Here is a 68,845-nt window from a genome sequence, read left to right as displayed (position 1 = left end):
TGTCCATCATAGAAACTGGGCTTATTTTATACTTGATTTATACTGACTTACTTTTCTTTTCTTTTCTTTTTTTTTTGTTCTTGTGTCTCATCCAGGCCTGGGGCTGTCTCAAGATGTAGCTGGAGCTACATTTATGGCAGCTGGGAGCTCGGCTCCTGAACTGGTCACAGCCTTTCTGGGTAATTACATTTTACATTTACATTTAGCAGATTCTTCCATCCCAGTCGATTAACAAAAGAGCCAGCAATTAGCAGATAAATTCAAATGTTACCAACTAGCATCTTAGAGAACTACACAGTAATCATTAGTATCATAGCCAAGAGTGCAATTCCAGTTAAGTGCATTTATTGTCAGTAAACCTCAGATTAATGATAGATGCACAATAAATAGTAATAGATGCATTTGTATGTTACCCATGCTGGGCATTGATGATGAAGATGAACTACCAGCATTACCAGCATCATCATGACCATCAACATTGTCTTTATCCTCAGTAAGATGTGAGACATTGGTTCAGTAGGTTCATCCTCACTAATCCCTGTATCTTGTAACCATTATTGTCAGGAGTCTTTGTGACAAAGGGCGACATTGGAGTGAGCACCATAGTGGGATCAGCAGTTTACAACCTCCTAGGAATCTGTGCTGCATGTGGACTCCTGACCTCTGTGGTACACACATACACACACACACACACACACACACACACACACACACACACACACACACACACACACACACACAGTAATCCACCTAACAGCTAGCCGGCCATAACAACGGGGACTTAAGTAAGCCAAGGTGAAGGGAGCATTTTGTTCATTTCTCAATGTGTGCTGTAAACTACAAGTCTTACTTTTGTCTTCTTTCTTTATCCTTATTCAGGCATGCCGTCTTACGTGCTGGCCACTGTTCAGGGACTGTCTGGCATATGGCATCAGTGTCTCTGCTGTTATTGCCATCATCTCTGATAACAGAGTGTACTGGTGAGTGGCTGTTTGTTTACACTGTGTGGACATAGGGTTACATGTTGGGCTGCGAGATATGGACAAAATCAAAAATCAAAAATATTTGGGGGGGGGGGGATTTTCTCCCCAATTGTACCCGGCCAATTACCCCACTCTTCCGAGCAGTCCTGGTCGCTACTCCACCCCCTCTGCCGATCCGGGGAGGGTTGCTGACTACCACATATCTCCTCTGATACATGTGGAGTCGCCAGCCGCTTCTTTTCACCTGACAGTGAGGAGTTTCACCAGGGGGACGTAGCACCTGGAAGGATCACGCTATTCCCCCGAGTCCCCCCTCTCCCCCGAAGAGGCGCCTCGACCAACCAGAGGAGGCGCTAGTGCAGCGACCAGGACACACCCACATCCAGCTTCCCATCCACAGACACGGCCAGTTGTGTCTGTAGGGACGTCCGACCAAGCCATAGGTAACACGGGGATTCGAACCAGTGATCCCCGTGTTGGTAGGCAATGGAATAAACTGCCACGCCACCCAATATTTTTGACTGAATACCTTGATATCGATATGGTGACGACAGTATAGAGATGACTACTGGTGCTCTCACAAAATATTTACACTGACATTTCTGATGTTGATATGAGACAAATAATATAACAGCTAGAACAGTCCAAGAAGTTCAGAAAATTGCATCTCTTTGCTGTAATGCAGCCTTTAAAACCAGGAAAAGGCAACACTTTTATCATATAACATATCACGATATCCAAAATCCCAGATGATATCGTCTTATATCATGGTATGGATATAATATAGATAGATTGCCCAGCCCTAGTTAAATGTACTCTACCACTCTGTACTCTACACTCACTACTCACGAGCCAGCTATAAAATACAAACCGAATATAGTTGCTTGTTCTCTCTTAAGACCTGGGACAAAGAAAGACAAAACACAAAACAAGCAAAAGAAATAGACGGTACAAAGCTATCAAACAGTGTGATGTTTGGTTCATAAACCATATCTTAATCACACCAACTTCCGTGTACTTGTATCATTTATGGCCTCTTCCTGTTTGCCTTTAAATTCCCTTACACTGGTCACTACACTAAATCACACAGTACAATCCTACATGGAAAAACTCGCCTCGTTTTAGTGGATATTGAAATATGGGAGAATGTTGTAAGACATTCAGTTGGGCTTTTTGCTTCAAACACTCCCCTTGATATGTCTATTTTTGTCAGTGAGAATATATGTCAGGCATACTAATTTTCACATGTCCATCCCTTTTTCGGGGTATCTTAAATGCACGCCTGGTTTGCAGGTATGACGCTGCCTGTCTGCTGCTGGTGTATGGGGTCTACATCGTGGTTCTGTGTTTCGATCTTCGCATCAGTGAGTTCGTCCTGAGAAAGCTGAGTCCCTGCTGCACCTGTCTGGGTAAGGGGTCTGGGGGGCATGCAGAGACGCAGCCGCTAATGGGCTGGAATAATGACACCAGTCTGAGAGTCCACAGCCGTTCAAGAACAGACAGTGGGATTTTCCAGGATGACTCAGGATATTCACACCTTTCTCTCAGCCTGCACGGCCTCAATGAGATTCCTGAAGGTAGCTGGCACTTCATACCTTCGCAATGCACTCAAGCTCACTTATCAGTCAAGACATGATGTTGTGCAATATTTCCAGCTGTTAAACACTCTGCTTGCTCAATGACTGCTAATGGTATGATATGCATAACTTTTTTTGTCTACCTGTACCTCTGGCTGCATGTGTCCTAGAGCAAAAAAGCATGTTTGCCATGCCAGAGAATGATTTGAAGAGGATCCTTTGGGTGCTGTCTCTGCCGGTCATCGTTCTGCTCTTCCTGACCATCCCTGACTGCAGGAGGAGGTTCTGGAAACAGTGGTTCATGATAACCTTCCTCATGTCCGCTGTCTGGATCTCAGCTTTCACATACGTGCTGGTGTGGATGGTCACTGTTGTTGGTAAAAAAAAAACAAACACATTACACATTTTAATTCAGACATTGACACATCATTGGCCCAAGACGTTAAGACATTATTGGCTTATGGTTGGGTTAGCATTGTTAAACTCAACTGTAACCTGAATATTTTCTGGAAAAACAAAAAACAAAACAAAAACAATTCATAACACTTCTATAGCTAATTCAGTTATCCTTGGAGTTCGTCAGCCTGTCATAACGTTATGAAACCTCATTCGGGAATTATGAGAGGTGATGGGGTTGAAACTTGTGAAAAAAAAGTCCGATTTGCAGAGTAGAATCACATGCCGGTCTGCTGGCTAATTCCTGGGATGCCATTGCCCTAGTAGTGTAGCTCCAATGGGCTATGTGCACATTATAAGAGCAACCATCCACAGCAGGATTAGGCCCTGCTTCACCTCCAAGGCAACATAGTCATGTGAGCAACAGCTCATAGACACAGGCCCAAAAGCCCAGTCTGTGCCAGAGATATAAACTATAAGTCTGACCCCAGATCAGGCTGAAAGGGTAGCCTCATCATATGACAGTGGGTAGACTTACTACAGTATAATAGGATTATTATCCCATAGTCATCAGTAAGGGCTCACATGGGAAAACAGGCAGAGAGGGGGTATTATTAAAGGGCAGGCACGGGATAGAGCAGGTACTGCTAAGTCCCGGCGCCCTTTGGGTTTGGTCAATGCAGTGTTTGTGTTCCAGCGTGCTTCCCTGTGGCCCTGCTCTCTCTAGTCACAGCAACAAGATCAGAACGAGGCTTTAATGTAGCAAGAGGTTTTGTTGTCCACAGTGGACCTGAGCGTTAATGGTGGAGGGAAATTTTGACTCATTGCTATAGAATGCAATGCTGAGCAGCGTCCAGGTAGCATGGCAGTCTATTTCGTTGCCTACCAACACGGGGATTGCCGGTTCAAATGCCTGTGTTACCTCCACCTTGGTCGGGCATCCCTACAGACACAATTGGCCATGTCTGCGGGTGGGAAACCAGATGTGGGTATGTGTCCTGGTCGCTGCACTAGCACCTCCTCTGGTCCTCTGGTCGGTCGGGGCGCCTGTTTGGGGAGGGGGGGGGGCTGGGGGGAAGAGTGTGATCCTCCCACGCACTAAATCCCCCTGGCGAAATCCTCACTGTCAGGTGAAAAGAAGCAGCTGGCGACTCCACATGTATCAGAGGAGGCATGTGGTAGTCTGCAGCCCTCCCTGGATTGGCAGAGGGGGTGGAGCAGCAACTGGGACAGCTTGAAAGAGTGGGATAATTGGCTGAGTACAAATGGGGAGGGAAAAAAAAGGGGGGGATAAAACAAAAAACAAAAACAATGCAATGCTGAGCTGTGGCGATTTTAAATATTGTAGCGTTTCCCCTCAATCGCAATGTTGGAAGCATAATTAGCAATTGTTGTGAAGAAGCTTTATGTCATGATATCTGCATCTCTGAATGTTTGAATTTGTATTGTTTGAATGCTACCTCAAGGAAGCACTAATCGTGTTTTAAGCTTTTCTAACACATGGGGTTAAAATACATACATTCCATTATACATTTTATTTTGATTATTATAATTTTCACATTACAACAAATAAGAGAGTGTGGAGCTGTAAAAAAATGCAATATTGTATCATTGTATTTATATTACTGAAAAAATCACAGTATTCATCAACTCTGCGTAAAAATACCCATTCCATAGATCAAACCGCTTATCCTGCTCTCAGGGTCGTGGGAATGCAACCCTGAGATGCTCTGTGAAGGCCTAGCGGCCTGTCCAGGGTGTCTCCCCACCTACCGCCCAATGACTGCTGGGATAGGCACCAGCATTTCCCCACAAAAATATCGAAATATCAAATTGGGAGTACCTGCTGATTCTCCGCTTCACTGGGCATTATTTGTTGGCTATTGGATAATACTGATCAAGCTCATTTGTTCCTCCTTCTCCTTCACCCTTTGTTGTTTGTGCCTGATTCGGAGTTCATGCTTGCTGTGTATCTTTTTATACAGGAGAGACCCTGGGTATCCCTGATACAGTGATGGGACTGACTCTGTTGGCTGCTGGAACCAGTATACCTGACACTGTAGCCAGTGTGATGGTAGCCAGAGAAGGTATTACCAATCTCCTCCCTCCCTCAGCCCCAAACCAACTCAGGGAGTGCTGCTCAGGGCAGTAAATGATGTGCCATTAACTTGGAAAGTTTCAAATCGGAAGTGTTTTTGTTACGCGATTGGGTTTGGCATCTGACAACAGCTACCTGTGATGAACACCTTGTAAACTACTAGTTGGAGATATAACACATTTTTTTTAAATGTATTCAAATTTTACAAGCCAATGATAAGTTGGCTGTGCAACCTTGTCTTGTTTAGATCAGTGGTTCTCCAGCTGTGGTACCCGTAACACTGGTAGTATGTAGCGCGCCCCCTGGTGGTACGCCAGATGATGTGAGGTTTGTTATACACTGAAGTTGGCAAAGCCCACTTAAAATCATAAAATAAATAAATAAAAGCATTCCAAATGTGTGGTTTACTTAACCAGTATAATCATAGAATATTCATATTATATTGGTATAGTGGTGGTGTGATTTTATTTGTCAGCAAAGAAATCCATGTTTCCTTTTTACTTTAGTCATGACGAGATTGTAGTCCATTGGAGGAGTGTGTGTGCACGTGCTCATATTCTGTGGCTTGTAGGCAGCGCGTGGATGCTTTGGTTTGATCTGAGGTTGTGTTCGAGCACCCTGGTATTTTGTCTTAAATTTCTAACCACCAACCTCAAAGATAACTTGCATACTCAAATATATGTTCTATTTGTACCCTGTAAGTAAAAATTGGCCTTAAACCTGCTCTTTAAACAAACCACTCCTTTTTTCTTTTCTTTTTTTCAGGGAAAGCTGACATGGCAATGTCCAACATTGTGGGCTCAAATGTGTTTGACATGCTGTGTCTGGGACTACCTTGGTTCATTAAGACAGCATTTGTGGACACAAATAACCCTGTAGAAGTGAACAGCACTGGACTGGTCTTCATTTCCTCCACACTCCTGCTTTCCATCATCTTGCTTTTCGTAGCAGTCCATGTGAACAGATGGAAGTTGGACTGGAAACTAGGAATCGTTACACTCATCTGCTACATCCTTTTTGCCACTCTGTCAATTCTGTACGAATTGGGGATCATTGGGAACAACCCGATTACACTGTGCAGTGACTGAGACTTTAGCCATAATTGTTACAATTGAAAGATGCAAACCCCAGAATTAAATCAAACCAAAAGAATGTTCCTGTCAGCCAAGTGATTAATGTTCAGCCACTCTATACATACCTCCAACGACAAAATGCCCTGGAAGAAGTGTGCCAGTCGCATCACTCGAAGATTGCCTTCTTTTGTATACACTGATGAACCAAAAACATTATGACCGCTGACATGTGAACCGAATAACCTTGACCATCTCCCAACAAGGGCACAAATCAAGGTCTGGGTAGATTAGTTGGCAAGCAAACAATCAGTTCTCATAGTCAATGTGTTGGATACAGAAGAAATGGGCAGAATAAAGACCTGGGAGACTTTGACAAGGGCCAAATTGTTATGGCCAGACTGGGTCAGAACACCTCTGAAACAGCGAGGCTTGTGGGGTGCTCCTGGTCAGCAGTGGTACCTACTGACAGTGGTCCGGAGGGACAAACCACAAACCAGCAACACGGTGTTGGGCACCCAAGGCTCATCGATGGACAAAGGCAACAAAGTCTATCCTGTCTGCTCTGAACCTACAGGTTTACTGCAGCACGGCACTTAAAATTTTAGTGATGGTTACAAGAGGAATGTGTCACAACACACAGTGCATAACATCCTGCTGCGTATGGAGCTGTGTAGCTGCAGACCAGTCAGTGCCCATGATAACCCGTGTCCAACATTGAAAGCACCCACAATGGGTACGTGAATGTCAGAACTGGACCTTGGAGCAGTGGAAGAAGGTCGCCTGGTCTGATGAATCACACTGCACATTGTTTGGGAATGGTTTGAGGAACATGAAGTGTTCAAGATGTTGCCCTGGCCTCCAAAACTCAATCCAATTGAGCATCTGTGGGATGTGCTGGACCAACAACTTCGATCCACAGCTGCTCCACCCCACAACTTACAGGACTTGAAGGATCTGCTGCTAATGTTTTGGTGCCAGATACCACAGGACACCTTCAGGGGTCTTATAGTCCATGCCTCAGTTGGGTCAGCGTTGTTTTGGCAGCAGAGGACCAACAGCATACTAGGCAGGTGGTCATAATGTTTTGGCTCATCAGTGTATGTTATATATTATTTTACCACACCTGGACCATCTTTTGCAAAACTACCTAGGACTTTGAACCACCCAAAAACAAAGACCCTCATCCAGTTATGTAGTCTCCTGTTTCACTCATATCCCACACTTTCAAATGTTTTAACATCTAAGAAGAAAATGTTGGTCGGTGCATCGCTCAAGAAAGCAAAAGGGCTCTTGGTTCGCCAAGTGAAGCAAAAGGGCTCTTGGTTCGCCAAGTGACAAAAACCAAGATGTGTCCAGGCAAAACTCAGGAAATAAAACTTGTGCAAACCAAACTTGTGGACTTGTCTGTTCTTCTAAGTGGTGATGAAAAACAAAAAACTAGGTGGATCAAAGTAATTCTGATAAGCTTTATGAGCAGGCTCTTATTGCTTGCAGGGCTGAAGGTGTGGTGAAACCATAAATAGTGAAATCCTAAAGCTTTCCACTTTACTGCCATCACCTGACCGACAAAAATAGAGTGACTCAGGATTTTATCATTGTTAAATCACACCTGAAACTGGAAAGCATACAAGGACAAGATAACATTTTTGGCAGTGAACTAAGGTCTATAAATATGGACTTTGGTTAAATCAAAAATAGCAACAATAGGCTTGCTCAAACTCTTTTTCAACAGTGTTGGCAACCACTTACTATAAGGCTACAGAAATTTAAATGAACTTCAAAAAAAACCCCCAAAAAACACATCTATCAAGTTCTCACTTTAAAAATTGACTAAATGAAATGTGGATTTCATAACTAAAGATGCTACTGCACACATCAGCACAAGTGATTGTGTTATAACAAACCCCGTGGTCCATTTATCTCACTCAGATGAGAGACAACCAAGACTGTTTTAAGTAAACTTGACAATCACAAAGTCTAAAAATTAAAAAAAAAAGTATTTATTCAATTTAACTAACCAACAAATTAAAAAGGTTTACAAAATGAAGAAAAACAGTCTTAATACATAAACAAATGGTTGCAAAACAATCAACAACTTAGATATGGAACACGTGTGTTTTTAAAACAAAACAAAAACTCGTTTTGGCGACAGGTTTAAACATGGACGTGTGTGAGAAACGCTCCGATGAGGGCTCTAGGCATTACGATCTATACGGACATCCACCTCTCGGCCACTGATCTTGGTTCCGTTCATCATTCTGCAAGCCAGTTCAGCACTCTCTGGAGAATCAAATCTTACCGTCCCACAGCCCTTTGACTTCCCGTTTTCCATTTTGATTTCTGCAAACATTACCTGGCCTGAAATGACACAAAAAGGGATGAGTTAAGTGTTACGCATGCTGACGCCGTAATTTTTCAGATCATAGATAAATCCATAAACAGGATACTGACACCTTTGTTCATCTATCATCATGTGTCAAAGTCAGGGGCAGCTGTAAGTTAATGTTTGAGTGTATGAACACTAAAGATTAGATCCCTAATGAGCAAAAGTCATACCACAGTGACTGAAGCTCTCTTTCAGCTTCTGCCAAGTGAGATCATAGGACAGCTGCAACAGAAAAACAGAAAAATTCACTATATGCTGTATAATTGTCTGAATCAATATTTTGTGCTAAACATGACATGAGTCTAATTTCTAGAATCAAACAATCAAGAGCTGTAAAACTTCTTGCAATAAGAAACTGTGTTCCACATGTGTGATGTTAAATTTTAGCCCAAACCACATATCTAATTACTTGCACTTACGTTTCGCACAAAGATTTGACAGCCTCCCTTGGACCCGGAACCTCTGTCAGACATGCCTCCCCGCATGTGGCCAGCTCCCCCACCTCCATACCCTCCAAAGCCACGGTTCATCTCCATTCCTGCCATTGCCATACGGTCAAAGCTGGAGCCCATACGATCCATCCCCATATTGCCCATTCCACCACCTGTATTACACACACGAACACACACAATAAATAGAGTACCCAACACAGAGTGGCTCTCTACTGCGTTCCAAAACACTGTGGCATCAAAAAGTGGCAATGTCCAACCTCTTCACAGGCTGCTTACAAGTTTACCAGGACTTCATCGATTTAAGGTGGTTTAATGTTTGGGTTAGTTAGAGGAGTTTTTCCCGGACCTTGGACGGTTTACCGTAAGTGCGGTATGTTTTTTCCAGTGTGTAAGTCATTTTGAAACCTGAATAAAACGGTCCACTTACAGACAGGGGTCTCCAGTCCACTTCATGTGAACTGATTCTATTGAGGAAGTTAACTGTTACTGATTACATGCATTTTGTTAGATTGTCGCACACATCCAAATTTCCTCCAAAATGAACTGCAAGGGGTTGTTGTGGTCGTGAGCTCACCTTACTGCTGCGCGTAAATACACTGCAAGTACTGCAGAAATGCGCTTCTCATCATGGCTTGTGTCCTCAAACAGTTTCCTTCAAGCGGAGTACCCTCTATGAATTTGTCGCGCCATGAATGCAATTGATGCATCCAAGCAGAGCTGCCATTGATAGAGTTCCACATTTTTGTAGTGGCACCAAATAAATAACCATTATCAAGACTGTGTGTGCACAATGGTTTCCATGTTTATGATGTAAAGTTACAGGTAGTGGACATTGGAAGCAACAATGACTGACATTTGCAACATGCAGTATAACACAAAGACACCATGGTTCCGTAGAATCTGAAACCAAACTTGCAATAATGGAGGACCAAAAAAAAAGAAGAAAGAACTATATTGAGTTTGGACTGAAGCAACCCGCCCAATTGTGAAAGCGACCAACCTCATACGTCATCATAAAATCTATTTATGTACAGAAAGTATCTACTTTTAACCATTCCAACCTATTTCCATACCAATTTGCTAATACCTGGTTTTCCCATCCTGTGCTGACCCCTGAACCACTATGGACAGCAATAAAGTTAAAAAGTGTTAAAACATGTTGGCCAAAACCTTGAAATATGTGAAGTCTGTGTTGTAACACAGCTCAGCATGGCAGGTAAAAAAAAAAAAAAAGAAAAAAGAAAAAAGTTTACAATGGAAGTGCAGCCATAGAGCCACTCCTATTGCCAAGCCTCAAAGTAGGATTAGGAGTGAGTCCAGGAAGTTCCAAGTCGTGAAAATGTTTGTTGTTCAGAAGTCCATGATCACAGGCATTCCAATTTTTTGATATATGTAACCAAGTAGACTAAAGGTGAATATTTCTATTTTTATCCATCCAATGACATCTACTTATCAATGCTGTGGTAAAACTTTCCTTATCATCCAAATTTAGAGTCCAAGTGACACATTTGACACATTTGCAATGACATTTTCATTATGGTATGCAATGAGTAGTCAAAAACTATCATAGCTGGAGTGTTTTAGGTGTACATGGGAGGCAATGGGAGCCATAATCCCAAGTAATTTAACTTTCATCTGGCAAGTAGAGTGCGAAGACTTCAGTTTACATGCAGCATTTAAAGACAGTTAGGCTTATTGGACTTCTCTAGTCATTCATACTGTACCCGAGGTAATGGCACTTATCTTGTTAAATTAGGTTTGGTTTGTGATGGAAATTACTTTAGCAATGCCCTCAAAGCTGGTAGTGATCGTTTTTCTCTCAATTCTGATTTAAAAAGGAAAGATACTTGCAGACAAAGAGCTTAAACCTCAGTCTGAAACAGTCTCTCCAGCAACAAGGCTACCTGGGCTGTCGAGCATCTGCTTCATATTCCTACAATGAATCGTGGTGACTAATGCATTTGCCTGATACAGAAGTCATCACTGTGCACCGTACCATGTAACCAAATAGTCCTCATTCATCCATAGTTATTTTTATTTATTCAACCTTTATTTGACCAGGCAAGTTATTAAGAACAAATTCTTATTTACAATGGTGGCCTGGTTCAATGCTAAACTGATAATTGGTAGAGGAACAATGGAAACAAAGAAAGATGGGGGAATGGGGGATGTACATAATCCAGTTCCCCTGTGTCCCATGCCCTCTCCAAATCTTCCACCTCCTAGGAGAAATTGCAAGGCAGCAGGCATTGGGTAAAACTATAAAGAAAAATCATGGTACTCACACAAAAACCAGGGCATTACATTACATTACAGTCATTTAGCTGACACTTTTATCCATGCACATCCCCAAACAACTCCCAACCTCCACTTAGATGACAATGACACTGCAGCCATCAGGGGCCTCATAAATGGAATGGTCAAGCAATCAAATCAGAGGTCACATATCCTATCAAAATAATAATATAGGCCTTGTCACTAGACACATAACCTGACATGCAAACAGTGGTAAACCCATGAAAATGCTCACTTGACATAATGCAAAAAACAAAAACAAAAAAACATTCTATAGGAGATAAAAAGCGATCTGCTCTTAAACCTTCTGGTGGACAGTGTGCACACTGAATTGTCAATTACCATAACTTAGTTTAAGTGGACTGTACCAACAGTTTTGGTATTAGTATTAGTCAACAAAATAAGCTTTATAGTAGTCCACGGTGGTGTAGTGGGCTAAGCATCGGCTTTGTGTCAATGCAGTTGCCCACCGGGGACCGGGGTTCGTGCCCCGGTCTCGTCAGATCCAACTATGGCCGGACTCGATGAAGCAGCGATAATTGGCAACGCTGTCTTCGGGAGGGGGGGCCGAGTCGGCTTGTGTTCGTCACATGAATGCGTCTCTGGGTGTGTTGGAAAAAGCAGTGGTTCGGCCTCGATTCACCTTGTCACCAAAGTGGCGAGGCGTCTCCTTTGAGACTGCCGGCCGGAGAGATGCAGTTGGCGAACGCATGCAGTACAGGGTGGATGTTTGAATTAAAATAGTGATCGATTGGCCACTAAATTGGGAGAAAAAGGGAAAAATCAGAAATAAATTTAGAAAAAAAAAAGCTTTATTGAGGCCTCCCAAAAGGAAACAGGTTTACCACTGAATTTTAAGTTTTCATAATTTCACTTCAATATAGTTTAGATCGATCCAATATCGGTCTCAGGTGCCAATACGTCATAATGTAATTATTCTTTCTTTCTTTTTTTTCTCTCTCTCTGTGAATGTCTAGCAAGTGCTAGAAGCTGGTGTGTACCAGAGTCAAATTCATCGTGTGCGTGCACACTCGGCCAATAAAGTTAATTTTGATTCACTCATCAGATAACGGACCGAATTTGCCGATCCAGACTGTGACTAAAATGGTTGCATATGCGACCATTTTGGGAGTGTGCAAGTTAAAATTTCACGTGGTCACATTCGTGCGAGTGGCGTGAATGCACGAATTACACTGGCAAATCTTCCAAATCTGGCAACAATCCATTTAGCTGTTACCGTGTTCCAAAAATGAAGTGGTCTCTAGCTGATTATTATAAAAAGCAAAATGAGGAGAGCAAAGCGGAGGCTGGTGGGGAGGGCGAGCCAATGATCAACGAGAGGTTCCAACTCAGATGCCACTGATGATGAAAGTGCAGCCAGGGAGAGACCAACTGAGCCAGTGAAGAAGAAAAAGTAGTACTTTCAACCACAATGGTTAAAGAGAGACTGACGTGCCCTTACTGAACAAATTTTTTAACACTGGGAGTTTGAATCATAACCGAAAACAGGTGTGGCTTTATGAATTCAAAGCTATTGGCTACCGTCTTCCTGACATCACCGCGCTACCGCTCATGTCCGCCAACATGATAACTGACCGATAAACGTCGATTAATATCACAATTCGATGAGTATTTTGACTTCATAAGTCAAAATCTGTTACAAACAACAGTAACACACAGGTACGTGGATACAAAGTTTTTATTTTAGGGTTTTAAACATGAGCGGTAACGCAGAGACGTTTGACATGGATCCAGTTATCCACAGCTCTCATATGTAGTACTGAGGGCTGTGTAACCCTATATGCAAATTGACTGGTGTCTACATATACTCTGGCACAATTTCTCCGTGGTCACACTCCAACTCGGAACTGAATTTCTCCTCTGAATTTCTCAATGGAACTGAATTTCGCCAATGAATTTCTCCGTGGTCACATTCCAACTCGGAACATAGCCTATCAATAGGAATTTTCAGATTTTGATGTCAGTATCACTTTAACACAGTACCCGTGTATGCAATATGAGGGAAAAGCTATGTGTATGTGTGTATTGTAGGCAACGTGACCTGTCCATTAACTATTACCGGGTCAACACAGTTTAAGCTTCAAACTTTGAAGTTGCACAACGACAGTAAGAAACACAAAATCTGCAGGGACCGATGCATGCCCTGAAACACTGAGCCCCTCCCGACTACTTTCCAGCTGTTAGATGAGAGCACTCACTCAATGGAGGAGAATTAAATGGTCATCAAGTTCAACACTGCCTATCTTATAACATGGCGAAAGAGGAACTCCCGTTCACAAAAATTAAATGTTAATATCAAATTCAAACTTAATATTCAGATTAAAATATTTTGCAAACATCAATTCTCAAGTCACTGTAAATCTTTCTATCAATGTAAAACTAGGGTATGCAAATTACGACAACTATTCATCAGCACGCAAGGTCAATGATTAATCCCATGCCGAATAAATAGATAGATAGATAGATAGATAGATAGATAGATAGATAGATAGATAGATAGATAGATAGATAGATAGATAGATAGATAGATAGATAGATAGATAGATAGATAGATAGATAGATAGATAGATAGATAGATAGATAGATAAATAAATAAGTGCAACCAAATCATGTGCTGGTGCGACGAACTGAGAAAGTTGGTAGCACCAGTGCTACCAGTGGAAAAGTTAGTCTGGAGCCCTGCCATACCGATTCAGATTCCATAGTCTAATGTTTTTTATGAATTGTAAGTATGTAAGCTCATAGCCAAAATGTTGTAGCACAAGTTATTTAATTAATAATTGACCATTTCTACAAAGACATCCAGTAGTCCCCATATTTTTAAGTTTGTGCACTTGATTTGTTCAAGTTTTTCAAAACATTAAAGGAGTTGCCATAGCAATTTGCACCCCTATTTCCATTTGTATCTGATTCCTACTTAAACTACAGTTAAAATAAATTGCTTTGGAATAATTTTAAAGCATTTTTGTATATTTTGCTCTTTTAATAAGAAGTGCTGTGTGGTTTACTACAGCCTCATGTAACTTTACACATACAGACGCAAATGAAATTTGCTGGTTGTTCAGTGTGGTGCGCACAATGATACCAAACAGCATAGTGACTACTTTTCTCTATTTAAATAGGCTGAATAACTGATTACAAATTTGGAGACGTGTATGATACTAATTAAAAAAATAATTAATTTGAAATATCACTATAATCCAATTATTAATTATCTTTTGTAAGGGATCATCAACAAATGTGCCCAGGAATATCTTTGTAGAATAAGCAACAATTCATCTAATTTCACAGCTTCTTTGCTTTATTCTATGACATGCCAAAGGCATGCAAGTATACATGACAAAATAGCCTTTAATTTCATCTCTTTTCAGGACGAATGAAGCATTATTTCAACAAGCTGCAAGGGTACCAACAAATTTGAACATGTCTAATACTAACACCACCACCAACACCAATAATAATATTCAAGAACAAAAGAACTCTGCTATCGGTGTCAGTATTGGCAGATATCCAAATCCAGGTATTGGTATCGGAAACCGCAAAAAAAAAAAACAGTGTATCTCTTATATAGTTATGGCTTGTTCATGTATGTTCAAGTTGTGTTCATTCACGATTCATGTTTTGCAAGTATATTAGGGGTACATTCTTTAAAATAAAACATCTTATAAATTATGCTTTTATCCATTTGGAAAAATATGTCTACACACAAACTGACAATGATTTCTACTGACAGTTTTTCAAAGATGAAGCCCCAGATTGCACTAATGTGGTTGGGGGTGTCACTGTTCAGAGTGGATGTCTTAGGGTTATTTGAGATCAGTGTGTCAATGCATTTACCCATTCCTCCAAATGAGTCCCCAAACCCTCGATTCATTGTCATGTCACCACGGCCAAAGTCCCGGTCCATCCCAGATCGGTACATATCTCCATGAATACAAATGAAAAGTCAGTACACAATGAGGTTTCCAAGGACACACAAGTATTGGTCTTAAAATGTCAGAAGACAAATACTGAACAACACAGCAGCAGAGTCAATATGTTTTCTCACCTCCCATCCTTCCCATGGGCGCCACATCTCTCCCTCCAAAGCCACCCATGTTGCCCATGTTATCCATGCCACCAAAACCTCCGCCACCCATGCCTGCGAAAGGTAGCACAAGGTTTTACGAATCCTCCGTTCTTGTAACAAACAAAAACAGCAATTAAAGATTGCAAAGATTTTACCTCCTCCAAGTCTGTTCATTCCACCATAACCTGGACCATCCATACCTAAGGGAAGAGAAAATGAAAGTCATTCAATTTGGTCAGTAGAGAGGTATCCATGGATAGCTATCTGGCTTGGAGGTGTAAGACATGACAAAGCAGTTTGACGAACTGTGTTGGTCCAAAGAACAAAGCTGGTAGACAATGGCTGGGATTCTAATCTGACTGCATTTCACATCTTATCTTTACAACCCAAATTCGGAGCAGCAGGGTCAGTGGATGAACAAGACATGTCTCGTTGAAAACACTTGACGGTAAAATGTTGACGGTAGTTAACATATTAACTGAGCATGAGTGCATTTACTGAAGAACTTGAAACATTCTGAAGCGAAATGTCCGTAATGCATGTTATTGTGGGATAAATATGTTGCACCTTAGGAAGTCTTATCCCACTCACACTCGAAACACCTGATGACTTTGGGTTTATTACTGACGATGTGTCCAGGTTGCACATGGTGTATCAAAGAACTAACATTTTACAATTTCTTTCAGCAGACGCTTTTCTCCAAAGCGACATACATCTGAGAGTTAATACAACACAAGCAAGGATCTAATCAGGAAGTGACAAGTTAAGTTAAGTGGCAAAAAACCAGGTTCAAGTCCGATAGGACATAAGATGTCAAGAGGCAGTGCACAAAGGCAATGCATAAGGTGCATAGAAGCAAAAAAATGTTTTTAATATTAATACCATCAGGTGTGGAGGTGTTCAAGAAAGAGCTGGGTCTTTAGCATCTTCTTAAAAGATGGAGAGGGACTCGGCGGATCAAATGGAGTTTGGTAACTCGTTCCACCACCAGGGAACTACAGAAGCTATCATCCCAGAACATCCCACTCAAGTTCTTTCGAAATTCTTGTTCTAATTTCCCTTCTTAAAAATTATAACCAAAAGTACGCCACTTCAGTATTGCATCGAGATATCTTGCCCGGTTCACTAGGGCGCACTATCTTTAACACATGCTCAATAATCCAGGTAATAAAATCAAGAAAGGTGAATCAATTTATCTGGACATGTTATTGAGAGAAACATTTCATCGCTCAACTAATCAAAGAAAGTTGATTTGGACATAGCGTTTATTGACAGAAACGTTTCATCACTCAACTGACTGCAGGTATCCCCACCCTTATAAACAATATAGTTGCATAACGACTGAAACCAATGATCGGTTTCATATGCAAATAGGCGTGACCGTTAACTAGAATTTAGGTGGCCATGTGTACTATTCACAGAGGATTTGAGAATGTTTGCAATCACAGCATTGTAAGATGGCGACAGATGTACTCTTAGATCTCCCCCATCGGATCAGGGATGGTCATTCCCTCTTCACATAGACGGCTCCTCACTCCTCATTGTCAGGTGAAAAGAAGTGGCTGGTGACTCCACATGTATCAGTGGAGGCATGTGGTAGTCTGCAGCCCTCCCCTGATTGACAGAAGGGGTGGAGCAGCGACCAGAACGGCTTGGAAGGGTGCGGTAATTGGCCGGCTACAATTGGGGAGGAAAAAAAGGGGGGGGGCTCAGGCCCTGGTTAAATGTGGTTATCCTAACTGGGCATGTTGAAGCCAGGAAGACGCTCAAACAGTGCACCAGCCAATCGAAGAGAGGAGAAAGACAACAGCTCCCCACACCACTTCCGGTGTGAGAAGATGGTGGCACGAACTCACATTTGCAGCAGCCTCACCTAGTACCGGTGTGGGAAGATGGCGGCGCAAACTTACGTTTGTGGCGGCCTCACCCAGTACCATCCATGCAGTGTCTTGGTCCACGTCTAAGTTTGTGTCTTCGTTTGATGGCTCGGACAGCCAACACTGGATCAGCAGGGAGAGCTTGGTCTGCTGCGTCCTGTGGGCCCAGGGACCACGGCCCTACCCGGAGCTGCGCCCAAAGAGGAAACACTGAGGGCTGTCTGACAGGATGTGGAAGCGAGGCAGGCTACGCTAACTGCTACCCCATATAGACTGGCAGTTCCAATAACACCGAGGGCGGTCTGGCGGCAGCCTCGCCTAGCGTTGACTGTGTTTTTAGTGTCATCGTGTGGAGTGCAGGGAGGTGTGTCGAAGGTGTCATGCTGAGAGAGCTAGCATTAGATTGGCTGAGGGGGCCTGGTCTGCTGCAGCTGGTGGGCCACAGGACCACAGCCCTGCCCGGAGCTGCGCCCTAAGAGGAAACACCGAGGACGGTCTGACAGGACGCGGAAGCGGGGCAGGCTAAGCTAACTGCTAGCCCATACAGACAGGCAGTTCCGACAGTCATCCTGGCTGGCGTTCGTTCTCTTGGAGGGTGATCTTTTGTATTTTGGATATATGTGTTCTTGTAGTTTTTGGATATGTGTTTTTGTCTTTGTTGCACTGCTGTGGGAAACCATATTTCGTTTCATTTCATGTGCACAAGTACAGGAAATTAAATGACAAATAAATAAAGTGTTCCAGATTCCTAATTCCAACTGCCTAAGCATAAACCAGAGCCCTAGAAAGAGAGAGCTACGTAAACTCCGTAGACGTGAATGGGCCAACAGCAATGGCGGATCATGGCAGCCCCGGATAGTTCCAAACAGTGCGCATAGAACAGGGGTCCCCAATTACTTTTCATAGCGGGCCACTTTTAGGGCCACTTTTAAAACCACGGGCCACTCAACCTCCAGCAGCATTCTAGCCCACCTTAACTGAAGTATTTTCAGTAATGCTGATAAGGTCATGTGACGCGCAAGTGAGGGGGGGCTGGACTAGCCCACAAGGAGAAATGCGGGGTGGAATTGATAGTTACAAGGTAGCATTTCTTGTTGGATTGACTGCTGAAATTATGTTTGGAATAGTGTTCCCAAACAAAATGTGTAGAAATACCAGAAGGAAGAAACAATTTTTTATTTCCAAAAAAAAATTAAAAGGTTTTTTTTTTGGTAGGGAAACAAAAAAAAACTTCCTTCTGGCATTTCTCCAACAATTCTCGCAGACCATAAATCAACCCGTCACGGGCCGGACGTGGCCCGCGGGCCGCCTATTGGGGACCCCTGGCATAGAATATGTGTCACGCTGGAATATATCTATATCTATATATAAATGTAAAAATCTGAAAATATTGGTTAGTAGTTACCAGAAATCGCGGCTAAGCAGTTCATTTAAATGACCCGCCAAGCTTTGTTTGGAACTATTCGGCAGCTACATGAACCACGTGATGGGAGCCCGGATAGTTCCAAACAGTGCGCATAGAATATACACTCACTGGCCACTTTATTAGGTACACCTTGCTAGTACCGGGTTGGACCCCCTTTTGCCTTCAGAACTGCCTTAATCCGTCATGGCATAGATTCAACAAGGTACTGGAAACATTCCTCAGAGAGTTTGGTCCATATTGACATGATAGCATCACGCAGTTGCTGCAGATTTGTCGGCTGCACATCCATGATGCGAATCTCCCGGTCCACCACATCCCAAAGGTGCTCTATTGGATTGAGATCTGGTGACTGTGGAGGCCATTTGAGTACAGTGAACTCTGTCATGTTCAAGAAACCAGTCTGAGATGATTCGAGCTTTATGACATGGCACGTTATCCTGCTGGAAGTAGCCATCAGAAGATGGGAACACTGTGGTCATAAAGGGATGGACATGGTCAGCAACAATACTCAGGTAGGCTGTGGCATTGACACGATGCTCAATTGGTACTAAGGGGCCCAAAGTGTGCCAAGAAAATATCCCCCACACCATTACACCACCACCACCAGCCTGAACCGTTGATACAAGGCAGGATGGATCCATGCTTTCATGTTATTGACGCCAAATTCTGACCCTACCATCCAAATGTCGCAGCAGAAATCGAGACTCATCAGACCAGGCAACGTTTTTCCAATCTTCTATTGTCCAATTTTGGTGAGCCTGTGCGAATTGTAGCCTCAGTTTCCTGTTCTTAGCTGACAGGGGTGGCACCCGGTGTGGTCTTCTGCTGCTGTAGCCCATCTGCCTCAAGGTTTGACGTGTTGTGCGTTCAGAGATGCTCTTCTGCATACCTCAGTTGTAATGAGTGGTTATTTGAGTTACTGTTGCCTTTCCATCAGCTCGAACCAGTCTGGCCATTCTCCTCTGACCTCTGGCATCAACAAGGCATTTTCGCCCACAGAACTGCCGCTCACTGGATATTTTCTCTTTTTCGGACCATTCTCTGTAAACCCTAGAGATGGTTGTGCGTGAAAATCCCAGTAGATCAGCAGTTTCTGAAATACTCAGACCAGCCCGTCTGGCACCAACAACCATGCCACGTTCAAAGTCACTTAAATCACCTTTCTTCCCCATTCTGATGCTCGGTTTGAACTGCAGCAGATCGTCTTGACCATGTCTACATGCCTAAATGCATTGAGTTGCTGCCATGTGATTGGCTGATTAGAAATTTGCGTTAACGAGCAGTTGGACAGGTGTGCCTAATAAACTGGCCGGTGAGTGTATGTCACGTTGGAATATATCTATATCTATATATAAATGTAAAAATCTGAAAATATTGGTTAGTAGTTACCAGAAATCGCGGCTAAGCAGTTAATTTAAATGACCCGCCAAGCTTCGTTTGGAACTATTCGGCGGCTACACGAACCACGTGACACTCTCGCGTTCTGACCCCTCATTGACGCAACTTTCTCTTTCTAGGGCTCTGGCATAAACCAGTGTTGATTCTGTATGTGGCGGGAGTGTCAGAACCCTCCTGCCACATAAGCGTATTTTCCAAACACTTTCTCAGTTGCTTTCAAACCTCAAAACACGCTGTACCCGAAATTTGTCCACCCCAAAGATCGGGTCACCTGGCACAAACAGAGCAATATAACGTACACTGATAAGTGCCAGGAGGATTGCTGTGACATGTACATTGGGGAAACTTAACAGATACTGGCCAAGAGGATGGCGCAGAAAAGAAGAGGTAATGCCTCAGGCCAGGACTCTGCAGTCTACACCCAGCTACAGGCCAGTGGCCCAAGTACCCCTGACTGCAGCCTGCAGATCGATGACATGTTCAATGTCGGTGACGTGTTCGATGTGGGCTGTGATGTGCGCAATGTGGGCATCCTCAAGTTCACTGGTTTGTGATTCCTGCCATTGCACGAACATTAGCTAGCATGAAACAGCAGTCACGGATTATGCTGCTAGCTAGCGTTGTTTAACGCTAGCTTTATAGTTATTTAGCTGTGTGTTTTTTACAATCCATGTGGACAGAGTCGGTTAGTAAAGGTGCGAGGGCCAAAGGCCCGAACTGCGTCCAAGGAGCGAGGCTGCAGGCTCAGGACGAGCGAACGCTCGTGAGGGCCGAAGGGCCGAGCTGCGTCTAACGTCAATCTACTGTTTCCCGCTGTTCCTAAACTGAACTAGCCCCTACCCAATCACAATGCGTGAAGTAGTGATGTCATCTGTAGTCGCAGGACCCCGAGCAGGGCGAGTAGAACAAGTACCGACACCGGCGTTCTCGCGTGCACTACTGTACAAACATTGAGCACGTCATCGACTGCCCACATTGCGCACGTCACAGCCAACATTGAACACGTCACCGATCTGCAGGCTGCAGTGAGGAGCTTCTCCAGTGGCCACTCTTTCAAGGATTAGGATGTACACATCCTTGACAGGGAGGAACGCTGGTTTGAACAGGGAATCAAAGAGGCCATCTATGTGATGAGGGGACGACCATCACTGAACCGAAAAGGGGGCCTAAGAGTACATATGTAGCCATCTTACAATGCTGTGACTGCAAACATTCCCAAATCCTCTGTGAATAGTACACATTGCCATTGAAAAGTCACAGCAATTTGAATATGAAACCGATTGTTGTTTTCAGTCATTATGCCACTGTATTGTTTGTAAGGGTGGGGATACCTGCAGTCAGTTGAGACTGAAAGGGTCACTTTAGTGATGAAACGTTTCCCCTCAATAAACGTTGTTTCCGGATGAATCGATTCAACTAACTTTAACACAGTTCAACAGTACTTAAAATGTAACTTCTCCCCCAAGTCTGAGCCTAACTCCATTGCACAATTTTGAAAAATGCTAAAAAGTGAGGGGAGTTGAGGCTACAGTAGCTGGAGAGCCGCGAGAAGGCCTAGCACGTGTCCAGAGTCCCTGCCGCACACCACCGTGGTCCCCTCCACCTGCCTGCCTAAGACCCGACTGCTGCGATGCAGATTAGGAATCAGGAACACTGTCATTTCACTACATGCACTTGCGTACATGAAATGAAACGAAATGCCGTTTATCCCCAGCCCACAGCAGTACAACACAAGGACAAAAACACATCCAAAACTACAAGAACACACATATCCAAACTAACACATGTATCAAAACTAAACAAAAAAAAAAATCACTGTCCAAGGGAACGAACGCCAGCCAGGATGACTGTCGGAACCCCCAGTCTGCATGGGCTAGCAGTTAGCTTAGCCCACCCCGCTTCCGCATCCTGTCAGACCGCCCTTGGTGTTTCCTCCTCAGGTGCAGCTCCAGGCCGGGGCCGTAGTCCCCAGGCCCATCGGACGAAGCAGACCAAGCTCTCCCAGCCGATCCAGCACCAACTCTCACAGTCAGACACCTTCAACACACCTCCCTGCACTCCTCACGATGACATCAAAAACACCACAGTCAACGCTAGTTGAGGCCGCCGCCAGCCCGCCCTCAGTGTTATCAGAACTGCCAGTTTGCATGGGCTAGCAGTTAGCTTAGCCTGCCCTGCTCTCCCAGCTGATCCAGCACCAGCTCTCCAAGCCATCAAACGAAGGCAAAACTTAAGATGCAGACGTTGACAAAGACACTGCATGGACAGTACTAGGGGTGAGGCCGCCGCAAATCTGAATGTGTGCCATCATCTTCCAACACTGACACTGGGTGAGGCCGCTGCAAACGTGCATTCACACAACCATCTTCACACACCGGACGTGCTGCATACAGAAGGGGGAGGTTGGCTGCCCACCTCTGATTGGAGGGCATTTACATTTTTTTTTTATTTCATGACATCAATATGTCCTAACCATCAGCATTGGTCTTACAGGGTTCAGGGCTGATTTAAATCAGTAGATGCTATGTTGAGTCGTTTTCATCCCATGAAATACCAATTTTTAGAAATTTGGTAAGAAATGTCAATATTAACAACAGCATTGATGCATTTCATCACCATACAGCCATATCATTTAGTTTAAAGCTCAAAAAACATGTTTAGGTGTTTAGTACCTCTTTAAAGCAGCTGTAGACAACCCCCCCAGCATTTTTAATTGTTTCTATTGTTTGCACCGCTGTCGCAAAGCCAACGGAACGCTTTCCATTTATTAGCAGTCTAGCTACAGTCCAAAGCAAGAAACAACCATAAGAATCCCAATTTGAACTATAAACCCCGATGTCAGTGCTATGATAGAAGCAGAGTAACACATCCAGTAGTATTAATAAGTAGGCAGGTTGTGTTACTTACTGATCAAGTAGAAAGAATGCCAACTGAATGTCGGTTTGGAACCCTTACAAATCCCGGGTGTTGTATCGAACTCCGTTTCCCTGTTGAGATCTGTTTACCCCTAGCCAGAATTCGATACAACAATGGGATGCTTAATTAACCCTAACCTAACTTCAACCTAACCTAAGCTTAACCTAATCGTAAGCGATGGGTAACCTGTTTCCATGCGAAGGGTTTTGTCTGGCTAGGGGAAAACCGATATTGATGGGGATTTTGATGAGGATGATGGGGAATCACATCAGAGCTCACTCCATCGAGTGAATGCCTGTCTGAGGTTCACTCTTGTTTTACCTCTGTCCATCACTCTCCCTCTTTGCCTCCTCCATCAACGGGGTTTTTTTTTCTCTTGCAAGGTACTTTCCACTGTCACTTCGGTTGTTCCACCGTCTGCCATTTCTGCTACTGGGGATAGCTACCAGGGAAAGCCAAAGCACTGTCCTCTTCCTATTTTGGTTGCGCAGTGGTTGGCCCACTTCCTTTGTGCCATAATTCAAATCTTCATTTTACTGCAAGATCATATCTGGTGGCAGACTGAATTTGGTCCCTATAAGCCTGAAAGTGAGGCTTATGGGGAACCAATCTAAATTCCAATGGTGTCATTACTGTACAGCCATTACACTGTGCAATCTACATTTACTTCGTAATGGTTAAAGCAAAAAAAAAATTGTCCACTGCCACCTTAAGCACCTGCACTGATCCCCTTAAGCAGACAGACTTGCAGCATAGTTAACTGGTGCGTGTGTAGAAAATGGTAAAACGTAATGTAAATGTGAAGGATTCCCCTCCCATGGTCAGTTGAGGGCTGACTGACCTCCTGGCCCCATGGAGCCCATGCCTCCTCCACCTCCACTCAGACGGTTGGCGTTAATGGGCTGCCCTCCTGGTCCAAGCCCCATACCAATACCCCCTAGACCTCCTGCAAACACACAGACACACCATGTACAATCTAGAAATAGGTCTATACACACAGACCTTAAGCAACACTGGATTTATTATTTTTTTTGTAACACAGAAATAATCTGACTATAAATAGGCTGAGTTTTTTTCCTAAATACGCAAACACACCAGCCTCTCCATGTTTTTTTTTTGTACTGTGTCACGCATCATTTTAAATTCAGATTTAGTCAAGTTTATCCTTTGATAGGGAGGACACAGACAAATTTAGCAACTACCTTGTGTAGACCTTGATGTTGTTTTACACACAATGTATTCATTCATTTTTGACGTCGTTTAGCTAGAAGAACATCAGAGGTGATAACAGTCAGCTGAACTTTACTGCAAGCACAAGATTAAAATGTACATCTATACACAAATCCCCATATTAATATGACATCTTCACCAACTGACTTAGAATTTCAAAACCCTTGGAAACTGGAAAGTACACGGTTTTAGATTTAAAAGGGTTATTATACAGTTTACTCACTTGGTAACTGGGGTGCTTTTTCTATTTGCCGGAAATCATCAAGAGGAAGAGATTTCTCATCCTATTAAAAACATGTTAAAATAAATGAATAAAAATGAGTTTTTTACATGTTCTTAATCATTTCTATAAAGTGGTAAAGTAACCAAAAATGTTAATCATACCATTTTGACGTGCATTTGTCTCTCAAACAGCATCTGTCCATTGAACATGGCTAAAAGTAAAGTCAAGGAGGACACAGTTGCAAAGTAGCTCTATGAATGTGAGTGTGTGTGTTTTAATATTGGTTTCTTGAGGATACATATGGCCTGCACAGCCTCTAGTGCCTGCTCAAAAGTGACCGTTCCCATCCCTCTGCTCTTGCCGTCCTTATCCTCCTTCACGTCAGCCCGCTTCACCATACCTGCCATGCTAAACACCTCCTTTAACTTCTTCCAGCCTACCTTAAAGTCCAGCTGGAATAAAATTGTTAATAATAAATGAAAGCATTAACAGGAACACTCTTTTTTTTTTAAACACACCAAACCTTAGAGAAAACGAGGATGAAGTTGGATGAAGTAAGTAAGTCCTCACATTAGCCACAAACACTGTGGTACCCAGTCGTCCTGCCTGTAGCGAGTTGATGACCTCAGGTGGAATATTAGGGTTGTTGGCAATGGAGGGAGGCAAATTCATCACACCAGGCCCAACATCTTGCCCTCGACCTCCTTGGTTAATTCCTCCCATACGCTGAAGCACACGCCGTGCATGTTCCCCATCAGGGTCCTTATACAAGAAAAATATTTTTCATATGAATGTTTACACACACACACACACACACACACACACTCTTGTACTTCTATCTTTGTGAGTTCCCCTCACTGACTACATCCATTCCCTAGAGCTTAACCATCAGAACTACATGCCTAACCTTCACCCTTACACCTTTAATCCTAATTCTAACCCCCCCCCAACCCTAATAGGACCTTAAAGAAGTGAGGACCAGAAAATAGATCTCACTTAGCAAAAATGTCCTCAATCTGATGATTAAAAACTCAACTTGGTCCTCACAAAGATAGAAATACAACACACACAAACACAAGGATTTCATTTAGTTAACATGAAAGTGACACATTTCTCTTGCCTACTTTGATGTACTATTGTTTTAGTTACTGTAATTAATTCTACGTTATCCAGTGTTAAAAGGTTTTATTTAACAATTACACAGGAGGAATTTGAGAATATTTGCCGTCTACTATTAAGTACTCACACTTGAGATTTACAATAAACCTCAACTGAAATTACTTGTGTGTGTGTGTGTGTGTGTGTGTGTACATGTTTAGCTATCCTAATGTGGACCAAATGTCCTCATTAGGATAGAAAAACCAGATTCCACCTACCTTGTGTGGACATTTTAGAGGTCCTCACAAGTAAAAAGGTCTATTTTAGGGTTAAGAAGTCTTGGTTTCTGGGTTAAGGTTAGAATTAGGGTTAGGGTAAGGGTTAAGGTTAGGCATGTAGTTTGCCTGGTTAAGGTTAGGGTTAAGGGCTAGGAAATAAATGTAGTCAATGAGGGGTCCTCATAAGGATAGTGAAACGTGTGTGTGTGTGTGTGTGCTGTCCAGACTATGAAACATACACAATGTAAGGATGCAAGAGGCTGGGCTAGTGATTAACAACAACTATTTTATTTGAAAGATTAACTTAATTTATCCTACCTCCTTGATATTAAGAGGCCTTCCACTTAGATCATGCTTGTTCATAGTTTCAATGGCCTTCTTAACAAACTCTTCATCCTTGAATTCCACCACACTGAAGAAGCAGGGACAGAAGAGATGTCATGAGGCCAAGTAGGCTAAGGATGGAAAAGAATGTAAATAAAAAAGTTTGAGCACAGCAGTTTCTTACCCACAACCCTGATGAGTCACCATTTTGGAGTCCAGGAAGCACAGCCAGAGTAGAGGAAATAAACATTATTACAACCAAATAAAAGCACATTACCATTACAGAACTCATTCATCAACATAGTTGAAGATTTTTTTTTCTCAAACTATATATTGCAGTTGGCCATAAGTTTGGATAACAGTTTAATTTTATTTGGTACCATATTTTTTATTTTTTACTTTTAAACTATTGTGCAGAACATCACAATAGTTTAAATGCATAATAAGAACAGTATTTGGAGCAAAGGAGTGTTGATGGATTATAAGTGTAGCTTTCAACATCAAGATTACGCGGGTAGAAATAGGTGTGGGACAGTCTTCTGAAAACGATATGATGTGTATCTAAATTAAACTTGATTTTGAAACAATGTTTTTCACATTTTGAATGTTGTACATCGGAAATATAGATGATGGTAGAAAATAGTGAGCCACACATTTATAATCAAACTTACATTTACCAGGTCTACCATGACAACAAATCAAAACATTGTATGGCAAGTCTATATGGTTGTCCTGGACATGCTGTATGGGGAACAGTTAATTTTCTGTTAGTTAAATCTAGAAGACCGACAATATTTTGCTCCTCCGGTGAGAGAATTTTACAATAACAGAATTGTGATATCAGATTTTGAGACAGAGTCAAGAGTCAATCAATAAGACAAATCACACGATCCACATTCTCCTTTGAAAATGGCCAAACAGACAATCTTTGACACCAATTGAAAGGACAACAACAAAAACAAAGGTGTACTTTCAGATAAATTCAAGTTGGGCAAGTATTCCAAAATCAACAAGACATCTCCTTTTCAAATGAATATCAATCTGTAGCCAACTTTCAGGCTCTAAACACAACCCATCTCCAGTTCAGTAGCATATCATAAACGGACCCAAAAGATCAGTACCTAAGAGTACTTGATGATAAAGAGACTGCTGTGGGCATTTAAAACCACGTGCAGCAAGTTGACCACGTCACTTACCCTTGACTTTCCTTCTGCATCCTTAAAGAGCTCCACGTATGTAACCTCACCAACTACATGAGACATACAAAGGAAAAATACCAAGAGAGTAAAGGGGTTTAAGTCACCAAGTCTTCACGTCGCCGTTGGCCTTGGCAATGCCGCTACAGATAGAGATGTCCCATTAATGATAAACAGTTGGCCCACACCAACACCCCACAAGACAACACCATGCCTTTCTGGGCAGTGACTGAGAAACCCAAAGGCCAAGGCCAAAGAGAAACACAGCTACATTTAACCTGGGGAATTCAAAAGACTCAATATTGATCAGTTTTTCAACAAGATTCCAGTCATGGCAGTTGAGTTTTAAAGGTGTCCTCTCACCTAATGGTTCCTTAAGACCTCATTGATCAGAAAGCAGTGTATAACAATAGTTTCATAAATACAATCATGGTTTCACCTTTCAACAGATGCAACAAAATCAAGAATCAATACTACTAATGGTCTGAGGTTACATTTAGGAGCTGACAATACCATAAAACAGAGAACAAAAGAACTAATCTCATCTTCCTTTTCTCACAGACATGTCAATCCAAACTAAATAGTTGTCCACCATAAGAGTTAAATAAATCCAGAATCACACTGTACTGCTCTCTACCATCTGCACTAAGTGCATCCAAGAGGTATGAACATCTAGAGACTACTATATACAGGGTGATCAATCTGGTAACAAAGGAAGAAAGGTCAAGAAGTCCTTCTCAACTGAGAAGCCGGAGAGGGGGGAAGCTCAATCTCAATCAGTGGAGAAATTACCTTTCTCACGCATTAGATCTTTAATTGCCTGCCACTTCATATCATAGGGGATATTGCTAATGAACACCCGGTTCTTGTGAGCAACCCTCTTTTCTCCAGCACCACCAAGTTTATCTTTGTAGGGATGGTAGCGATTTCCTCTTCTATTTCCAATGGACTTATCTTTAGGATCGGACTTCTCGGGAGATTGGATTTCTTCAGCGTCTCTGAGAAAAATAGATAAAGCAGCGAGTCAAAACGTACTCTACCTCAAAACTGCAAGCACGTTTTTTTTAATCCACTTAAGGGGGACAAAGAGTCATGCGTTGGTTCACAGGCCATCAGTTAGCAGTCATACAGCCAAGCTTAACTGTGAGGATATTTACGCCAAACTGCTTTAAGCGATAGCACAAACAGTTTTCTGGCTACTATAGCATTGATATAATTAAACAAAAAAAAATTTTAAATTCGCAGCCTACTAAAAACGTACGATTGAGGGATCAACTTTACAAAGAACTGGTTACGACTCAGTTTGTTAGCTAATGTTAATTATGCGGCTAGCATAGTAACAAATTTGGCGTGAGGTGTGCAAGGGATTTTGACTTTAACACGTAACCAAACCAAATTAGGAGATTACACGGCACCTCTTACAATTAGAAAAGGCAATTTAAACCATGTTATAGCAACCTGACAGCCATCAATCACGAAGATTATGCTAAAGGCCTCCGGCTAGCGGCTAGCTGACCACGTCTCCATTTTAGCTGTTAGGTAACATTAGCCAAAGCTAACCTTCGGACACTTCACAGGCAACGAAACAATGAAATATTTTTATTTACGTTTTCACGCCATTGGTGTTTTCGGGAAGTGGTTCCTCAGAGTCAGCCTCGATCGGTGCACTCGCCTCCTCTTGCACCGTCTCGTCTTCCTGCTTTGTAACGTCTGCCATGTTCGAGATTGTTTAGTTCACGGTAGAAGATGCTACCAACACTGCGCAGTTGAAAACGCTGCAGTAGCGGGGTTTCACCTTCAACGCGAGATTTGGAGCATGTTGCCAGGCAGCCTATGTCAAAACGCAGAGAGGGAGGTATGCATAACATAACATAACATAACATAACATAACATAACATAACATAACATAACAGATTCAAGAACTTTATTGTCATGGTGCAAGCACAATGGTACATACATAAAAGAGATAAGAAAATATAAATTATCAGCAATAAAAAGTACAGAGTCTAAATAATATAAGTGCAAAATATGAGCAGTATAAGGTATAAAATACAATACAGTCAACAATAAAATACAACTTACGAGGTGCAAAAACATCAGCAAAAATGCAGTAGTGGACACATGAAGTGGCATGTGAGCAAATATTGCACGTACCCAATGGTGGTAGCATATCAGTCTCGTCGGACTGAGGAGATGTCTGAGTTCATTAGTGCCACAACTTTTGGAAAGAAACTGTTTTTCAGTCTCTTTGTGCATGTGTGGCTTGATCTGAAGTGCATACCTGATGAGAGGGGCTGAAACAGATGGTTTCCCCGGTGTGTAATATCTTTTATGAAGTTCTTAGCCCTCCTCACAGACCAAGTGCTGTGAAGATGTAGTAGTGAAGGCAGCTCAATGCCAACAATGTCCTGTGCTGTTTCCACAACATGCTGGAGGACTTTTTTGTCAGCTTTGGTGCAGCTGCTCTACCAGGTTGTCATGCAGTTTGTTTGGATGCTCTCGATGGAGCATCTATAAAAGGTGACAAGCAGCTTTTGGGGGAGGTTGGCTCTCCTTAGCCTCCTCAGAAAATAAAGGTGTTGTTGTGCCTTACCACTGCTGAGGTGTTGTCAGCCCAGGAGAGGTCCTCTGTGATGGTGACTACCAGGAACCTGGAGCTGGGACTCTCTCCACAGCCTCTGTTTAACATAACATAACATAACATAACATAACATAACATAACATAGTGTAACGTGCATGGATAAGTAGACACGCTGGCCGCTGGCTGGCGAGTCTGACCCTTTAGTCTAGCGGTTAGCGATGTCTCATGCGGTGCGGGCGACACGGGTTCGCTTCCCGGCCACGGCAGTTCCTGTGGTTGCGTTGTCCCCCGAATTCGCTACAATAACATAACATAACCATCATCATCTGTGGTTATTCGGGGTCGAGTACAACTGTCCTCCTTCGAGGTCCTTGTGGGTCTTCAGGTGGGCATAGAGGCCAATCCTAGAGCTGTCTATTTTGGGGAAATGTGGGCAAGGGTGTGAAGAAGTGGTTCAGGATGTGGTTTGAGCCTTTCTGGTAACTAATTCCTTTCTGAGTCTGCACTTGTTTTCAGCAGTACAGTGGCGGTCATGGTTTTAGCACCCAGCACCCTCACAGACAGCCAGTCTCCAGGCTTCCCTGTTTTTTGCTGCTTGTCCCCAGGTGTTATGGTCAATGCCAAACCTTTTGATGTGGGCCTTGATGTTACCTTTATATCACTGCTTTTTTCCTCCTGGGGCATGGCGTCCTGTCATGAGCTGAGAGTAAAGGACTTGTTTCATGTACTGATCTGTCTATTGTCTCTGACATACTGCTGATTGCCACTTGTCTGTGAGTTTGTGTATGGTCTGGGTAGATTGTGGAACTGAAGTGCCCTTCTGGGATATGTCTGTGAATGTTCTCATTCACAGACATTCTCCTTCTGGGATAAATAAAGTTTTCTGAATCTGAATCTGAGTCAGATATTTAGAGGACATGGCCAGTCCACCTCAGCTGGTGTTGTGCGATAACAGCAGTTATAGTAGGCATGTTGGCCTCCTCGAGGACGCTGAAGTTGATGCGCTTATCCTCCCAGCTGATCTTAAGGATCTTCCTGAGGCATCACTGTTGGTATGCCTCGAGAGCCTTCAGGTGCCTGCTATATGTGGTCCAGGTTTCTGACCCATTCAGTAGGGTGGGAAGCACTACTGCTTTGTACACCAGAATTTTTGTTCTGGCCTGAAGGTCATGGTTTCCAAAAACCCATTTACTCAATCTTGAGAAGGCCAGGCTGGCACAATTGACCTTTCACAAAGTACCGCCCCAGAACGGTGCTTGTCCAATCCTACCTTAGCAACGGTCCGTCAAGCTTTCAAACACACAACAAAATGCTGAAACGGTGTACCTATGGGATCTGCAAATCAGATACTAGATGTCTGAAACGTTTGGAGGGGGTGTAATTTTCTTTCCCTTCCCGAAACCCAGAACGCAATAAGCGCAATGTCAGCAATAGATTTCGCAGTATAGCAGACCCCATGGCTAGCTTAATCCATCCAAAATCAACAAAAATACCTGTCTGCTCCAAGCTAAGCTTGGTACTAGCTATTATTGATAGCTAATACAGCTACCGTATTATTACTGTTACTTTTACCCACACAATGTGCTGATTTCTTCCTTCATGTTTTGGTGTTGTCCGGCTACTTCCTGGATAGTTCTGAAATGCTTGATGGGCAGTAACTAAGGGGGGCGGGACATTGCGAAAGGTCAATTGAGACAATGGTATATTTCAATGTCAATGCTGGCTTTGGAGGAGAGAAGGCTGCCAAGATATGGGAGCTATTCCACGTTTTGTGTGTGATGTTGTCTACAGAGATGGCTGGGGGCAGTGTAGGCATATTTCTTTTGGGTGGGGGTTGGTAGAGGATATGGGTCTTTTTTATGTTAATGGCTTAGGCAATCTGCTTGTATGCTTTTGCAAAGGCATCCAGTATGCTCTGTAGTTCCTCTTCTATGAGGGACACTAAGGCATTGTCACCGCCATACTGCAGCTTTATGATGGATGTGGTGGTGGTTTTACCTTTAGCCCTGAATCTGTTAATGTTCAGGAGATTCCCATCAGTCGTGTACATGATTTTGACTCCCTGAGGCAGACTGGGACCCGTGAGGTGGAGGATGGTGGCAATGAAGACAGAGAACAGGGTTGGGGCAATGACACAACATTGTTTAACTCCTGTGTGGACCTTGAAGGACTCTGTCTCATCTCTATAACTCCTGAGTACTCTAGCTGACATTGTCATGCAATAGTCGTAGTACTCTGATACATTTTTTAGGGCAACCTATTTTTGAAAAAACTAGCCAGAGGGCCTGGCGGTTTACAGAATCAAAAGCTTTGGTTAAGTCTATGAAGGCCATGTACAATGGTTGATTCTGTTCCTAGGCTTTTTCTTGGAGTTGGCGAGCAGTAAAATTCATGTCCATTGTGTGTTAGGATGAAAACCGCTCTGGGTTCTGGCAGAATTTCTTCTGATATTGGGAGGTGTCTGTTGGCCAATACCCAAGCAAGGGTTTTCCTTGTGGTGGAAAGCAAGGAAATGCCACTGTAGTTTCCGTACTCAGCTTTGTTCCCATTCTTAAAGATAGAGACAATGAGTGCATCCCTAAGTTACACAAGGATTTCCTCTTTTTCCCATATTTTAAGTAGCAGGGCATGGATATGTCTGAGGAGTGTAAGTCTACCTGCCCTTGGTGTGTCTTTTTTTTCTGATTTTTCCCTTTTTCTCCCGATTTAGTGGCCAATCGATCCTTATTCTAATTCAAACACCCACCCTCGTACTGCATGCGTTTACCAACTGCATCTCTCCGGCCGGCAGTCTCGAAGGAGACGCCTCGCCACTTTCATGACAAGGCGACTCCAGGCCGAACCACTGCTTTTTTCCACACACACAGAGACGCACTCATGTGACGAACACAAGCTGACTCCACCCCCTCCCGAAGACAGCGTTGCTAATTATTGCTGCTTCATTGAGTCCGGCCATAGTTGGATCTGACGAGACCGGGGCGCGAACCCCGGTCCCCAGTGGGCAACTGCATCGACACAAACCTGATGCTTAGACCACCGCGGACCCTGCCCTTGGTACTTCTGTCAGTATTCCATCAGGACCAGCAGCCTTGTTGATTTTCATCTTTTTGATGCCATCCTGGACTTCTCTTAAACTAGGTGCTGCCATGTCCTCCTCTTTGGGTTGTTGAGGGAGTTGTTAGATGGCATCCATCTCAGGGCTACAGTCCTGGTTTAAAAGGTCCTGGTAGTGCTCTTTCCACCTCTGTTTGATTGATTCGTTGTCTGTTAGCAGTGTGCGCCCATTTTTGGGGGGGTTAGACAATGATGGCTGGGACCGTATATTGCTTTTGTAGCATTGAAGAAGCCTCTGGTATCCCCAGCAGCAGGAAATTAAGAACGAGTGGTGGACAAAGAAGGCCCTTGACATCGACCACCTTGCACAACACAACACAACACAACACAACACAACACAACACAGCACACACAACATAACATAACATAACATAACATAACATAACACTGCATCGCACCACATAACACAACATAACATCACATCACATCACATAACCAATGCTGAAAGCGCAGAATATTCAATATCACAGTAATTGGAGAGTTTATTTTTTGCTGATTTGGAAGGAGGACCCATAAGATCCAGTAGCCATCATGAATCAAATGTCAGGAGTTTGTCAGCACCACAGGAAGCTGCCAGTCCATGGTAATTATGCCAACAAAGATCTTTGTTGAAATTGTGCCTGACATTTTCAGAATGAGGTCAAGACCATGACATTTCAGTCCCATGGGTGCAGTTTCAAGAAACGCAATAATGTCACCCATCAATTACATTTTGCATGACCAGACTCATCTAATAATGCAAAACTGAAGATCATAGTCTTAGTTATTAAGCAGTTTCCTAAGTTTTGACAGTCTGATTAATCCTATTTTTTCATTATTTCATTAGAACACAATGGAGTGATAACATACAAAAGTTTTTGAAAAAACAGCTGGGAAATTTTTTTTTCAGACCTTTAAACCTTTTCTTAGAGGAACGTTGACTGAATCGATTCCGTCTATATCAAATCACGACTGTTATTTAGACTCTTACAGAAACATTGTGGCAGGTGCACACCTTGAGGCAGCAAAACACACAATAGTTTTTTTTATTGGCCAACATGCAAATCCTGTGGAGTAATTGTTAGTTTTCAGTGCCTTGTTTAAGGATCTATAAGTGGCAGCTGAAGAAAGCAAGAGTTCCTCCACTACAGGACTTTATGATATATATGTTGGAAAATTGTGATTTTTCTAGAAGGCATTTTTTGGATTTTTTCCCCTTTTTCTCTCCAATTGTACTTTGGCCAATTACCCCACTCATCCGAGGCGTCCCGGTCACTGCTCCACCCCCTCTGCCGATCCGGGGGAGCTGCAGACATGTCTCCTTCGATACATGTAGAGTCGCCAGCCGCCTCTTTTCACCCGACAGTGAGGAGTTTCGCCAGGTAGTCCATGGGCCAGACGATATTTCGGTACACTCAAGGTGGCAAAACTTACTTATAATTTTTGAAAGGATCCATGTCTGTAGATGATATTTTGGTATGATAACCATTCCTGAGTGGCAGCTGTATCACAGTTATCAGCTCATGAAGTTAACCACCCGCTAAACTAAATTGCATTTTAGACGCTGGTGCATATCCTGGTTTAGCCTCATGGTCAGGACATTTTTCAATGTTTTATAATATTGTCTTTGGTATCATTTTAAAGGGGACCTTCTTAGCTTTCATTCAAGCCCTGTTGTGGATATTTCTCACAAATATAGAGGTCACTTGAGCTCTTCAACTCGTCAATAACACACATCTTTCTGCAATTTTCGCCTAAACTATATACTTTCTTTTAGCCCTGTGGCATCTAGGAATATCAGGGACACAAAACACAAAAACTGGAATACTCACAGGACTGTAAAGATTCAGGAAATGTATAATATACCCATACTATTTCATTGTGTGAGGTGATTGTGAACCTTAAATGAGAACTAGACCAAAGCCAGTTAGGTCACAAACTGGTCTCTATACATTTGTTTAAATACACAATCAAAATACATGATAAAAAGGAATACCATAGTGAGGTAATGAACTATTTTAATATTTTAAACAACATTGACATTTACATATACTTAGTCAATGATACATGTAATCCCATATCATTAGTGGGTATATGTAATGGTAATGGGTAGGGTAATGGGTATATGTGAATATGGTTAAATTATTGTTATCAAGCTCTGGGTAACCAAGTCCAGAATCAACATCCTGTGCATCAATAGACTACTACCACAGTAATACCATCAGAATCATCACACTGTCATTCATCAAACTGCTCGTTTCTCTCATCATCTGACTCCCCAAGTTCAAAGTCCAGTTCTGGACCATCCTGCTGTTTTTGGTTACTGCAGGTCTGTAACCTGCACATGTCTGTGCATGGAAGTCCATTTGACAGGCACATGCAGCTTGGCATTTTGCATGAATGCATACACTTGCATGTTAGCATTTCCAAGACCACATCTGGTGCAGGTGGGGAGCGCATCCAGTAAATGGCCAGCTTGCCTTCATCGTCTGTCCATCCATACTCAGTAGGGCTTGGCACCACAGGGTTAGCCTGCAGACAGCACTTCCATATTGCTGCCTGATAGTTGGCTCGTTGAACATGCATAAAGAGACAGTCTCTACATGGTGGCAGCTGGCTGGACTCAACCTCTCCCCTTTTGGTGCAGAAGAGCTGGTAACGCAGTTTGTTCACCTCAGCAGTGCTGCTATTAGCAACATACATCCGACAGGTGAACTGCTCAATTTTCTGGAACAGCTCATCACTCACATTCCATGTCTGTCCCAGTTGACTAAAAGTCTCTTGGCAGGAAGTGTGCTTTCTCACTATCTTCAGGGCATTCAGCTTCCCTCGACCAGCGAATGCACTGACAGTGTCGCAGCCTGTGAAGGCATGTAAGCCAATTAGGCTGTCACAGATGCTGTCTCCAAGTGAACTTGCCAGTTTGGTGATGTCGACAAACCGTGTGCGGTTCTGAGTCCCACACTTCTGGTAGATGGGACAGGTGATGTCCTTCTGGAAGCCAAGACAAAGCACCATGACATCAGTGTCAGCTGTGATGATAACTGACTTTGAGCCCGCATTTGCTGCATGCAATGCATGCAGGAGCAGACGGGTGTCAGCTTCTTCATGTGTGGAGTGCAGTTCTGCTGCTTCCTCACACCCATCTTCTGTCAACTTGTAGCAGGTTTCCTCACAGGTCATGTACAACACCTTGCCATGCAGCATAGCTCTGTATCGTGGGAGTTTCCACTCTTCCACCAGAAACTTGATGAGACTGGTCTTGTTGGAGGAACTGCACAGAAATTTTCTCCACTGCTGGACGTGGTATCCCCCTGCAAGATTCTTGTACTGGAGAGTGATGTCTCCACCCCGGTTCAGTCGTTCAGCATCTTTGATCGAAGTCTGGTGATAGACATCAAAAACAACATCAATCCTCCCACTCTGTGCTCCCTCATGGAGGACCTGGGCCTGCCACCTGTGCAAAGGTTTTGTTGTTGCCATTCATTTTTGGACCAGGCTCATCCCATCAATGATGGAAGTAGATGGGATTGGGATGTCTTCTGCAGGAGATACATTCTTTTCAAGCTCTCTGGCAAGTGCAGCCTTGTTTGTTTTTCGTAAGGACCCATCAGCATTTGCCAGTGCCCATGGTAGTGGGCCCAATGGGTAGGCAAGGACATCCTTCAGATTCACCTTCCTGCTTTCAGCCACCAGGATCATGCGACTGAAAAGGTTTCTATCTGCCTTCAGAACCACATCCTGTGCTTTCTTTCCATGAGCTTGTTTTGTGCTGACATTGGAGAATGTTTTCAGACTTTGCTTGGTCATCTTGTCGTGGAATTTCACAGGTGGTGGGTCTGCATCTAACCTTGTTTGCTGGAATGCTTGGTAGGCCTCTTCTCCTTTCTCAAGAGCTCTCAAGAGATCTATGGTCACATCAGGTGGAGCCATGTTGCCAGTGGAGAGGCTAACCAAATCAATCTCATCAGGGGACATAGGATTGAGCCAGTTATTCTCCATAAGGTCCATGAGAGACTGGACATCTGCTTCATCGCTCTTGATCCTTGGACTCTGTAGATCTGGATGAGACCATTTGCACCTGCCTTGACCTGTCAGGTCTCTCAGCTGTCTGAGGTACATGCTTCTATACTCAGCTGTGAGATAATATTTGGTCACAGCTCCTGGCTTCAAGCTGAATCCCTTTGTCCCTCCAGCTGTTTGGGTTTCTTTGTTCACCGTGTCTTCTATAGCTTGGTCAACAGGGATTCGGCCAAAGGGATTGGTGGAGCCCAGTTGGACTGAGAAGCCTCCTTCCATGAATTCTGTGTACACATCTGGGTGTGTGATGGGCAGCTCAGACATCTGGGCGTAGTAGTAGGGGAGGTAGCGTGCATAATTCATCCTGTCATAAGCAAAGCACCATGGGATCATTGCTCGAATGCTAGCCAAGTGTAGCATCCAGTCTCCCTCTCTGGATGCTCGGATGAGCCCCAACAAGATTTCAACCATGTCCAAATAGGACATCCAGAAGTTCGAGAGGCTGCCGTTTCCACCTCTAAGGAACTCACGGTAGACTTCAAATAGATCCATGATGCGTGTACAAGAACTGTTCTCGAGGACCTCCTTCAAAGCATGTTGTGAGACTTCTTTCCCAAGGCTGTCAATGGTCTTCAGTGTCTCATTCAGGTGAACCATGTCATTCCTGTGAGTTTCTTCCAACCAGGACAGGAAACCATTCAAGGTCAGTCGCATGAGAGCCTCATACAGGAGCTTGTGTAGTCGCACTGCCCTGTTGTACTTGCGGCCATCCATAACACCAGCAATTGAGCCTTCTGCAATCATGCCAGACTCAATGCAGAGGTCTTTGAGTCCAGCATCTTGGAAACGCTTTCCTATTATTGCCAGCAGTGTGCAGATGGTGTGGAATACCCCAAGCCTAATGATGATATCATGGAACTTGTCATGGTGTTTCCATGTGATCTCGACAGCCTTCGCATACAGGGCTTGGTCAAAGATACAGACAATCTTCCTCAGGCCTAAGCACTGCATGATGCTCAGTGACTGGTTAAGCACCTCGTTGACAGTAGACATTTGTGTCGCTGGAGCATTGATGGTAGGCAGATAGCCTATATTGTCGGGGATGACCGTCATCTCTCCTCGAGTCAGGATGTTGAAGCCTGTCCAGCTGCTGACTGACTGTTCTTCTTGTTGTGACATGCTTGCTAGGACCCAAAGAAGGTTTTTCTCTCTGGCAAGCTTAGTATTGGCTGCAGTATCGGCATCTGACTTTTTGCTTTGTGGTGGCCCTACCCGTTGTCCAGCATTGTAAGTTGGTAACATTGCTGGGGGTCCATCAATGCTTCTTTTCTTTGTTTTGGGAACAGTGGGAATGGGTTGGACAGGAAGTGGGTTGACTGGCTTTGCTTGCACAGCAATCCCATTGACTCTGTGAGATGTTCCCTCACCACTGACAGTTTCTTCAAGACGGTCGATATTGTCCCAGGCTAAAGTTGTGAATATGCCAGGATGGATGTTAGCTGGAAGGGCAATGCCACTCCCTGATGATGAGAGTTTCTGGAGACACAGGGCAGTGTTGATCTCTTCCATCTGTGAATAGGACACACTGTGACCAAGTCAGTTGAGGATGTTTATCAACTCTACATTTCCTGTCAACGATTTGACACTGAATGGCAGAACAATGTGCTTGGAAGGCTTGGTATTTCCACATGTCACTGCATATACTATGTCATGGCCAAATGACTGCAGAAGGCACTGCACTCTCTTGGATGCATGATCAGGATCATTTGAGCCTGTGAGTAGAGAGTACAGGAAGATAATGAGCGACTCTGGAATGGTAGGACATTCTGCTTCTGGTTTGACTTCAGGCGGCCAGGTTTGAGGAACATCTTGACTTTTAATGTCTGCTCTCAATTTGATGGCTGCTTTGGCTATAACATCTTGTGCACTGACACTTTTCAGGGTCTGCAGCTCCCTTTTGAGAGACTGATTTTCTTTGGCAAGTTCCCTCATGGACAAGTTATCGGGATAGAGGAGGAATTTTCCTTTCTCATCAGGGAATATCTGCAAGGCTCCAGCAAACTCACTCTCCAGGTTTCGCCTTATGTGCTTCTTGGTTGATTCCTTGACTTGGGCAATGCCTTGGGAGTTCATTGAAGCTACCAGTCTAGAAGAGAGATCAGTCATTGTCATCACTTGAGGATTGCCAAAAAGCTCCATCCTGATGAAGAGGAACAGCTCATTGTATGCCTTATTCACAGCAGCTTCATACTGGGCTGCAGCATCATCATCTTCATTGCTGGCAACCTCTCCTTTGGAAACCTCTTCTTTGGTGTAAAGTCTATAGCATGACCTGTGGTAGTGCCCTTCAGCTGCTACAAGGTCTCTACTCACAATGGCAAGGATTCTGCTGTCCCTTTTCTTTGTGGCTGCACTTCTGATCTTTGCATCAGCTCGCAGTTCTCGACACTGCACCAGTACTTCTCTCGTATTCTGTCTCTTGGAATATTTGCTGTTTTTCTGACAAAATATGCACTCTGCATCATAAGTCCTAGATGTACTTGGAGCATGTCGAGCTACTCTCTTAGATTGTTTCTCTTCAGCAGAGACACAACTTTTCTTTTCTTTTGCAAGGAGGCCATCAAGAATTTGCTTCATAGTGAAGATACTGCGACACTTTCTGTGGTAGTAGATTGCTGGAATCTGTCCCTCAGGAATGTCTTTTGCCAGTTTCAAAACTGGTGCATGATTTCGTATCTGAGCTGCCCTGAGCAGAGTTCTCCATGAGTCGACACCTTGTAGTGAAACCAGCTTATCTGTATCATCAGAACAGTGGATAATGCACTCCACCCGTGGGCGCTTTGGTATTGGGTAAAAACTTGCTTGTTCACCAGTGGCCATATTCAGTCAGTTTTCACCTGCCACATACAAACAAATACATGTAACTTAGGTGTATGAACACTACTAAAACAAAGTTTACTTTGCTTCACCAGCGTCATATTACCATTATTTATCTTACATAGCCACAAATAGATACATTACCTAGTTGCTATGCAACAGCTGTATTTTGTCCACATGAGGCCGCTAAAATCAACACAAGATGAAAGTTCCTCGTAGCCACTTTAACTAATCATATTAACATATACATTAAAAGAACATGCTAACATTATGGGAAATGAGCTTACAATCTTCTCCAGAGTGAGACAAGAAGATAGATACCAGTTTCCTCTATATGTGTTTAGTAGAAAGCTATCTGGCTGCACGTTAGCCTAGCTTAGCACAATGAATGGAAGTACACAGTACTGGTTATCCTTGGTTGTTGGCCAACTAAGAACTGTCCCAGAGTTTAAGCTAGGCTAATCAGTACCAGGGGTGTTGAAATGCTATATTTGTAAAAATCTGGGCAAATACACAATCGTGAGAGGCACAGAAACAGGTTTCCTGAAAGAAAAATGAAATAGCTGCTCATTTGGAAAGGTTATCATGTATTATTTTACTTCTGTTAGTGTACCAAATAAAATGGCACCAGTGAAGTTGCGTCACCTTGGGTGATATCGATATCTGGTCTGACCCATGGACTAACTGGCTTTGGTCTAGTTAGTTTCTTAGTAATAATGCCCTTCTAATTTAAGGTTCACAATCACCTCACACAATGAAATAGTATGGGTATATTATACATTTTCTGAATCTTTACAGTCCTGTGAGTATTCCAGTTTTTGTGTTTTGTGTCCCTGATATTCCTAGATGCCACAGGGCTAAAAGAAAGTATTTAGTTTAGGCGAACATTGCAGAAAGATGTGTGTTATTGACGGGTTGAAGAGCTCAAGTGACCTCTATATTTGTGAGAAATATCCACAACAGGGCTTGAATGAAAGCTAAGAAGGTCCCCTTTAAAATGATACCAAAGACAATATTATAGAAAATTGAAAAATGTCCTGACCATGAGGCTAAACCAGGATATGCACCAGCGTCTAAAATGCAATTTACTTTAGGGGGTGGTTAACTTCATGAGCTGATAACTGTGATACAGCTGCCACTCAGGAATGGTTATCATACCAAAATATCATCTACAGACATGGATCCTTTCAAAAATTATAAGTAAGTTTTGCCACCTTGAGTGTACCGAAATAGGAAATTTTGGGCTCTGGCCCATGGACTAAGGGGGACATAGCACGTGGGAGGATCACGCTATCCCCCCAGTTCCCCCTCCCTGCTACAGAGTCTAGTCAAAACTGGATTACGGACCGGGCATGCCGGGCGAGTGCCCCGGGGCCCCGGACCACGAGGTGCCCCAAAAGGTCAGGGGTATTGTGTTCGCGCTGTCAGTGGGATGAAGGCGTCGCGATATGTTTGCGATGCTTTGAGCTGCTATTCTCATCTCTGTTTGTTTTGTGATTCAAAATTGTGTTGTACTTTGTAGTCGCCCTCCGAATCCCATGCAGATTGGCATGACGTCGACTACGATTTTGGCGATTTTCATTGGTTTTACATTTAACAATGTTTAGTATTGTTTGCGTTGCGTAGCCTATTGACGGGGCGGGGGGCAATGGACGTGTAGTAATCAATCAAGTTGCATTTTATATAGCGCTTTTATAGCTGCAACAGCCACGCAAAGCGCTTTACATTTATGGTCAAATCTGAATTTCAGACACCTGTTACAATAGAACACAAGCCGTTTGCTGTACAATCGCTACCTATTTCATATGCGCAAGGCCACCGAAATGATTTGACAACGCATAAAGCCACCACAACGATTTAAAACGATTAACTTATTCACACGTGTATTACAAAAAGATTTAACTGTTTCTGCGACAACTGCCTGCTCAGGTGCGGACCGCTTTGGCTAACACCAGCATTACCGATTGCCGCAAGCTAGCTGAAGAAACTGACAAGTTCTTCTTGGCCAGCCAACAGCAGCACTGCGCGTCCGCGCTCACCCCTGCCCATCCCCACACGCCAACACCTGGTGACTCAATGGTGGTCGCCGCGGCAACCCCCGGTCGGCGACAGGAGCCTGGCCTGTGCTTTTACCATGCAAAGTTCGGGGCCAGGGCAAAAAAGTGCAACTCCCCGTGCAATTTCAGCTCGTCGGGAAACGCCAAGGCCGGCGCTCACTAGTGGCCATGGGCGTCGACGTGGAGGACAACAGGCTACCTTTCCTGCAAGACTCCATCTCGGGGCGGCGTTTCCTATGCGACACTGGGGTGCAGAGGAGTGTCGTACCTGCATCGAGGGTGGACGCCCTGTCGGGCGCTCACGGTCCTCCCATGGAAGCTGCTAACGGCAGCTCTATCCGTACGTACGGCACGAGGCACATTGACATGTGTTTTACCGGACAGCGGTTCAGCTGGGATTTTGTCGCCGCCGACGTGGCATTTCCCCTCCTCGGTGCAGATTTCCTTTGTGCTCATGGGCTGCTGGTGGACGTCAGGAATCGACGCCTGATTGACGCCGTCACCTTCGCTTCGCACGCGTGTGCACTCAGCGATACAGGCTCCGTCTGTCCAGCATGCTCTCCAATGAGGACGTGTTTCTCCATCTTCTCTCTGAGTTCCCTGACCTCACTCAGCCCACATTCTCGTCATCTACGACCAAACATGGGGTTGAGCACCACATCGTCACCACTGGCCCGCCGGTGCACGCCCGAGCTCTGCGCCTCGACCCGACCAAGCTCTCTGTCGCCAAGGCGGAGTTTGAGAACATGGAGCGCCTTGGCATCATCCGCCGCTCCAGCAGCCCGTGGGCTTCGCCCCTCCACATAGTGCCTACGCCTGGCGGTGGGTGGCGTCCATGTGGTGACTACCGTCAGCTCAATGACGCAACAACACCGGACCGCTACCTGGTCCCTCACATCCAAGATTTCTCCGCCCACCTGGCTGGGAAAGTGATCTTTTCCAAGGTGGACCTCGTCCGTGGATACCACCAGGTGCCCGCCCGTCCCGCTGATGTCCCCAAAACGGCTGTGACAACTCCGTTCGAGTTCCTGCGCATGCCGTTTGGGCTCAAGAACGCCGCACAGTCCTTCCAACGCCCCATGGACTCAGTGTTGCGGGACCTGCCTTTCCTCTTTGTGTACCTGGATGACATCCTGGTCGCTAGCACCTCCGGGTCCGAGCACTTGTCCCACCTCAGAGCCCTTTCCAAGAGGCTCAGCCTGCACGGGTTGATAGTTAACCCGGCCAAATGCCAGTTTGGTCTGAGCACTATTGACTTCCTGGGCCACCGGGTCACCAAGGACGGGGCGGCCCCCCTTCCAGCTAAGGTGGAGGCCGTCGCAGACTTTCCACGCCTGCACACGGCCCAGTCCCTCCGGGAGTTCATTGGCATGGTGTCCTTCTACCACCGGTTCCTCCCCCGGGCTGCCGATCTCCTCCGCCCCCTATATGAGGCTCTGAAGAGCACAGCCCCCAAACACGCCGTGGACTGGTCTGCAGAGAGGGACAAAGCTTTTAAGGATGTGAAGGCCGCCCTGGCTGACGCGGCGATGCTGGCACACCCTGTGTCTGGAGCGCCCATCGCCATCACGACGGATGCTTCGGACTACGCTGTCGGCGCGGTTTACGAGCAGCGGGTGAGCGGTGCGTGGCAGCCGCTTGCCTTCATCAGCCGGCAGTTGAACCTGAGAGAGCGCAAATACAGCGCCTTTGATCGTGAGCTGCTTGGCCTTTTCCTCGCTGTTAGGCACTTTCGTTTCCTACTGGAGGGCCGTCAGTTCACGGCTTTCGTCGATCACAAACCGCTGGTGTTCGCGATGGCCAAGGTGGCAGAGCCTCGGTCAGCCCGCCAGCAGCGACAGTTGGCCTACATCTCAGAGTTTACCACTGACGTGAGGCATGTCACTGGGAAGTCCAACCCGGTCGCCGACTGTCTCTCCCGGGCCATCGCTGGTGCCGCCCATTTGGGACTCGACTACAGCCAGATGGCGGCTGACCAGGCCGCCGACCCAGGAGTGCAGGTATGCAGGACCGCCGACACAGGGCTGCAGTTGGAGGATGTGGCTTTCGACGACGCCGGCGCCACGCTCCTGTGCGACGTCTCTACGGGTCAGCCCCGACCCGTCGTTCCGACTGCTTGGAGGCGGCGGGTTTTCCACGCTGTCCATGGGCTGTCTCACCCTGGCAGAAAGCCTTCACAGAGGTTGGTGGCGGCAAAGTTTGTCTGGCATGGACTCAAAAAGGATGTGAGGGACTGGGCTGACACCTGTGTGGAGTGCCAACGCTCCAAAGTGCTCCGGCACGTCAAAGCGCCCCTGATACCTTTCACGGTACCTGAGAGGAGGTTCGACCACGTGAATGTGGACCTGGTAGGCCCCCTACCCCCCTCCCGTGGTTTCACATACCTGCTCACCATGGTCGACAGGACCACGCGATGGCCAGAGGCCGTCCCGCTTTCGTCCACGACAGCACCTGAGGTTGCCCGAGCGTTCATCGGAACCTGGGTCGCCCGCTTTGGCACCCCATCTGACCTCTCCTCGAACAGAGGCCCGCAATTCACGTCAGCGCTCTGGGAGGAGATCGCCGCGGGTTTAGGGGTGAGGCTCCATCGCACCACAACGTATCACCCTCAAGCGACTGGACTGGTCGAGAGGTTCCATCGCTCGATGAAGGCCGCATTGCGGGCTACCCTCAAGGACGACCGCTGGGTCGACAAACTGCCTTGGGTCATGGTTGGGCTCAGGACGGCTCCCAAGTAAGACCTCCAGTCCTCATCCGCCGAACTGGTCTACGGACAGCCACTTCGGGTCCCGGGGGATTTCCTTCCCACCGCCACAGCTCCCTGGTCCGCCAGCTGCCAACGGACTGCGCTGCAGGAGGAAGCCAGGGCTTTTGCACCGGTCCCCACTTCTCAGCATGGCGGCTCTCAGTCCTATGTCCCCACGGAGCTGCGGTCGGCGGAGTATTTTTTCATCCGTCACGACGCACACCGCGGTCCCCTGCAGCCACTCTACGACGGTCCATTTCGGGCACGGGACACTGGAGATAAGCACTTTGTGGTGGAGGTTGGCAGCAGGCTGAAGCGGGTTTCTGTGGACCGCCTCAAGCCTGCTCACCTGGACTTAGACGGCCCTGTTGGTCTTGCCCTGCCCCCACGGCGGGGGCGCCCCCCTCGGCCCTGCCCCCTGGGCCTGCCCCCCTCCCACGGCGAGCCGCCCCCTGCTTCCCCAGCCCCTCCCTTTCCCCGGTCCAGCTGTGAGGACTCTGCTGCTTTGCCTGCGGTTAACCAATCCCCAGCTCCTGTTTTGCGGAGCCGTTGGGGCAGAGAGATCCGCCCCCCTCGCCACACTGACTTTTCGTATTAAGGCGAATTCTGGGGGGGACGTGTGTAGTAGTTATGGGGATACATACACTACCGTTCAAAAGTTTGGGATCACCCAAACAATTTTGTGTTTTCCATGAAAAGTCACACTTATTCACCACCATATGTTGTGAAATGAATAGAAAATAGAGTCAAGACATTGACAAGGTTAGAAATAATGATTTGTATTTGAAATAAGATTTTTTTTACATCAAACTTTGCTTTCGTCAAAGAATCCTCCATTTGCAGCAATTACAGCATTGCAGACCTTTGGCATTCTAGCTGTTAATTTGTTGAGGTAATCTGGAGAAATTGCACCCCACGCTTCCAGAAGCAGCTCCCACAAGTTGGATTGGTTGGATGGGCACTTCTTTGAGCAGATTGAGTTTCTGGAGCATCACATTTGTGGGGTCAATTAAACGCTCAAAATGGCCAGAAAAAGAGAACTTTCATCTGAAACTCGACAGTCTATTCTTGTTCTTAGAAATGAAGGCTATTCCATGCGAGAAATTGCTAAGAAATTGAAGATTTCCTACACCGGTGTGTACTACTCCCTTCAGAGGACAGCACAAACAGGCTCTAACCAGAGTAGAAAAAGAAGTGGGAGGCCGCGTTGCACAACTGAGCAAGAAGATAAGTACATTAGAGTCTCTAGTTTGAGAAACAGACGCCTCACAGGTCCCCAACTGGCATCTTCATTAAATAGTACCTGTTAGAGCCTGTTTGTGCTGTCCTCTGAAGGGAGTAGTACACACCGGTGTAGGAAATCTTCAATTTCTTAGCAATTTCTCGCATGGAATAGCCTTCATTTCTAAGAACAAGAATAGACTGTCGAGTTTCAGATGAAAGTTCTCTTTTTCTGGCCATTTTGAGCGTTTAATTGACCCCACAAATGTGATGCTCCAGAAACTCAATCTGCTCAAAGAAGTGCCCATCCAACCAATCCAACTTGTGGGAGCTGCTTCTGGAAGCGTGGGGTGCAATTTCTCCAGATTACCTCAACAAATTAACAGCTAGAATGCCAAAGGTCTGCAATGCTGTAATTGCTGCAAATGGAGGATTCTTTGACGAAAGCAAAGTTTGATGTAAAAAAATCTTATTTCAAATACAAATCATTATTTCTAACCTTGTCAATGTCTTGACTCTATTTTCTATTCATTTCACAACATATGGTGGTGAATAAGTGTGACTTTTCATGGAAAACACGAAATTGTTTGGGTGATCCCAAACTTTTGAACGGTAGTGTAATTCCCCTTATTGAGCTAGTAGGAACATTGGTTTACAGCCGCTGTTTTCTCAGTTCGGGTTTGCAGTGATACACTTCCGCTGCGCGGGCTTAGGTTGTTGTGGTAATGGTGGAAGGAATAAATGGTGCACGTTGTGTAGCCGAAAGAGAAAGTTGTCACGACTCCTGCTTGAGCCCCTCTACAACAGTAAATTATATGAAGTGAAAATGAATATATCCCACCATGTACTTCTCTCAGATTGTGTTCTTATAAGCTAACTTCCACAGCAAAGTGGGAATGAGAGAAGTGGGACTAGTTTAGCTTATAAATAATACTCATGTCTTACTACAATACAAGTAGCAGCACATTAATGTCACATATACTATAATAACTCTGCTCTTGAGCCAATAATGGAAAAGGAAGGGTTGGCATTAAATAGTAAATAATTCTCACACTAATTTCAAAGATTAATATTTGGATTAATTACAGAACATTCTCAGTTAATCATGTGTAAACAGTTACTGACACTTTGGTTCTTCGATCGGATGTCTTCATTTGCTTTTGAGAGGAATTTTCACCAACATTAAAGTTGTTTAATTATCAACATGTCTGAGCAACAATCGCAAAATAGCTAACATCACCTAAAGCCAGAAATTAATGTAACATCAATATCTTGGTTTAGTTTCAGGGTAAGACGTTTTAAATTCTGTGACGTTTGAAATGTTTAAACTTTAAATACTGACCGCTGCAGATTCTCCACCTCACAGACTCCTCTGCACCTGTTGCTAGGCAACACGTAGCAGTGTCTTGCCATTAACAACGCTGATAAAGCAGCTGGCTTGCTTGAGATCGGTAAAAATATAATATATAACAGTTCAGCAACACGCAAACCTACCACAGAAAACCGGACATTTTCATGAATTTATAAACCCCCCCCCCCCAGGACATGTCCGGGGAAAAGATTATTGAGGAGCTACGTTTTTCTTTTGTAAACCGAATTCAGAATGTATTTTTCTTTTGTGCAAACCGAATTGATAAGCTAGCTACTTCCAGTTAGGCTGCAGCAGCACGGTGTATTAGCACAGAAATGAAACTGTTGTAGAGCCGAAGGAACGGAGAAGACCGTAGGTTCACACTTTAGCCGTGTAGGCAACTTTCTTTAATCCACGGTAAATCAGAGAGACAACCAAACCACAGCTCGACTGAGCGGAGGTGGCAAGAATCCCCAGAAAACTGGCTGGACAACCATAACTTAACCCTGCGTTAACCTGCCAGGGCAACCATGACTTAACCCTTAGTTCCTGGGTTGAATTCTGTCCCCAATACGTGTCCACCACATGAGCCCCCCCAGAATTCGCCCTAGTAATCGAAGTCAGGCAGGCGCGGGGGGACGACAGGCCGTCCGCGGCGGCTCCGGATAACAGGGGCCGGAGTGTCTCCGGGAGGCATTGACGCGGGCCTGTGGAGGTCGGCCTGAGGAGCAGAAGAGGCAGCTCGGGCCTCCACGGGGGGAGGAGGCGGAGCCGGGGGACGACCGCGACGAGGAGGTTGGGCTAACTCCAACGGCTGCGTCAAGTCCAGGTGTGCGGGTTTAACTCGGTCCACTGAAACATGCTCGGCCGTGCCCCCAAAATCCACCACCAGGTGCTTAGTTCCCCGTTCCAGGACGCGGAAGGGGCCGTCATAAGGGGGTTGCAGAGGGGGGCGGTGTGCGTCGTGACGGATGAACACGTAGTCCGCTGACTGCAGACCTGGGGGCACCTGGGACACCGGCGCGCCGTGTTGGGCGGTAGGGACGGGTGTGAAAGCTCTGACCCCGTCCAGCAAGGAGGCTCGTTGGTCCACAGCTGACCAGGGACGCGTTGCATTGGGCATGAAATCGCCTGGGACTCGCAGCGGCGTGCCGTACACCAGCTCCGCAGAGGAGGCTTGTAGGTCTTCCTTCGGGGCGGTCCGCAGGCCCAGCATGACCCATGGGAGCTTGTCGACCCAGTTGCAGTCCTTGAGAGTAGCCCGAAGCGCAGCCTTCATGGACCGGTGGAAGCGCTCACATAGGCCGTTCGCCTGAGGGTGGTAGGCGGTAGTGCGATGAAGCTTGACGCCCAGAGCCTCACCCACAGCATTCCATAGCTCTGAGGTAAACTGTGGCCCGCGGTCAGATGAAAGGTCGGAAGGCGTACCGAAACGTGAGACCCACGACCCAATAAAAGCCCGGGCCACATCAGCAGACGTCGTGGATGCCAGGGGAACAGCTTCAGGCCAGCGCGTAGTCCTGTCCACCACAGTGAAGAGGTAGGTGAACCCCTGGGAGGGGGGTAGGGGACCAACCAGGTCGACGTGGACATGGTCAAATCGTCTCTCCGGCACTGCGAAGCGTTCCAGGGGCGCCTTAATGTGGCGGTGTATCTTAGCCCGCTGACAGGCAACACACGAGTCGGCCCACGCTTTCACGTCTCTCTTAAGTCCCTCCCACACAAACTTAGCAGAGGTCAGGCGCACGGATGGCTTACCGCCTGGATGAGAGAGGCCGTGCACAGCTTCAAATACGGGGCGTCTCCAGCTGTGCGGGACGATGGGCCTGGGCTGTCCTGTGGAGACGTCACACAGGAGGGTGACACCTGTGTCGCTGAAAGGAACGTCCTGCAGGCGGAGCCCCGTGTCGGAGGCCCGGAGACGGAGGATGCTCGGGTCCGTGGCCTGGTCAGCGGCCATCTGTGCATAGTCAAGGCCTAGGTGGACCGCTCCAATCACTGCCCTAGAGAGGCAGTCAGCTACCTGGTTAGACTTACCAGCGACGTGCTGGATGTCGGTAGTGAATTCCGAAATGTAGGAGAGTTGTTGCTGCTGGCGAGCGGACCATGGCTCGGCCGTCTTGGACATGGCAAACGTGAGGGGCTTGTGGTCCACGTACGCAGTAAACTCGCGGCCCTCTAGCAGGAAACGGAAATGCCGGACGGCGAGCCAGAGACCGAGGAGTTCCCTGTCAAAAGTACTATACTTGCGCTCTCGGGGTGTAAGCTGGCGACTGAAAAAGGCCAAAGGCTGCCAAGCCCCCCCCACCCACTGTTCGTGAACCGCACCAACAGCATAGTCCGATGCATCCGTGGTTATGGAAATAGGCACTGTAGGTGAAGGATGCGCTAGCAGGGTAGCCTGGGAGAGCGCAGCTTTAGTCTCGGTGAACGCACGGTCCCGCTCTGCTGTCCAGTCGACCGCCTGGTTGGGGGACATGCCTTTCAGCGCCTCGTACAGTGGCCGGATGATAAAGGCGGCTCGGGGAATGAAGCGGTAGTAGAATGTCACCATCCCGATGAACTCCCTGAGCGCACGAGCTGTTTGGGGGCGCGGAAAGGCCGCCACCGCTTCCACCTTTGAGGGCAGGGGGACTGCCCCGTCCCCAGTGATGCGGTGCCCGAGGAAATCAATGGCTGTCAGCCCGAACCGGCACTTCGCCGGGTTGACGATCAGCCCATGCTGGCTGAGGCGTGTGAAGAGGGCATGAAGATGGGACAGGTGTTCTTCCTCGGAGGCGCTGGCGATGAGTATGTCGTCCAAATAGACAAAGATGAAAGGAAGGCCACAGAGCACTGAATCCATCAGCCGCTGAAAGGACTGGGCCGCGTTTTTGAGTCCAAATGGCATTCGTAGGAATTCAAATAGGCCAAATGGGGTAGTCACCGCTGTCTTGGGGATGTCTGAGGGGTGCACGGGAACTTGATGATAACCACGGACCAGGTCGACTTTTGAGAAGACGCATTTGCCAGACAGGTTTGCAGAAAAGTCCTGGATATGCGGGACAGGATAGCGGTCGGGCGTGGTGGCGTCATTTAGTCGGCGGTAGTCCCCGCATGGGCGCCAACCTCCATCAGGCTTAGCGACGATGTGGAGTGGGGACGCCCACGGGCTGTCAGAGCGGCGGATGATCCCCATGCGTTCCAGGTGCTCAAACTCAGACTTGGCAATGGCGAGTTTGGCGGGGTCGAGACGCCTGGCTCTGGCGTAGACCGGGGGCCCCTTCGTAGCAATGTGATGCTCCACCCCATGCTTAGCGGTAGGTGCAGAGAAGGTAGGCTGGGTGAGGTCAGGGAACTCAGCGAGGAGGCGGTTGAACTTGTCTGCCTCTGAGAGAGAGTTGGCTAGACCTGCATAGGCCGCTTCCCTCCGCGTACATGCGAAGGAGGAGAAGGTTAAGGCATCGACCAGACGGCTGTTCTGAATGTCCACTAGCAAACCGTAAGCGCACAAAAAATCAGCTCCGAGGAGGGGAAGCGTTACATTGGCCATGACGAACTCCCACGTGAAACGTTGTCCACCAAAACACAGTTCTACAGACCGCACGCCGTAGGTGTGGATAGGGCTGCCGTCAGCCGTCGCCAACTGGGGGCCCCGCTCCCCGCCCATGATGTCGACGTCAGTAGCAGGGAGCACGCTTCTCTGTGCGCCCGTGTCACAAAGAAATCGCCGACCGGAGATGGTGTCGAGGATGAAGAGTAGCCTGCTCGTATCGCCAACACTCATGGCCACTACTGAGTGTTGGCCCTCTCGTTTCCCGTCGGCCTGTAGTTGCAGGGGGAACGGCACCGTTTAGCTTTCGCACCAAATCGAGCGTGGTACATACAGAGTCCAGAGGGCTTGTAGCGGTCTGACGCTGTGGCGCCACCGTCGGGCCACGCCCGCGATGTCGGCGGGGGGCCAGTGAAGGTAGGAGCCAGCACCCCGGCATGGGAGGAACGTTGTGTAGCGACGAAGAATCGGTCAGCCTCCTTTGCCAGCTCACGGGGATCAGTGATGGTGGAGTTAGCGAGCGCAGTCTGGACGTGGGGCGGCATGTTGCGCAGAAACAGCTCCATAAACAGGAAACATGGCTTTTCTTGACCCAGTAGGTTTAACATCCTGCTCATTAGCTCCGATGGTTTGCCATCTCCCAAGCCCTGAATTGCGAAGAGGCGACGTGCTCTCTCCGTTGTTGACAGTTCAAAAGTTTCAAGGAGGATATGTTTAAGTGCGGCGTATTTACCATCGGCCGGTGGGTCGGTTATGAAACCGCTTATCCTGGAAGCCGTAGCGCACCCCAGCGCTGCCACTACGTAGTAGTACCTGGTCTCGTCCGCTGTTATGTCTCTGAGCGCGAACTGTGCCTCAGCCTGCGCGAACCATGTAGCCGCGGAAGACTCCCAAAACTCCGGCAGTTTCATTGCAACGGCGTTCGTAGCCATAATGTGTGTGGTTTCAGAAAACTTATCCGAAAACCGACGTCGGGGTCACCAGTGTAGAGCCGAAGGAACGGAGAAGACCGTAGGTTCACACTTTAGCCGTGTAGGCAACTTTCTTTAATCCACGGTAAATCAGAGAGACAACCAAACCACAGCTCGACTGAGCGGAGGTGGCAAGAATCCCCAGAAAACTGGCTGGACAACCATAACTTAACCCTGCGTTAACCTGCCAGGGCAACCATGACTTAACCCTTAGTTCCTGGGTTGAATTCTGTCCCCAATACGTGTCCACCACACTGTCACGTTTTAGCGGTTGGTAGATTGACTATGTCAGTCGGTACTTCTGTTGTTTTCTTTTGATTATTTTATCGAGCGATATGTAAACTAATGTCTCTGCATGTGTGATGTGCCTGTTATAATGCAGGCCAGGTTTTTTTTTTTTTGGATTGGGAAGATCGCGCTTGGTGTTTCATACCCCCAAGCTGGAAACAAGATGGCGAGCCACCTATAGGAGACCTGCTGGATCCATGTGGTCTGTCTGCGGATTCAGACAGCTCATTCTCAGGGCAGTAGCCTACAGATTCGAGCACCTGGATTGTGGTAGGTCTGAAATTTCCAGTTTGTTACTGCAAAACGCAGTTGAACTCAGTGGACCAACAACGGACTTTCCAAAAAGGACTGATTATAGCCTACATTGATTATTGATTTTGATTTTTGATCACATATTGTATTGTTAATCGCTGTATCGGCTGAGTTTATTACTCATTCATACTGTTCATGGGGTAATGCAATTGTGTGTTACTTTTGGCATTCTGATTTACTGGTTAAGTAACTTCGGTTAATGGAAATTAGAACTGAAACTTAAAGGCCTAATAGAACAAAATAGAACATAAAACAAATTAGCATAATTTGTCAACTCAAACAAGACATAACTTCAAATTAGAATTAAAAGGATCCTAAATTAGAACTAAAATATCTATCTAAAATATCTGAAACTCAAAATAGTGGTTTAATAAGGGTTAAATCATAAAACAAGAGGTTTCAAGGAATTTATCCATTCTCACTGTGTTATTGTGTAATTGTGTATGTTTCTCTGTCTATGTTTACAATTCTTTATATAAAAACAAGCCGGTAATTCAAACTTTATTCCCTGGTCTGTGGTCTGCAATCATTTGATGCTAGTTATAAACTGCTCCTACGAACCTAGAACTGGTCCTAGTCAACTGTCAACATCTACAGTGCTACATTTACATTCCCCTTTTGGGTTATACTTCCTCTATTAGTCTCTTTGGTGGTTTACTGGTCTAGTTTGCCTTCTCAAAGCTGGTGTGCCAGTCTTTGTGATGGGAGGAGGAGAATCGTCGTTTTACCGGTCTGACCTTCCACTGACCTGCTGCCCCTGCATGTTCGCCTGACCATGTTCTTGAAAGTTCTCCCGAGTCTCAAACAAACTCCTACAGTTTCTCCTAAGCACTTGTCCGTCATCAGTTTGTAAAGTGAATGATCTGGTACTCACTACATTAAGGACAGTCACCTTTCTGTCCCAGGTGGTATGATCCTCACCGTGTCTTTTTCCAGAAGATCTTCCAGTCAATGAGAAATCCAAAGTTCCACAATCCTACCAGAAAGATGGAACAACGGTCTGTTAGGTAGGTCAAACCATATGGAGGTGGTGTAGATGAGGTGATCCAGATGTCCTTTCAATAGGTAAGAGTTCCTTGGGTGGGGCTCGCCATCTGGTGTCCGTGTGTGCTCCGTCCTCACGTGCACGCACAGAAGAAGAATTCGTTCTTGTCGTAATCCTGAGAAGACTTTCCCGGTGGGGGACAAAAACCTGGCCTGCATAACAGGCCATGCACAAAACAGTCCTCTCATCAACAGTCCATAACCAACAAATCAAAATAAACAATATTTCACCACACAACGGAAATACATTTGGACTTTGTCCTTATAATGGTTCTGCTTGTGATGTTAGCTAGCTTACTGTACTTTTCCAGGCTAGAGCGGTTAGCTACTTTTACAGACTAGCACAGTTAGCTACTTTCACAGGCTAGCACATGTAATGACATTCGACATAAACTATAACAAAACTCACTAAAACCGTTCTGTGGCTGTCCCACAGGCACAACTTCGGTTTTATAAGTATTTATCTTCACTTTTCAGATGTTTCTGAGAGATTTTCATCGAATGATCAGCAGATATCTTTTTCTGTTTGCTCTCGGTCGTGCCTAGTTTGCTCTGAGTTCTACTGAGCAGGGCTCACGCAGCTAGTTCGTTCTGGGGACTGAGCCGGACGCACGCTGCACACGGCATTTTAAAGGGGCAGTGAGGGTTGGATTAAAGGGATTGTCAAAACATTTTAACCTCACATGAAATTAATATAAACCAAATGGTATGGATTTCAGTTGTTTTTAGGTACAATATTTATTACTATCAATTATTTATGTATGTATCAATTGTTATTTATCTATTTATTACTCTATGGCTATTTATTATATAATCTCAACCCTGGGTTACATCTAGCTGTGAACACCTGGGTCTCAGGGACTTCGCAATCCCTGATGATGTACTTAAAGTGGAACATGCACAGCCCTGAACCCTAACCAAGGAACAGCTGCTCAACAGATACAGTGATGTGTTCAACTCACCTGTGGAATCTGTATCCAGGGAAGTCCATTTTGACCTGGATCCCAGTATTCCTCCAGTTCAGTGTGCTCCACACAACATTTCCATCGCAATGAAGGCAGCTGTTAAAGCCCAGCTGGATAAGTATGAGGCTGAAGGCCACATTGTACCCGTCATAGAACCGACTGACGGGATCAGCAACATGGTAATCGTGAAAAAGCCAGAAAAGCTGAGACTATGCATTGATCCTAAGTTCCTGAACAAGGCCCTAAAGCGCTCTCACTACATTATGTTTACTCTGGAGGGCGTCTTGTTCAAACTACCAAAGGCAAGATTCTTCACCTTGGTGGATGCCAGAGATGCGTTTCTGCAATGCAAACTGGACAATGAAAGCAATCTCATGATCACTTTTTGGACCCCCTGGGGGAGGAAACGCTGTCTCAAGCTACCATTTGGCATATAGGGGGAACCTGAGGTGTATCAGCGAAAACAACATGATCTCCTAGTTGGACTGAAGGGCACCGAGCCTATTGCGGATGACATCTTGGTTGTGGGCTTCAGGGACACAGACAAAGGGGCTGAGACTGACCATGACATCAAGCTCCTGGCGCTGATGGCGTGCTGCCATGAGGTCAAGCTGCGGCTAGGCTTAAAGAAGCTGCAGTTCAGGGTACCGAAAGTCCAGTTTTACAGCCACATTCTCTCATCCGCTGGCCTGAAGCCTGACCCAGAGAAGGTGAGGGCCATCATCGACATGCCCAATCCAATAGATGCAAAAGGTGTGCAACGTCTCATCAGCTTTGCCCACTATTTTGCCAAATTCATGCCACACCTGTCAAGTGACGCTTACTGGACAAAGAAACCCCCTGGCACTGGCTGGCCAAACATGAGGCAGCAGTTCATGAACTCAAGTCTCTGGCTACAACCATGCCTGTCCTGCGCTACTATAACATGACTAAGCCAATCACAGTCCAGAGCGACCCCAGCCAAAGTGGGCTCAGCTGCTGCCTCATGTAGGAAGACCAACCCATCGCGTTTGCTTTGAGAGTTCTTACCCCCACAGGAAAAAAACTGCACAAATCGAAAAAGAGTGCCTATCAGAGGTTTCACCACTACTTATATGGCTGCAAACTGATCACAGCAGAGAAGACCATAAGCCTCTAATTTCTGTCTTCAGCAAACCTCTCCTCAATGCACCCAGGAGGCTTCAAAGCATGCCCATGACCTTACAGAACTACAGTCTGAAGGTCGTCTACAAAACAGGACCTGAAATGTTCATCAGCGAAATGCTCAGCAGAGCAACAGCAGGATGCATGGCAGTAGATGAATGGCCTATCAGCGGCACACTATCTGCTCCTTACAGCAAGAGCAAAAGGACGCACAGCATGTGAACCAGGCAGACTGCTTAAACGTACGTGACCAGCACTTAGAACAAATCAGACAGCACACTGACCAGGATGAATGTCTGCACTAAGATCTACAGTTCTCATGGGCTGCCCAGATGTAAGAGAAGAAGCGCCTCTCATTATCAGAGAATATTGGCCCTACCGGGATGAGGTCAGCGCACAGAATGGCATCTTATTCCAGGGGCAGAAAGTCATTATCCTGAAATCGCTACACTCAGAGATGCTTACACGCATACATATGAGTCACATAGGAGGAGATGCACGCTACCAGCAAGCTTGAGAGACTTTGTACTGGCCCAACATGCGGCAGAAATAAAGGAATTTGTGAGCACCTGCTCAACCTGCAACGAGTATGCTCACAAACAGCAAAAAGAGACCATGCTCTCACATGAACTGGCAGATTTTGAGCATGGACCTGTTCAGCCACAGGCAGAAGGACTATCTGCTCACAGTTGATCACTATTCAGGTTGAGCTCCTCCCTGACTTGTCCGCAGAGACAGTCATCAAACGTAAGGCGCATGTCGCACAATATGGCCAGTCAAACAAGGTCATCACAGACAATGGCCCACAATTTACTTCGCAGTTTGCGTTTTTTACCTCTGAATGGGAGTTCAAGCACGTGACCTCCTCTTCAAGGCACCCGAATGTAAATAGCAAGGCAGAGTCATCCGTCAAGCTTGCAAACAATCTACTGCGTAAGGCCATGCGTGACAATACCGACCCTTGGAAGGCCTCCCTACACTGGAGGAATACTCCCACCAAAAACACGGACAGCAGCCCGGCACAACGCCTCATGTCTCATCGGCTGAAAACCTCCATTCCAGTGACAAACAAACTCCTTGAACCAGTCGTTGTGGTAGAAACTGCGTCACAGGAAGCAGCTTGCCAAGTTTTTCTACAACTGGTCCGCCCTGGACTTGCTGGAGCTGGAGGTAGGGGAAACTGTCTGAGTGAAGCCCCTGCTTGGTGATAACACTGGTCTCTGGAAGGTCAGGACCTGCCTCCGCAAGGTTGCACCGAGATCTTACCTGGTGGATGTCGATGGCTCACTCTATCAACACAACAGGGTTGACCTCAGAATGGCAGAGCCAACTCCTACTCGGGCCTGCAAAGAGAATGAGCCAGAGCCTACACATGTTCCAGAGAATAGTGCTGCAGAGGCTCCCCCAATTGTGGCCGAGCCAAGCCCCATCAGGCTCACACCAAGGGCCTCTCCCAGTTCAGTTGGAGACGGACCCTCAGAGGGACACAGATATACAAGGGCCGGACGGCTGTCTAAGCCACCTGAGAGACTCAGCTTATAATATGGACTGTGTATGGCTGTTGCCATAAAAAAAAAGGGGAAAAAAGGAAGCGAACCAGAAGAAATGCAGGAAAACAGTATTCAGCAGAGACTGTTGTAATGTTTTGATACAGGAAAAGATTTGTTTTATTTACAAGTTATATTGTGACATGTTGCATTATGTACTTGCACTATGCTCTCACAGGGGTGGGCAATCTTATCCAGAAAGGGCCAGTGTGGGTGCAGGTCTTTGTTCCAACCAAGCAGTTACACACCTGTGTCTCCTAATCAAGTTCCTCAGCAAAGACTCTACTGGTCGATTAGTGGGATCAGGCGTGTAACTGCTTGGTTGGAACAAAAACCTGCACCCACACCAGCCCTTTCTGGATAAGATTGCCCACCCTTGCATGTATTGGTGTTTCCTTTGGAAAAGGAGGATGTTACAGGGTCTAGTGAGATCGATGCCATCGGCAATCTACTTGTTTGTTGTTTCATACATGACTCCGGATGTAGTAGAGTTATTACATGCTTGTTGAGATTACACATTTTGAGCTTGGCACGTGTGTCTGACATTTATTCATGCATTCAGTATATCCTCGACAAACACTCCCCTCCGAACAGGCGCCCCGACCGACCAGAGGAGGTGCTAGTGCAGCGACTAGGACACCCACATCCGGCTTCCGCCGACACGGCCAATTGTGTTTATAGGGACGCCCGACCAAGCCGGAGATAACGCGGGAATTTGAACCGGCAATCCCCGTGTTGGTAGGCAACTGAGTAGACCGCCACGCCACCCGGACGCCCCCGAGAGACATTTTTCTATAAATTATGCACTAAAATTTTCCCTCATCCCAAACAAATCCCACGAGTTTCTGTGTTGTGATCCTTTTCGTAATCGCCGTTGCAACAAAATGGCACTGATCGTGAATTCATCATTTCAGTATTTGTGGTTTATCCAACCAGGGCACCTCTCGGATGCTATTCATACATACACTTTCTGGAAGTGTTCTTTGCCATCTATAATGAACTCTTGACATTCTGGATTTTTGTTTAGCTTTCTGCATTTGTTAAAAAAACAACAACAACAAACAAACAAACAAACAAATGCTAGCAATGAATGCACAAGTATAGTTTGTGAATGTGTTGTGATCCTGAGTAATTCCTGGGCTAGGTGTTATAAACGACGTGAATCGCATGTATATTTGATTTTCTACGTTTTTGTGGGTCAAACTAACCCATGAAAAAACAGGGAAGATGTACCTTGTACAAGCAATCAGAAATCAGATCTACACAAATCAGACCTCACAGTAAAAAGATAAAGCTTTTCTTCTGCAAGTTTGATGGTTAATAGCCTTCAGTAGCACAAATCCCACTAATTAAGTTAAGAAGTATCACATGATTGGACATTGGACATTGCGACGAAGGCCAAAACTATACCAAAATGTTCACTGCAGGGGATGATGACAATCCGGATTTTGATCAAATGGTTGGCTTGATCGTTTTGGAGCAGCAGCCAGAGATGTGAACTGAAATGTGTGTCTGATTGACCAGAGTGTCACAATATTTGAGTAGCAGCAAGAAATATAAGGAATTTGGTTGTACTTTGCAAATGAAACTATAATAATGATGCCTCAGCACAATCCTTGCAGAAACGGCAGACTGGGTCTCTGTGGACCTGAGTCCTCTTTGAGTCAATAGCTATTACAACAGACTGCTCTGTAATGGCTCCTTGGGAATCGGTCCAAAGAAAAATGTTATCCAATTTATCATGAAAAACATCAGGCTGTCTTTACAAAACGTAATGAAGACATTGCCATACTCATGTGGTGAAGATTGATAGAGGTTCAGCCTGGGAGGGAGAGAGAGGGACAAAAGAGAAACCACGCTCCCAAGTCAGACTGATTTGATTTCTGGACAGGCTGCTGAATGAGCCCCTTTCATAATGTTCATGATTAAAAGTCAACCTAACCCTGAACGTAATGCTAACCTTTACCTCAGTGGAGACCTTGCGCATGTGGTATTGATCTTAATTCAAAACCTTTTTGGTGACCATTTTTAAAGAAATTACAATTGGCCTTAATTGGAGGGTGAAAATCCTTTAACCATCCCTACATACATGAACAAAACTCTGCTGAATAACGTGATATGTGTTTTCATGACCCCAGTACTCCCATTGCCACATCCTCAGCACTACTACAACATATCTTTAATTAAAGTGTACTGTCTTGATAATTCCATTTATATTCTGCTACTTAAGTATTTAAACTCACAAGAAATGGTGCATTTTAATTTACTTGAAGAACTCAGGAGGATTTGCTGCAGCTTAGCTGATGTGGATCCAAATCAAGTGTGTAAAACCCATTGATTTTTTTTTTTTGTCCGAGTTTTCCTTTGTAACTTTTTGTACAGATTGTAATGCTTTGTCACTCCATAAAACAGGGTGTGGTGCCGAGTCCATTAGTATTAAAGGGAACAGTCAGTCCATATTTTCATGGTTTTACTGCTCTTAATATCTGTCTTATACTTCTGACCTGTTGTCTAACTGAGATAGAGAACAGGCAATCGTTACCCCAGCGTCCTTTGAACGTAATTCTAATATCCTTTATGCAATGGCATCGAATCCCCTCCACAGGCCTCTGTGCTAGAGCCACAAGAGTGGAAAGCATGATGGGATGCCAAAGACTACATGGAAGCTTGCTGGGAGTGGTAGCAAATATCAAAGGGGCTATCAAAACACAATGTACCCTGACCTATGTCAATAAAGGTGTCATGGTATTCTTTTTTCTTTTTTTGTAGTTTTCCCCCCTTTTCTCCTCAATTGTACATGGCCAATTACCCTATTTCCCGAGCCATCCCGGTCATTGCTCCACCCCTTTTGCTGATCCGGGGAGGGCTGCAGACTACCACATGCCTCCTCCGATACATGTGGAGTTGCCAGCCGCATCTTTTTACCTGACAGTGAGGAGTTTCGCCAGGGGGACGAAGCACGTGGGAGGATCACGCTATTTCCCCCAGTTCCCCGTCCCCCCCGAACTGGTACCCTGACTGACCAGAGGAGGCGCTAGTGCAGCACACCCACACACACATCCGGCTTCCCACCCGCAGACACGGCCAATTGTGTCTGTAGGGACACCCGACCAAGCCAGAGGTAACATGGGGATTCGAACCGGTATCATGGTATTCTTGAAGACGACAAGCTTCCTCTTATGAATATACGTATGGTTGACAAATGAAAAGAAAAACCTGAATGCTTGGTCTGCTGCATCCTGTGGGCCCAGGGACCACGGCCTCGCCTGGAGCTGCGCCCGAGGAGGTAACACCGAGGGCGCTCTGACAGGATGTGGAAACGGAGCAGGCTAAGCTAACTGCTAGCCCATGCAGACCGGCAGTTCTGACGGTCATCCTGGCTGGCGTTCGTGATTTTTTTTGTTTCGTTTGGATGTGTGTTCTTGTGGTTCGTGTGGTTTTTGGATGTGTTTTTGTCTTTGTGTTGCACTGCTGTGGGAAATGGCATTTCGTTTCATTTCATGTGCACAAGTGCATGGAATGAAATGACAAAGTGTTCCTGATTCCTAAAGAGGGGGATATACTCTCCCCTCAGTCCCAGCCATACAATAAGCACTCCAATAGATGCACCAAAATTTCACTGACCAAAGAGATGTCTGTCTAAATAAGATAGCTGTGGCTTCAAACTTTAAGCAGAATGTGAATGTGAGCAATTGCCAGTGAAAATGCTACAATTCCCCTCCATGTTTTCTTTCTGTAAGCCTCGGCATATAGTTAACATACCAAGAGCATCGCCCATTGAGCGTATGTGCTCATACCAAGATCAGCAGGAAAGACTTTGTTGTCGATTTCTGACCGGCTAAGCATACTTTTACATATAAGACACTGCAAAAGTGTTACAAGAAATATGAACTTGGACTGCATACCTAATACATCAGGCTGGGATGGAGCCCATAATGCTGCATTCTGATAGAATGAGGCAACCAGTTGACCTGCAGTTTTTTTCTCCCATATGCAATATTGTATTTCATACGCTACTGTAACACCAGTGTCTCTTTAAGTGCCAGTCTCTTCTTCCTCATCACATCTGTAGTTGCAGTCAAAAGCCTTTAAAGCAGGGGGGGCTAATTCAATTTGACCAGAGCCAGCTGCAACAATAAAAAAAAAAAACTTCACCTAACTAAGCTTGGATGATATTGCTTTGCTGTACTAAAAATACCTTTGCGACAGCATTTGCTACACGGGAGCAGCGAGAGGCAGCATTTCTCCTGATGCCTAAGCCCTGATATTCCCGTCACATTTTAGGAGAGTCATTTTGAGAGAAGCTAAATAAACCAGAGGAGGGGAGGAGGAGGAGGAGGAGGAGGGGGAGGAATCAAAGAGGCGGATTGCTTCTGTATATTGCTGCATTTTATCCTGGTGTTGCTGAGCGGGAATGTTGTGAATGACTGAGGCAGCAGACCAGCTGAGTGAGACTAACAAGTGGTTGCCATGCAGCAGCAGCAAGCGTGCGTGCCTCCAGAGCCAGAGATAGAGAAACAGAATGATAATGCGTAGGAGGCTGCAAGTAAGGGAGCATGAGAAGAGAAGACTATTCTCTGGGAGGAATTGCACCCTGATCCTACTTCTATCTATCTCTCTCCTCTCTTCTGCAACCCCCCCTCCCCTCGCTGACCGTGTCTCTCTTTTTGTTTCAATGAAAGGTTAGTCGTGTGCACCCAATATGAGAGCAATGGATGGACTAATGAACGTGCATTTTTTGGGCTCAAATAAAGAGAAGTCGTCCCAAGCAAACAGCAGCAACAGGTCTGTGAATACGGAACAGTAATGACGGTGAGAAGCATGCTTTTCTTGCTTTTACGACCATATCACCAAACCTCTCACCATCACAGAATGCAGTGTCTCTCTTTCACCCCATCTCACACCCTCCCTCCCCCCTCCCCCCTCTCTCCTCTCTGTCTCTGTCTCTGTCTCTCTCTCTGTCTCTCTCTCTGTCTCTCTCTCTCTCTCTCTCTCTCTCTCTCTCTCTCTCTCTCTCTCTCTCTCTCTCTCTCTCTCTCTCTCTCTCTCTCTCTCTCTCTCTCTCTCTCTCTCTCTCTCTCTCTCTCTCTCACATACACACACACACAGTATGCATGGTTGTGCAGTGTCTTTTTCTCTCCATCCTCAATCGACTTCCCTTGCTCTTCTTCTCTGTTTCTGCCATTTTCGTTCCCTTGTCCCTATAATATATATATATATATATATATATATATATATATATATATATATATATATATATACATACATATATATATCCTCCTTTTCCCCTCTAACCCTCTTCCCCTTCCATGACTTGAGCCACCTGCTGCTCATGCTCATGTGAGAGATTTGGGCACAAGAAATACGGAAGCGTTCTGGTGCTGTCACCACACCGTTTGTGTCATCATGTTTTGTTAATCTCCTTTGCTCCCTGGTCTGACGGAATTGCACTGTTTGGCAGGCATCTGCTCATGAGCAACAGGTATACAGCCTTTCTTCCTACCTTGACATATACATATACATAAATCTCGTTGAGATGTGATACTTTTGTTGATACCTTCATACCTTGTAGGTATTTACAGTGGGCTATGGCAGTGTAGTGTCTGTAATTCTGATCTGGCTGTAATCAAAGAAATGTGATGATGGAATGTGGCTATCGTATGTTGTGGTACTGTTGGAACAGTGCTGTTCTCTGGAATTCCCTGTGGGGATGGCTGAGGGAGAGAAAAAGAAACAGAGAGAAAGATTAAAGTCTTGGGACATCTGTTTGATACCATATTCAAGAAAGACTTATTGATAGCTCTATCCATTTGTGTTTCATGGTCGGCTCATTTAACAGTATTTAATTTCTTATTTCTGTATGGTCTTAATGGTTTCCTTATTTGCTGCTGCATTTGCAGCATATGAGTATTTGGGCTGAATATTGAAGTTGAATTGGCTGATTAAATGGAAGTGATACCTCCCCTGCACAAAACCTAAGCACTAATTCCAGGCCATTGTATAATCTCTGTCCAGGTAGCATGCTGCCTTATATACGCCTGACCCTATCAGAGGAGAGATGAGGCATCTGGATGTCGGTTTACCATGTGTAGCGTCCACTACAACCACTCCCTTGCTGCCATGAGCGGAAACGACATGATGGCGCACTCTCTGACTCTGGAGCAGAAAACAGCATTTGCCTTTGTGGGGATGCTACTGGTGTTCCTGGGGCTGCTGATCGTAAGATGTTTTAGGATTTTGCTGGACCCATACAGCAGCATGCCTTCCTCCAACTGGGCTGATGGCATTGAGGGGCTGGAGAAAGGGACGTTTGAGTACGCTCTCACTTAACAAAGGAGTGGGGGGGGGGATACAACTGCACATGTATGCTTATGTACACGTATACACACACACCCACACGTGCAAACAAGCACATGCAGACACAAACACACATAACCTTGTAGTCCCGTTCAGTCATTGCACCTGACACCCGGACTTCAACAAAACCTGTCTTTCTGTGATGGACCAAAACTAAGAGACTGAAGCTGTGTATGTGATTCAATGCGTGCACACTTTTCAGCTTGGAGCCGGTGTAGGGTGTATCAGCATATGTTGTATGTGATCATGTGACCGGCACGGTGTGCCTGACCAAATGTGAGGCAGATGCTGTGTGCTATTCTCTGCCCCTCTGCCTGGGGATCCGCATTCTGACATATGAATGCAAATGGAAACGGCTGAGGCTCCCTTCAGCCTAAAAAGTTCATCTCTAGATGATGATATAAGGAGAAGTGGACACCAAGGGTATAAGGTGAAGATTTAGGCTGCAGGGGGATTATTCAGACATCGTTTGAAGTCTCAGGGACAAGATTAATGACATTCAGAGTCAGAGAAGGTAACAGTTTTGTCTCACCTCTGTACGACAGAGTTGCTCTGCACAAGAATGCATGTAGATGGATACAGGGTATTATGCTGAATTAGTGCTTTGAGAAACAATTGAGTCCAATCTGTTGGTGATCCAAAGGGATACTGCTGCTGTGTGTACAGATTGGTCCTTTCTGTGGTGTGTTGTTTTGTAGTCATGCAGTGAGACACAATTGGAAAAAAAACCCTGTGATTTACATATGGTGTAACTGTTTCTTATCGATGCAAAAACAACCTTCCAAGTTTGTACTACTGCTATCTGTGAGTGATGGTATACTGTATGAAGCCAACATTTTTGTTTGGGAGAAAGGCTCACATAAACTGTTTACTTTTTACAGTATTTGTCTCAAATGATATACGATAGTAGAAAGCTATTGGCTGTTTTACGGCTCTGCCTGAGCAGCGATCTTGAAGAAAAAGGTGTGAGGATTAAGAACAAGGAAAGGCCGTCTGTCTCAACACTGCTAGTTTTCTAATGACGATGAGAAATTGTCCCTACCTTTTGGCGGAGAAAAAAGTCACATGGAAAAATGGGGGGGGGGGGGGGCTGTCTGTCAGCGCTGCAAGTGAACTTCTCCCTCCTCTTGTCCTCGCCATTCTCACCCCTCCTCATCCGCTCTCCTCCCTCCAGATGGAGGAAGACCAGACAGTCCTAAACAAAGACTCTATGAAATGGCAGACTGCACAGAGCCATGGGTGTTCCTTTGCTAATTTTTACGGTCTACGGTTCTTCCTTAGTGCTGTGAAATTGCCTTACTGTGACCTTCTATGGGTTTATGTGCCTTCATCTAGAAACATTAGAGCAACTGTTTGCGTGTGTCTTAATGCATGCGTGTGTGCACATACATGAATGTGTGTGTGTGTGTGTGTGTGTACGTGCATGCATGCGTGTGTGTGTGCGTGCGTGTGTGTGTCTACAGGTGTGGGTGCAGATGCCTCTGCAGATATGAGGGGGTGGGTTACGTCTCAGTGTTGCACATCACAATGACAGATCAGCGTGCGTCTCCTGACCTGTTGCTTTCTCAGCTGGTGGTAGAGACCTTCCATTGATATAGATTTAATCATGTGAAATAAATAGATTTACTTCACTTGAAAAAAAAAGAAGCAATGCTTGAGTCTGTCCTTCTTGTGTCACTCCGTCACTGCCATCTTAAGAGTATGCTGAATGGAAAGTAACATGAAGTCATTTGCAAGAATAAGGAAAAGTAGAGCTGACCTCGTAGATGACGTGGGGGGGTGGGGGCTATGTATGCCAATTTTAGTTGAATCATTTTTCTCAAGACGAAAATATCAAGCCTTTTTTTTTCTTCCTCAGCTGCTAACTCTGACAGTCCTATCTATACGACCAACATCCCTGCGGCAACAACGGGAGGGAGAGAGCGTGGTTGTGATGAGAGAGAGCGAGAGAGAGGTAAAGAAAAAGTGGGGACAGAGAAAAATTGGAGGGGTGATCCTTGCAAATGGTATGTGGCATGAATGTGTATCCATGCATGTGTGCCTGTGCGTGTGTCTATGAGTGCTTGTTTGAGTGAAAACACACACACATATATATATATATATATATATATATATATATATATATATATATATATATAAAGAGAGAGAGAGGGCGGCAGAGTGAGAGAGACATGGAGGGAGAGAGATGGAGAGAGAAAGCCGCCATTGCAGCAACTGAGGACAGACAGGCAGGCAGGCATACATTTACAGTGAGGTGATAAGGCAGATATTTGTAGCGTCTCTGCTTGGTCTGCTGCTCACTATTGCCTTTCCTGTCTGCATGGTCACACCTCAAACCACCACCTTAACTCCTTAAGCACACATCAGTCTTCAGGAATGTAAACCATTATTGTACCACTTCCCCCTCTATCTATCTCTGTAACCTATGCTACATCCTTATCTTGGATCTATTTTAAGAGGGCAAGCTAATCCAGTAATTTTACTATTTCTTGGGCCTATGAGCCAATGACCCCGGAGGAAATCTCAAATGAGCAAGTAAAGCATTAGGCTTTATGTGATTGGCAGTGGCTCAACCAAAGTTTAAGGAATCACATCTGGTGTGCTTTGTTCTTTGTTCTTCTTCTTTATATTCTGGAATGCAAAGTCAGGTGGTATATTGACTAATGAACAGAATATGTGGTATTTCAGTGGGAGGGAAACTAATCAGAGGATAGGGACATCACATCAGTTCATCACTGGGGATACGACAGATGCTTTGTGGTAAAATTTAAGTGATCTCTGCTCCGTTTTCCATTCGATGCAGGTAAAACGTGTCACCTCTCATGTGTCATATCCGAAGTCTGACTAGGAGAGATGATGCTATTGGTTCTTTTTTAATGCTCTCATTTGTAAAAGTAGGCAGATGCAAGGGCAAAGAAAAGCATACTCTTACTTCACAGATGAGTTATTTTTGCTTCCAGTTCCAAGTTGCAGAGGAAAGGATGACAGTACTCAAAAAGATGCACAGTAGCAATAATTAAACAAAGGCTTTTGTCATTTTCCCTCCAATCAAAATGGAAAAGAGATGGAATGAGGACCTTTGAAGATACCGTTATCTAATCATGACATATCATTGCTCTATTGTATTTATAGACCAGTGGACCTCGGTGATACTTTAGGATCCTGATGACACAGTACAGGGCCAGTCCATCTGCTGTACTATGAACACTAACTAGCTGATTATCAACCATTCATATGATTACCAGCGCTCTTCGGACTTTGCGAGCTATGTGTCTGATTTTTTATGATATGTCCAAGACATGCAATAGTGCTCCCAGCCCTGTTACCCAAACAGTGTCCATAAGTAATGTCCTTAAATTTTCTATAACGGTCATTCACGAGTGACCTCATGTACAACTGGATTCCAGCTATTGCCCGGGGGAGTGATTCAGATAGAGGTGGGCTGGGGCTGGGCTGCCTGTTCTCCTATCTCGGTCAATAAGAATTGATTTTGAAATGTAGAATAGAATCTACATCTGATGTGTTAACTACAAAAGACTCTTAACTATATCTGAGACTGTTGAACTCCTTAGGGCCTCAGGCAGGGTCCTCCAAGGCATTTTGCAAGATGATCAGGGTCCTTATCTTCTGAACACCTGTCTGAGAAGTTTGTGCTGGTCAAATCCTGTTTGGTGCACATTTTTAGGATTCGAGAGAAAGGGCTGTCAGTAGCAATGCAAGTTTTTCTTTCTTCTTCTGAGGCCCCCAATTGTATCAAAAGCCTGCAAAAGTCAACTATGATGGATTAGTCAATGATTAACCACAGAAAGAGTTTTATAATACTTGTTAGCGATTGTAGAGCACTTATGCTTAATAATTCATTTTTAATAGATTTTAAAGGAAGTATTGCAGTAAAAAAAACAAAACTGCACATTTTCCCTGGATTTTTCTTTCTGTGACAGTTAAGTGCAAATTGTAAATTTCACATTTTTTTCACAAAAGATAGCATACCATTTTTAATCAAACCCTTTCTCATTAGGGTTTGGCATTGATAAGGATAAGAAATACTTAAAGCAGTCTATCTATCTATCTATCTATCTATCTATCTATCTATCTATCTATCTATCTATCTATCTATCTATCTATCTATCTATCTATCTATCTATCTATCTATCTATCTATCTATATTTCTTTTGAATGTTTTTCTGTAAGAGGTGCCACCTTCATTCTATCCATCTCAAAAAGTCTTCTCACCTCATGGGCTCGAACCCTTTCATTGCCCCATGTAGCTGTATTATTATTATTATTATTATTATTGCATTGGTCAACTACTACTACTATTACTACTACATATAATACTAATACTGCTGTAACTACGTTTACTAATGCTACTACTACTAGTACTACATTGTTATCATTAGTACTATCATTATCATTATGTACACAGCACTAGGTAAAATTGAGTGCTACATACATGTAGACATGTCAAATGTCTCTTAATAAAACCACAGTCTACAAAGTCCTGTATAAAACGGCATGAGAAATAGTCACGGTGAGAAAGGAACGAGGAACAGTAAAATACGCATTAAAGAAATCAAAAATGTAATACTCAAAACAGAAGCGGGTTAAAAAGAAATGTAATAAATAAAAACATGAGAAAGTTTTTGTTCAAGTTTTCATGATGTGATCTATGAGATAAAACTTCATTTGTCTAGCTCAGTTTAGTAATCTAGGGCCAGTATAAAGGGTCAGGCATGATAGGGCCCATAAGGGACTAAAGAGGTCTGTCTGCATTTGTAGCTTTGCGGCCAGACCTAGCTGGGCTTTCAATGTAATCAGTAACATCTTCAGAATCTGACTGCAAACATGTGCAGAGTTGCAAACAGTGCAGATAAACCTGGGTCTCTTTTGTCACCTGTCAGAATCCCAACTACTGCTCTGTCAAAGAGCTAAAGATATGATTATTTGATTATCCCTAGATTGATGCGGTGGTTAGAGACTGTTGCACTAAACCGAGGAGCTACCGCATCCTACATGGAAATTTTTCACCGGCCCGCCATAGATTAGCACGTGTCATTATTAAAGTATATTGTCGCAACTTTGAACCGCATTTGAATCAATGGCATGGTATCTGATTAGCGCCTTGCCATTGATGACCTCTTGTTATTGTATTGTGCGTGACATGTGCAGCAAAATATTTTCAATGCGCGATACAGTCAAGGTCAGATACAGTCACTTGTCGTAGTCATATTCATAGGGTGCCATATTCTAGGTGCATAAATCACTTTGGTGTATCAGTAATAAGGAAGTTTACCTGTTAAGAAGTCTTTTAAAGGCACTCCAGGAGTCATGTGGCCTGGAAAGAAATGCCTCCAGCATGTTCCTGTAAACCGCGGTCTTATATTAACTCTCATTTTCTCCCTTAATATGTCAATACGTGCCCAC

The 68,845-nt window shown here is 45.2% G+C and overlaps 3 protein-coding genes and 1 long non-coding RNA gene across 4 annotated transcripts in view; 2 read left to right on the top strand and 2 right to left on the bottom strand.

Annotated features, from left to right (window-relative positions):
- slc24a5 (solute carrier family 24 member 5) overlaps positions 1 to 6,142 on the top strand; it is an 8,971-nt gene extending 2,829 nt beyond the window's left edge. The window contains exons 3-9 of the mRNA XM_056279169.1: positions 96 to 179; positions 565 to 668; positions 880 to 980; positions 2,277 to 2,560; positions 2,731 to 2,937; positions 4,942 to 5,043; positions 5,820 to 6,142. Of these exons, the coding sequence (XP_056135144.1) occupies positions 96 to 179; positions 565 to 668; positions 880 to 980; positions 2,277 to 2,560; positions 2,731 to 2,937; positions 4,942 to 5,043; positions 5,820 to 6,142 (1,205 nt within the window). The remainder of the gene's footprint in view (positions 1 to 95; positions 180 to 564; positions 669 to 879; positions 981 to 2,276; positions 2,561 to 2,730; positions 2,938 to 4,941; positions 5,044 to 5,819) is intronic.
- Positions 581 to 2,741, bottom strand: LOC130111873 (uncharacterized). Its single transcript, XR_008810176.1, has 3 exons — positions 2,704 to 2,741; positions 851 to 961; positions 581 to 663 (listed from the first exon to the last, which is right to left on the bottom strand). It is a non-coding gene; the product is annotated as an uncharacterized LOC130111873 (long non-coding RNA).
- A 1,963-nt stretch (positions 6,143 to 8,105) lies between the features above and the next one.
- Positions 8,106 to 29,072, bottom strand: myef2 (myelin expression factor 2). The gene is made up of 16 exons (XM_056278498.1): positions 28,924 to 29,072; positions 28,109 to 28,314; positions 27,317 to 27,369; positions 26,305 to 26,312; positions 26,115 to 26,208; positions 24,991 to 25,182; positions 24,719 to 24,872; positions 24,582 to 24,631; positions 24,421 to 24,481; positions 23,809 to 23,913; positions 15,506 to 15,550; positions 15,330 to 15,422; positions 15,119 to 15,205; positions 8,933 to 9,117; positions 8,684 to 8,735; positions 8,106 to 8,485 (listed from the first exon to the last, which is right to left on the bottom strand). The coding sequence occupies exons 1-16, from the start codon at positions 29,031 to 29,033 to the stop codon at positions 8,322 to 8,324; spliced, it is 1,659 nt and encodes a 552-aa protein (XP_056134473.1). The 5' UTR covers positions 29,034 to 29,072; the 3' UTR covers positions 8,106 to 8,321.
- Positions 29,073 to 63,148: 34,076 nt separating this feature from the next.
- ctxn2 (cortexin 2) lies at positions 63,149 to 63,394 on the top strand. Its single transcript, XM_056279226.1, has one exon. The coding sequence runs from the start codon at positions 63,149 to 63,151 to the stop codon at positions 63,392 to 63,394; it is 246 nt and encodes an 81-aa protein (XP_056135201.1).
- Positions 63,395 to 68,845: the final 5,451 nt, after the last annotated feature.

The sequence above is a fragment of the Lampris incognitus genome, chromosome 4 (assembly GCF_029633865.1).
Source record: "Lampris incognitus isolate fLamInc1 chromosome 4, fLamInc1.hap2, whole genome shotgun sequence".
Taxonomy (NCBI): domain Eukaryota; kingdom Metazoa; phylum Chordata; class Actinopteri; order Lampriformes; family Lampridae; genus Lampris; species Lampris incognitus.
Note: the sequence above shows the minus strand (reverse complement) of the source record. Positions and strands in the feature narration are given on the sequence as shown.

Bases quoted from the DNA above. Each gene is read 5' to 3' on its own strand.
- myef2 (XM_056278498.1), bottom strand. From the start codon at position 29,033: ATGGCAGACGTTACAAAGCAGGAAGACGAGACGGTGCAAGAGGAGGCG. The intron at 27,370-28,108 runs GTAATTTCTCCA...TGTCTCATGTAG, and splicing joins AGATCTAATGCGTGAGAAAG to TTGGTGAGGTTACATACGTG. The intron at 8,486-8,683 runs GTATGACTTTTG...GTGTCATTTCAG, and splicing joins AGAGAGCTTCAGTCACTGTG to GCCAGGTAATGTTTGCAGAA.
- ctxn2 (XM_056279226.1), top strand. From the start codon at position 63,149: ATGTGTAGCGTCCACTACAACCACTCCCTTGCTGCCATGAGCGGAAAC.